At 42.5% G+C, this 70,340-nt stretch overlaps 1 protein-coding gene across 1 annotated transcript; it reads left to right on the top strand.

The window, feature by feature from the left end:
- The first annotated feature begins 32,995 nt into the window (after positions 1–32,995).
- nlrc3l (NLR family, CARD domain containing 3-like) lies at positions 32,996–62,594 on the top strand. Its single transcript, XM_080732356.1, has 14 exons — positions 32,996–33,027; positions 33,417–33,475; positions 35,098–35,214; positions 35,696–35,788; positions 39,243–39,429; positions 41,224–41,356; positions 44,268–44,360; positions 46,402–46,529; positions 47,296–47,523; positions 50,813–51,013; positions 52,709–52,884; positions 53,306–53,582; positions 55,754–55,969; positions 58,450–62,594. The coding sequence occupies exons 2-14, from the start codon at positions 33,447–33,449 to the stop codon at positions 58,828–58,830; spliced, it is 2,259 nt and encodes a 752-aa protein (XP_080588482.1). The 5' UTR covers positions 32,996–33,027; positions 33,417–33,446; the 3' UTR covers positions 58,831–62,594.
- Positions 62,595–70,340: the final 7,746 nt, after the last annotated feature.

Genomic DNA, 70,340 nt, shown 5'->3' with positions numbered 1-70,340 from the left:
GGTTATCGTGGGCTTCGGTGACGTGTGCAGTGGGGCAACGGTGAGATTCGAACTAGTGATCTCTGGCACTCAAGTCGGCGACGCTATCCATTCAGCCATCACTGCTGATGTTTATCGTGGGCTTGCCCAGGCCCCGATTGCATTCACCACGGCTTCGTAACTCGCGCGGCGCTCCGCCGGCCGTGCGGCCCTGGCCCGCTCTTCGCGGCCACTCGCGCCTGCGGCGCTCGGGGGCGAAGAGCAGGACCAAGGTCCGCTGGCCTGCGCGCCGCTTGCAGTGTCGTGGACAATAATCAAACGCCTCCGCCCCTTGCCGCGTTCACTCCCCTTGCCGCGTTCACTCCGCCCCGTGCTCCGGTCTGCAATCAGGTATACTACCCGACGTTTGCGTTTCACGCATCGACGCGCTGACGTCCTGAACGACGCGCTGACGTCACGTTTGACGTTCTGAAAGGTGATTGGTCGGTTTCACGTTTAAATCCAGGTTTGAATTTGTCCGTCTCGAGTCTCGACTCTCTTCTCTTCTCCTGCTGCCAAACAAACACAACAGTTTGACCAGAGAGAACCTCAACCAACCAACGCGTCTCTCGACTACTAGTACTGGTTGTACTACTAACTAGTACCCCAATATATCCTCTCTAGCCTAGTAGTTTATCCTTTAGACCTTTACTTTCGACTGTTTTTGGACTGGCTGCCTGGTAAGTTGTGAATGTTTTATCACTGTTAATATTGCTGGAAGTGTAACGTAGCTAAACATGCTAACGCTGCCACCGCACACATTGCTGTTTGTCCAGTGATATTCTTTTGCAGTGGTGGAAAAAGTACCCGACTGTTTTACTTTAAAAGTACATATTATACTGCAATACTAGTCCCATATATAACCTTACCCTCCGCTGGCGAGCTGTTGTTAGCTCCGAGCTAACTGTTAGCCAACAACAAAGCGACAGTGGAGGGCGATGTTCTATATGGGGCTACTTCTGCAATGTAAGTAAAAGTCTGTCTGACATTCAAAATATACTTGTAAGTGCCAAAAGTAAAAGTACTCATTGTGCAGACTATCCCATTTAAAGTTTTCAAATCCAGAGCAGATCTACAGGCTCACAATGAGTCGCATTGTGAGCTTGTACAGCCCTGTTTTGTACTAACAATCAACATGTATATATGTAACTAAAGTACTAAATATTTCAAACAAATGGAGTAAAAGTACATTATTTGTCTCTGAGATGTAGGCTATGGAGTAAAAGTATTTGAAATACTAAATTAAGTACAAATACCTCAAATCTACTCATTTACTTAAGCAAATGTACTTAGTTACTTTACATCGCAGGATTTGACGTTATTGGTTTAGTCTAATGGAAACAACAATGCCCCTAGGACTTTATTTTTGTGAATCCACAATCTGCAACCCTTTACATTTCTGATTTTCTGTACTAGTTTCTTTAAAAGCACTAATGTAGTTCATTGTGCGCTCTATTCTTCTGTTTGGTGTATAGTTTCTGTAGCAGCTAACATACACATGATGAAGCACGTTATCTTATCACACAGCTTAGAATAACTAACCACTTTGAACCTGGCACCACTGTTTTAGGGCAGAGGAGAGGGAAAATGAACCCATCCAAAACGTTTTCAAGAATAGCAACTATGTTAATGACATGGCTTTATTTACACTGAGTAGTGATTAACCAGGCATTGGTTTTGATGCTTTAGGACAGGTCAAAGCCACGACAGTGTCCGTGCCGGACTAGAATCTGTCTAATCTGTCTTGTCTACCATTTCTGGTAATTCACACACACACACACACACACACACACACACACACACGCACACGCACACACGCACCTGTTAATGGCATGTTTTACGCACAGATCTATGAACACAACTGTATACATTTGTGTAAATATGCTTATACTGTACATGACAAAATGTTTTATTATATTTATGTATGACACATACCCATTGAGCAGCTCAAAGCTTGCTATGACTAATGCACAAAAAATACTTTACACCCCTACTTGTTTGGTATTATTTATGTTGCTATTGTTTGCTTGTTACTTACTACATGTTGAGGGACTGTAACCAAAGAACATATTATGATAAGTCAATCTTGAATCGTACTTTAAATTGCCAATTTCTGTTTGCAGAGATGGAATCTCAAGACATATCAGAGGAATTGAAGCCTCGTAAACCCTTGAAGGGTAAGTCACCAAACAGGTTTTTCTCTTGCCTCCCATCTTGTCATCACTCGGCCCAACACGTCTTGAAGATGTACAGTTGGGGCGAGGCGATATGACTTCAAAAATTTCTATCACTTTCTTTTTTCTTCAAACTTTTGCATCGATTGCATTTCATGAACTATGTATTCTTAAAGGGTGACAGTGGCTCACATATGCATTGACACACCTTGAGCTTGTAGATCAGCTATTTTTGTATGCCACTTGTGCAATGAAATACTGTATACAGTGTTTCATTGCACAAGTGGCATACATAAAAAGCGAAAATAGCTGATCTACAAGCTCATGGCTCAGACTAATCAATGTAGTCGATTATAACAAAGTTAACTCTTTTCAGTTCTTACACACGCATGCATACACACTATAAAAAATTAAGAAATAAAATGCTCCTCGATTATTTGTTTCATCTACATGAGCACAATTAAGTTGTTATTTGTTGGAAATATTTTGTTTTGCCATGTTTACGGTTAGTTGCTGAACCCCATATACAATATACATTGTAGGAGCCAAATGGGGTTGAGTTTTGTTTCTATTTGTGCACTGGATTGGGTGATAGGCGCATTGATCGGCTTGACAGATCTAGGCACTGCATTGGTACTTGTGTCCCTGTGGGTAGCCTCCAGCAGGTTACAAATGATGGTCCATGTGGTGGTAGGGTGACTTAATTAAAATTTTATACCACATTTTGGGGAAATGATTATTCAAATTCTCAGTGACCACAGCTGTTTTCCATCATTTGGATTCCATAGTCCAACAGGTTGTTCTATGGACTTTCTTTGAAGAATGTTTTTTTTTTTTTTTTTTTGCACACAAAAGATGGATGAGCTACAAGCTTGCGTCGAGTTGTGATATGTTGCCATATCAGTGGTTCTCAAACCACTATTTCTTTTTCTTCTTTTGAAGCGGTGAAATCCGCTTCCAAGGAGTCCTCCGCCATCTACAGTCCGGGCTCCACCTCGACTCCCACGGATGACCTGCCGTTTCAACCCCTCTCTCCAGCTGTCCGCTTCATGACACTGTCCAAAATTGCCACACCAATTGACAGGTATCATACAGCAGTGGTTCTCAACCTGTGGGTCAGGACTCCCAGGGAGACTGTCCCCAGATGAAGTGACAATTTTACGATGTTTAATGCCTCAACAAAAAATTAAAAAATATACTTTTACTGCATCAAAAGTAATCCTCAAACTATACTGTAAAAACTGTTCAAACATGGGTCAAATTGTCAAATAATGGATTCTCTCCTGACTTGAGTAAACTTGGCCACCAACCTGTGTGTGTGTATATATGTAGATATAGATAGATGGATATTTAACACAAAAAAATGACTCCAACAGACATTTGGTTCTTGGGCTTCTCAAGAAGCGACACTTGTCTTTTAAGTAATCTCTTCAATTTGAAAGTCAAATAGTTGGTGGTCTCTCTTACCTCGGTAGGGAGTAAGAGAGAACTATTCCAGTGATGGGAGGCCCTAATGTTTCACCAAACACACCATGTCTGAATGGTGCATCACAGTCCCCTCTGGTAGTTGCTCTGTAACAATTTCCCTTCCCTCTATGAACTGTTTCGATGGCGTCGTCTTCTCTTCATTCGTGCAGGGACTCCCCTATGACGACTCCGAAGGTCCAGCTGAAGCGGCTGCAGAAATGCGCTGCTGAAGATAGGGATTCAATGGACGCCATGGGGAGAGAGCTGGCTGCCACCCAAGACCTGCTTCATCAGAAAGGTATGTTTTTATTTATTATATTCCTGATAGGGCATTCACCGAATATTCAAATATCAAAGTCACTATTCGACGTTGTTCACCGAAGCCGAATATTCGCTTATTTCTTTCTTTCTTTCTTTTTTTTTTTGTCTTTAAAAAAATATATACCGTAGTTTAAAGCTTGGCTAGATAGGAAGTCATAACAATGCCATACACATCTTCAGTGGATCAGGGATCCAGTTGAGCTAAGAGCTGTCGGCAGATGCCCGAAGTCTACTCTGTGACCGAACGTTGCTTAATATAAGTGTTCATATTTTAACAAGAATTATCACTTGCGGCACAATTGTAACCAAGGTAGTTTCTTTGTGTCTCCTTTGCAGAAGCAGAAATCAGCCGCCTACAGCATCAGCTGGAGAAGCTGCAAGTGGAACTGGGTGTGCAGGACGGTGTGGCAAGCGAGCAACAGCAAGATTTGGAGAGAGAAATTGAAGAGTAAGCAAAATGTTGAATGCTCGGTGTGTAACATATGCTGAACACAGGGTTCCCACGGTCATGAAATTCCTGGAAATATTTTGAAATTAGAAAAATATCTTTCCAGTACTGGAAAAGTTTTGGAATTGATCAAGGGTCCTGGAAGGTCCTGGAAAAAATAGCTATGCATTGTTTTTGGTAATGGCTTTTTAACTCATTTACTGTCACCATAAATCGACTTTGAGGGTCCCCTGCCACAATTTTCTAACCTTTTGACATGGGCAGATTGGGCACATGCGTGTCCATCGCGCATGATCCGCATGCACGCCATGGCCCGTTCGCAACGTGCACACTTTATTTTTGCTACACTGCCTGTCTTTGGGCATTGCACATTGGCGTAAGCGACTCGTTATTGCGCTGAATTATTGTTATATAGTCCTGGAAATTGGCTTAAATATACTGGAAAAGTTTTGGAAATTCATTGATAAAAATGTGTGGGAACCCTGTAGTGTAAACAATATAATGTGTCGACCTTCTGGTGTGGCAAACGAGCTCATTTCAAGCAAAAGGACATCCAAGTAAACGCATGTGCTTGTTCCCTCTCAATGACTGAGGTCATTTTAACACTAGCCAGGACAACAGAGGTTACTCTGTAATACAATAAAGTGTAATTTTACCATGGGCTGGGCAATCAAACAAAAATATATCGAAACTGAAATGTAGTACTGTAGTCGTATTGCCCCGCCCTGGTTGTCCCCTACATCAGCGGTTCTCAACCTGTGGGTCGGGGACCCCCAGGGGGGTCCCCAAATTATTTTGATGATTCGCTTAATGTGCAACATTGTTTTCTCACAACGGTAAAAAAAACAACATATAGTTTATGTGTATAGAGGGTATCTGCACATTTCTAAAGTGACAATTTAAGGACTTTTTAATAGCTTTAAAAATGACAAATTCAGTATTTGTCAAATATTAGAGGCAGAAATTGTGAAAATAGCAAAGCTATATGCTCACAACACCTCGCAACGCGAGGCGTTGTGAGCATGTAGATCTGCTATTTTCATTATAGAACAGTTTTAAACTGAATGTAATGCCTCAACTCTTAGAACTCCAAGTGGGTGGTGGCGGGGGGGTCCCCATAAAATATGATTATTTTGGGAGTCGCGGCCTGAAAAGGTAGAGAACCCCTGCCTTACATCAGTGGTTCTCAAATTCTGTTGTGCCAATGACCCTGAAATTGATATATATTTGGCCTCAGACCCTTGTGCCAGGGACCCCAGAAGAGAATTTATATTTTCCAACAAATGGACTGTTGTATCCTACTGACTCACCTCACCTGCCAGTGAGGAGACCCCCCTGGGAGGATGTAGAGCAGGGGTCTGCAACCTTTTTGAAATTAAGTGCCATGTTTATTGTCTAGATCAGGCAGGGGTCTTCAATGTTTTCAGGCCAGGGACTCCCAAACTGATGGGGAGATGGAGCAGGGACCCCCTACTTTGTAGTGTGGGGGTGGGGCTACAACATATTTTTATATTTGTGTATAAAATTGTGTTTCATGTGTGTAAACATGCCATGTTGTTGTGCATTCAATACTATGCTATTGAAATAATAGATTAATATTTTCATGCTTTTATTTTAAACATGCATGTACAAGTAATTTCCAAACATATCCTATTAACTGAGAACTGTCAATACTATCAATCTATCACCAACAATCTGTCAATCATGTGTACAAGCTATTCAAAAGTGACAGAATCATGTTTTTTTTTATTTATTTAAAGACGAATTACATTTTGTAGTTGTCTATGAGGCGTGTTGTGACCACAACCTGCAGAAACACTGTTTTAAGATCTTGCTCTCATTACACAGGTTGCAGGCACATCGAGCTGAGCTCATCCGTGAAGTCCATGAGCTGAAGTCTGACTCCACTGCCATGGAGCGCAGGATGAATCAGCTCATGGACGAAAACGGGGACTTGTCTGCAAAGGTAATAAAACGGTTGGAAAATGTTGACGATGTTTAAGTCTAAAAGGCGAAAATGAAATTACATTTGCATTCATACATTCAATGCCAAAAACACAATTAGTTCTATGTAACCCATTAAAACCTGTGAGCGTTTCGTCTGTATCAAGTATTTACCGGTAACTGTTAGGATTTAGTCTAGAAGACATTTTAGAATGTCTTCATGATTAACCGTTTTCTTTTGCTTTCACTGTACTTCTCACGGAATATATATATATATATATATATATATATATATATATATATATATATTTACCAAAAGATATGTATATTTATATTATTTCACCAAAAGATATGTATATTTATATTATTTCACCAAAAGATATGTTGGGAATAAAACGTATTCTGTTTGTTTTCAGATGAGAGACATGAGCTCAAAGCTCGCCCTCTCCACCTTGGATATTCGGAAGCTGACCGAGACTCAGGCCATGGCCCAGGAGGACTGGACCTCCCAGTCCACTCGACTTTGCACTGAGCTCCGCCAAGCTGTTAGTGATAAGGTGAGTGTATGACTCTCCCAGGCTGGCTGCAGCCGTCTGGTAGTAGGGCTGTCACCATTATGAAATTTTACTTGACGATTAATTGTCTCCACCAGCCGAAAGGCATGGGGAGAGACTATGTTTTCCCATCCGTCCGTGTGTGCGTCTGGCCATCCAGTTTGTTACCAGCTAATCTCCGGCGCTGTTGGCCCGGTTGTTGCCAAACTGTGCACACACACTCCCTGGATGCCAATTCAGAACCTCTTCCCCACATTTTTCACGGGCCTGTTCTAGCGCCACCAGCAGGCCAATTTGTGCAAAACTAACTTTTGGCCAGTACTCCTAGAGATTTTGTCCAATTCTCCATATTCCATCCTGATTGGCTGAGATTGGCTTCCAAAGTTTGTAAGATTGGTCCGTTTTGAACAAAATGCCTCAAATCACCAACACAGTGTGCACTTTTTGCATGCACATTCCCACTAGGCTGAGGAAGAAATTACACTTCAAATTTTTCAAATCAACCTCATGGTGGCGCTATAACAGGCCAATTTGCGTTTTTACCTATAACTCCACCGATCAGTGTCAAACTTTGTACACGCACTCCCTAGAGGCCAGGGACAAACTTTTTCCTACATTTTGCACATCAGCATTTTATAGCGCCACCTGGGGCTGACTGTAAAACAATTTTTTCCCTATTCCTTTAGATTTGATCCAAAAATCATGCAAATCAGTACACAGTATTTCTATAGTCATGTGATCAAGACGGATCTGTCCAATATTTCACATTCCATCCTAATTAGCTAACATTGGCTTCCAAGTTTGCAGGATTGGTCCATTTTGAACAAAATGACTTAAATCATGAACGCAGCTTGTGATTACAGAGAAATTCTGCACGCACATTACCACTAGGTCAAGGAACAAATTACTCTTTCATATTGGCCTGTTATAGTGCCACCAGCAGGTCAACTTTTGCCAAACTTATTTTTGGATCAAAGTGCTTCAAATCAAAGGCCAAAGAAGACATGGCACCCTTTTCACATTTAGTGCCACCAGGAGGCCACAATAACTAATACCTGGCCTGGTGGAGACCTGTGCTCGGAAGAGCACTGCTTCTAGTTGTTTCTGTACTTTATGAATACAAAATTACATGCATATGTATTATGTAATTTACTTAAAAAAAAATAAAAAAATAAAAGATTATGAAGATATATTTTTTTACATGGAAATAAGTATGGTCATTATGCAAAAAGAGATTATCTGATAAAACTAGACCAGGTCACCTGGTTCTGCCAGACCCGCAATGAAAATCAGAATGCAAGGAAGGGGGGGGGGGCCCCCCTGTAGTCTGAAGGACTCTTTTAAATTCATTAGTGACAGGCTTGTTTACCAGATCTGAATCATGCAACTTAAGGAAGTATTCCTTAGTGGATGTGAAAGCCATTAGAGCCTGCACAGGGCTATTGACGAAACAAAGGTTGCGCTCATCAGGAGAGCCTGTATTGTTAACAAATTTAAGGGGAACTCTGACAGAGTTGGGGCGGAACATTTTCAACACTTAATAGCAAGAGCTTGTAGATCGGCTGTTTTCACTAGTATGGCACTGAACTAACACATGAACACACAGGATTGTATAGGCTGAGCAGCTGGAAATGTTTCTGAGCTTGTAGATGGGCTGAGGAATTTATAGTGTCAGCAGCTCGTCAGCCAACTCAACTCAGCTGGTCCTGTACAGGTGACGGCACTCAAGGCAATCAGCCGAGCAAGGGAAGGGAGGGGCAGATGAGCAGTCAGAGGCAAACACAGGTAGCCGGGCAGATAACAGAAATAATCGTTCACTTGCGGATACAAGCACCAAAATTGGCACACATACTCCTTAGGGATTGCTCTTTTCATAAAACCATCTGGCCAAATCAAATTTCAAGATGGCGGCCATTTTTCAAGATGGCCGCCATAAAATACCATAGACCTGTCCTATTTGAATGAGCTTGGTGTCAAATCATACATTTTTCACTATGTAGAATCCAAATCTGGACCCATGGACTTACTCACTGGCTTCCTTGTACCACATATCAGTCCCGGAATCCTAATATTCTGCTAAATTAGAGGTTTGTGTTATGTCTGACTCGGATAAAATGGGTGGTAGTGTATATCTTAGTATTGTGTGTGTGTGTGTGTGTGTGTGTGTGTGTGTGTGTGTGTGTGTGTGTGTGTGTGTGTGTGTGTGTGTGTGTGTGTGTGTGTGTGTGTGTGTGTGTGTGTGTGTGTGTGTGTGTGTGTGTGTGTGTGTGTGTGTGTGTGTGTGTGTGTGTGTGTGTGTGTGTGTGTGTGTGTGTGTGTGTGTGTGTGTGTGTGTGTGTGTGTGTGTGTGTGTGTGTGTGTGTGTGTGTGTGTGTGTGTGTGTGTGTGTGTGTGTGTGTTCGAGGTCGGCTGTACCTTTGACTACAGCTTAGAGGAAGCTTTCTTAACCAAAGTGTTAAAATATCATCAGCTAGAGCAGACCATCGCTCAGCTAGGCTACAGATGTAAACTCTTGGTTTTTATCTTTGGGAGCCTAGGGCATGTGCACAAGCTGGTTGTAAGGGGCCTTCAAATGGCCGGCCTCCCCAAAAGGAGAGCCAAACAATTAGCAAGGTACTGCTCTGTATCAGCTATTATAGGAAGTCGCTCCATTTGGAGGAGGCGTTGTTATCTTTACCCATGATTGTTGTCTGCTGTGCTTGACATCTATGCCAACAGTATTGTGTGTAACAATGTTCTGCCCTACCTGCACTTTGTAACTGGCAGTTTTCCTTGATTATCTGACTGCACTGATATTGTTTATGTCCTTTGTACGAGGAATTCTTGTACTTCTGCTTATGTGGACATAAATAAACTGTGTGTGTGTGTGTGTGTGTGTGTGTGTGTGTGTGTGTGTGTGTGTGTGTGTGTGTGTGTGTGTGTGTGTGTGTGTGTGTGTGTGTGTGTGTGTGTGTGTGTGTGTGTGTGTGTGTGTGTGTGTGTGTGTGTGTGTGTGTGTAAAATGTAGTAACTCAACAGAGCGGATTTCAATGCACAGCGGCTGACGCGGCTAAAATGCATGGTAGATATAATAGCGCCGTGGGATCACTCTTTGTCTAGTCTATTCTTCGACCTTTTCGACTTGGGTAACCCTGCCAGGAGTACAAGACTCCTGCCGACATAGCTCTGGGGGTCATGGAGACACGCAAACTGCCTCACCACGATAAGGTGATGATCCCGTCGAGGCAGGAGGTAGTTTTTTTTTTCTAGGGCCTAGGCAGTATAGTACAATAGTATAGTAGGCCTATACTACAACGCTTCTAAACCTCGCACCTGCAGCTGCACAGTGCCGTGCAGGTCAGACCAAAGTGGTAGCATTTGCATCGACTGCAGCATTCCAACTTGCATCCACACTTGGTCAGCTGCTGGCAACTCTCTGCAATGGGTGGGAGCTCAGTCCAATCAATCTGCCACAGATCTCCTTTCTTGGTCCAGCCCCAGTTGTCAGGAGTCTGCATTTCTGGTTGACATACTGTTGACTGACTCCAGATGCAGGCCGCTTGATAGGAAGCGCGCTTCACATGTTGCTTCAGTGCTGCTTGCGTTGGAGGAATGGCTTCGTATGGCCTCTGCTTCCGAGCAAACAAGTCCAACCTCGCATCATTGACACCTTCAGCTGTGCTGGATCGGTCGTACATCGTGACCACAAACTTCTCCAAGGTTTTCAGGTCTTCATCATCCACTACAGGTGGGTAATGGCTGAGTTTGCTGAAGACACCAGAAGCCTCATCACAAACATTCCAGGTTTGCCACGCAGACTTCTTCCCCTTTACGCGGAATGCTGAAACAACATCGCAGCCAGTGAAGGCATGGAAGAAGAGCATCCCTTTGCTCTTTTCTGCAAGAGTGCAACACAGGTCATGAACAGAATCCACTTTAAGTTCTGTCTTTGGCCAAAGGCAACCCACTGCCCAGCCCTGAGGCTCATAGGGCAGGAGTCTATGTCCTGTTTCTGTGAGGCTGCTTGATGTACATTAAGTACCCCTAGTGGACATGATAATAGTTTGTCACAGGGACATACCCCAATCCAGCCTTTGATGCTGAGGTCATAGATTCAAGATGTATGACAAGGTCCATATATGGAGTTCCCTGATGTCTTCAATATTAAGCCCATATCTAACAGGACTTCATATGGGAATGCCCATATATGGAGGCCACATTGGCCACATACCACACTAACAGAATCCATATATGGCCAAGACAGATGGCCAAGACAGCCCATATCTGTGTGACTGGTTCTACAGACAGGGATCTCCATGTATGGGCATAAAAGGGTATGTTGTCAGTTGTCATGGACATCATAGTACTTTCACATAACAAATAACTGAGTAAGCATGTTTGGGCTCTCACAGCATATCTCCATATACAGTACATGGACCTCCATATATGGGTACCAGGGGGTCTCCATATATGGGTAAACAGCCGTTTGGATGGCCCCCTGTAGTAACGCTGAGGACACCTGGGGGTCCCGGACCCTGTGGAAGACCCCTGGTATTAGCTACAGAGCCCAGGTACAGGTACAAAAGCTTTTATGCTTCAAGTATGATCTAATTGTTCTGGAGCAGGAGCAGAGCAAGGACTGTACTGAGATAGGCTCAGGGGTCATTCCGGGGGTCCCAGGTGAGGAGAGACCCCCACCAAAAGTCATAAAGGTTATTCTGGCTGCTTCAAAAGTGCAATATATGAACTTAGAATGTTTTAAAACCTTCAAAACAACTCTAATATTATGAGAATTGGACATTAACTGGGTGACATACTGTTCTGCGAGGTCCTAACATAGATGACCCCCCAGAAAGGGGGCTGGGGTCAGGAAAATCTGACACCCATCATTTTCTGACAGTTTGGTCCCTATAAAAGCCAAAGCAGTAAAAAAATACATTTTAGCAAAGAAATCCTTAGAAGTACACTTCTTATCACACTAGGTAGTAACTCCGAGGACCCCCAGGGGTCCCGAAGCCCCTGTGGAAGACCCCTGGTATTTGTTACTACTTTTTTTTTGTTTTCAGAAAAAAAGTTATGATCTAATATGACATTGTTCTGGAGCAGGAGTAGAGCGAGTACTGAGAAAGGCTCAGGGGTCCATCTGGGGGGGTCCCAGGTGAGGAAAGACCCCAACCAAAAGTCAGAAAGCTTATTCTGGCTGCTTCAAAAGTGTAATAAATGAACTCAGAATGTTTTAAAACCTACAAAACAACCCTAATATTAAGAAAATTGGACATTAACTGGCTGGCGTACTGTTCTGGCATGCAGGTCCCAAACTAGATGACCCCCAGAAAGGGGGTGGGGGTCCGGAAAAGTTGACACCCATCATTTTCTCATAGTTTGGACTCTATAGAACCAGGATCTGCAAAAAGATCAATTTTAGCACAAAAATCCTACGGGAGCTGTTTTTTGGACGCATCGCACCACACTATTAGCAGAATATTAAGATTCCGGGACTGATATATGGTACAAGGAAGCCATTGAGTAAGTCCATGGGTCCAAATTTGGATTCTACGTAGTGATAAATGTATGATTTGACACCAAAATTATTCAAATAGGACAAGTCTATGGGATTTTATTGCGGAATGCAAGATTACTGTATATTCAATGGCGGCCATCATGAAAATTGGCCGCCATCTTGATTTTTTTTTTGGCCAGATGGTTTTCTGAAAAGAGCAATGCCTAAGGAGTATGTGTGCCAATTTTGGTGCTTGTATCCGCAAGTGAACGATTCACCTGTAATATGCACTTTATCTGCCTCGCTAAGGCACACTGAGGAAAAGAGGGACCGACAGACCGACAAAGCCTTTTGTAGGCCGACCCCCTGGGTCTGGCAAAAAATAATTGCAATATGTATTAATTGTGACGAGCCAGCCTATATACAGTTTATGTCTGCTGTCGGGCCGAAACCTAACTCCAAAATGTTTATTTTCGGGAAAATTGGCTCAAGTGGAGTTGAGAGGTTTTGACTGAAGGGATTTTTACTACTTTTCATTGGTTCAATATTATTTCAACCAACACTCAGAGTAAAGGGTGTTCAATAGCACATATTTATGATAAAAAAAGAGGGCCAATCGGATGAAGTTAGCTAGTTTGGCAGAAAGTGTGGAGTCGGGAGGTTTAGTTCCACGCACTTTTTACTACTTTCCATTGTTTAGTATTATTTTACCAACACACAGACGTAAAGGGTGTTCAATAGCACATATTTATGATAAAAAAAAGAGAGGGCCAATCGGATGAAGTTAGCTAGTTTGGCAGAAAGTGTGGAGTTGGGAGGTTTAGTTCCACGCACTTTTTACTACTTTCCATTGTTTAATATTATTTTACCAACACTCAGATGTAAAGGGTGTTCAATAGCCCTGATTTATGCCAATAAAATCAAACCTCAAAAATGGAGTTAAGAGGTTTTGGCCAGACAGTGACGGTATATATTAATCTGGTTAACTTGCTCTCGAATGCGCTTGAGGTAACATGCTTTAGCTTTCGAATGCCCTTGGGGTAACATGGTGTTCTTTTATGGTCCTCCAGGAGCAGCTTGGTGAGCAGGTCCAGATCCTCCTGGGTAAGGTAGCCTGTCTGGAGGACGAGCTCCAGCGCGTGTCCAAGGAGGAGAGAGGGGAGAACATGGGACCCATCATGGAGGTGAGTTTTGGGCATCAGGAGTTGGGGAATGATTAGTCTCGCGTGGCCAGACAGTTGCCTCCGCGATTTGGTCAAATGCTCCCAGCATACAGTCTGGCAGACCGGGGAAGAAATGATGAGTGCGAAGATGAAGCGGAAGTGAAGCCCCCACGTCACTTCCTTCTCACATCACACATATTTATCATTATATAAATAAAAATCATATAAGCATGTTTAGCTTGCTGCTTAGCAGAAATGACATTTTAAAATATATTTTTTGAACGTTAATGCCCGTTTTCGATACTCGCCGTTAGGGAGCTGCTGTTCCAGACTCTATATAGCATTCAGAGATTGTGGAATTATAGTTGTCTGGCTACGCGAGACTAGGGAATGATGCACAGCAAAATGAGCAAATGTACACTAGGACCAGGTATAAAACAGTTTAAACCTACCTGCAGGTTGAAATACGGCAAGCTGCGTAATACTGACCTTATAGTACACTGTCTGTGATGTAAGCCAGTGCAAGTCGTTGTGAGTGTACTTTGGCTATTTTCACAAAGTAATCAACATACTACTAAAACGCCAAATAATATAAGCAAGGTATTTTTTTTTTTAAATGACAAGGCATTTTTACAATGTTTCTTTAGAACAAAGTCAAACTACATACAATGCCTCGACTCCTACATTCCAAGTGCATATAACATATTCAGCGACACAATTGCAGCATGTCAAATGTGTTTGATTAAGGAGTGTTATCAATAAAAGGTGTCGGACGGTGGCATATCCGTGCCCTCTTTTTGGTAAACTTTCCCCTAGCTTTATTTGATGGCTCTGCAGCTGAAGTAAGACACGTGCGTTTCCAGTGCAAATCTTCTTCTGCACATCAAATGTAGCTAAGAGGAACTGGTATGTCCCCTTATGAAAAACCTGGGACTATGTGTGCTGTCTAAGCTTGCAAATCTGCTTTGTAGTTTAGAAACTGAATTTAAAAGCAAACTACAAAGTCTGTTCAAACCACTTTGGTCCCCTCTTCGTGCTGCTAGCAGGGCTGCTTTAGCCCCATTTTCGTCCATGTGGCCGTACCCCCTTATCCCTATACTACTATTCCTTTTTTGAGCCTTGCTCCTGGAATTAGCAAAGCTCCTGGCTTTGTCCGGGCTAGGGCTGTCACAATTATTACATAATCGTCTAATCGCAATTATGTGAGGTAATCGCAATTATTTTGCATAATCGTCATAATCGTTTACATGTTGAGAAATGTTAATAGTTACTAACACTTTAAAAAGTAGTGGAAATAGCAGATCTACAAGCTCACAACGCGTCGCATCGCGACGCGTTGTGAGCTTGTAGATCGGCTATTTCCACTATCAATGTTATTTTTTTAAAGTAGAAAGTTGTCAAATTGAAATATGTCAGTAATTTCTTTGTATGTTTAGGTTATGTGTCATATCTACCATGTGCAACTTCAAAAGCCAAGCAGAAATGTAATTGTCAACGACAAAAACACAATTAAATGGTTAATCGCAATTATTTGAGTGACAATTAATCGTCATGTAAAATGTCCTAATCGTGACAGCCCCAGTCCAGGCCCCAAAATATCTGAAGCTTAACCGTGGCCTAGATATGGCCAGTGGTCTACATCTTGGCACAAACGTCTCAAAGTCCGTTGTACGCCCAGGGATCCCATTGGCCAAGCTTCACAGGACATGCTGTGCTTGACCAGCGGGACGCTTGATGAAATCCACCACTCACACTATTTTAAAAATCATTTCCTCCAAAATGGCAAAAAAAGGCAAAGAAGTTTAAAGGGGAAGACCACACATTTTCAATATTTAACTAAAAGTCCCCCCCCCCCCCCCCCCTTCTGTATTGCCCAGAACTGGAGGATTTATTTTGGGGTTTGTATTGTAAATCACACTAAGATGACATCACACCCCAAATCAATCCTCCAGTTCTGGGCAACACAGAATGGGGGGAACTTTTAATTTTATTTCCACAACTCCTCGAAGGTAAATTAATGACGGTTCAATATTGAAAATGGGTCTTCCCCTTTAAGGATAAGGGGTGGGGCATGGACACATAGCTCTTAGTCATGTTGTACTTTTCATTTGAAAGCACCGTTTTAAACATTTACTTTTGAAAGTTTGAGACGATTTATAACTATTTTCCCTCGTCTAAGCAGAGGGAGTTGGAGGACCAGCTCAAGACTGTGAGGGATGACTTGAAGAGCACAGTTGACGCCCTGAAGAAGGCTGAGGAGCAGGTGCGTCTCCTCCAGACAAACCTGTCCACGGTTGCCTCCCTCTCGGCCGCAAAAGACAGACAACTGGAGAGCCTCAGAGAGGAAGTTGCCCTACAGACTGTTACGGTTAGAAAGGTACAAGAGGACATTCACACCAAAGAAGAAATGCTGGCCAAACTGAAAGAGGAGAGTTCCCGTCAGGGTGAAGTTCTTCAGCATGAGATTGAGGGATTGAAGATTCAGTTAGAAAATGTGCAATTCTCCCTCAAAACGGCTGAACAGGACGTCCAGGCCAAACAAGACCTTCTGGCTAAAACGCAACAGGCGAGCACTCAAGAAAGGGAGACGTTCCATGAGCAGATGACGGCCTCACAAGAGGAGGTGACGAGACTACGTGATGAAATCAAACGTAAAGAGGGTCAGCTTGCCCTGCTGAAGGAAGAAAGCGCCTCACAGTCTGCACTACTCCAACAGGAGGTCCGATGCCTGCAAAAAGAAATGGAGCACATGGGCGATTGTCTTAAAAAGGCTGAAGTGGAGGCTCAGGCTCAGTTGGCTGTGCTCGCCAGACAGGAGCAAGAGAGTGCTCTTCAGAACGGGCTTCTGCAGCAGAAACTGTCAGAATCTGAAGAGCAGATTGGGAGGATGAAAGAACAGATCCAGGCAAAAGAGGAACAGCTGGTTGTGTTGAAGGATGAGACCCTGGCACATTCTGAAGTGCTGCAGCAGGAGTTGCAAGCCCTTAAAAAACAAGTGGAAAGTACTGAAGAGTCTCTCTCAAACGCTGTGGAGGAGGCACACGTCAAGGCCGAACTGTTGGCTACGAGCAATCAGCAGAGAATTCAACTGAGTGAGGCACTGAAAGAGCAGATGATGGCCTCTCAGAAAGAGGTTGAGAAAGCCAAAGAGGAAATTGACTCTAAAGAAAAAATGCTGGCTAAACTACAAGAGGAAAGTTCTCGCCAGGGTGAAGTTCTTAAACTTAAAATCCAGGAGTTGGAGTCCCAGGTAGAGCGTATGAGTTGCGCTCTCAAAAAGGCTGAAGAGGTCGCCCAGGCCAAGCAAGACCTTTTGGCTAAGAATGAAGAAGAGCATAATCTTCAGAGGTTCATGCTTCAGGAGCAGATGGCAGCCTCACAAGAAGAGGTGAAGAGACTGTCTGAAGAAATAAAAACTAAAGAGGGTCAGCTTACCCTTCTGAAGGATGAGAGCTCTTCACATTCTCAGCTGTTGCAACAGGAGATCGAATCCCTGAGAAAAGAAACGGTACACCTGGGTGATTGTCTAAAAAAGGCTGAAGAGGAGGCTCGTGCTCAGCTGGCTGTGCTCTCTAGACAAGAGCAAGAGAGTGCTCTTCAGAAAGAGCTTTTGCAGCAACAGCTGTCTGCATCTGAAGAGCAGGGGAAGATCCTCCTTACAGCGTTGTCCACCAGCACCTTCCTCTCAGCAGAAAAAGACCAACAACTCCAAAGCCTCAGAGACCAAGTTGATATCCACTCTGACTTGGTTGAAAAAGCCAAAGAGTCAATTAACTCTAAAGAACAAATGCTGGCTAAACTACAGGAGGAAAGTTCTCGCCAGGCTGAAGTCCTTCAACTTCAAATCCATGAGTTGGAGTCCCAGGTAGAGCATGCGAGTTGCACTCTCAAAAAGGCTCAAGAGGACGCCCAGGCCAAGCAAGACCTTTTGGCCATGAATGAACAGGACCATACTGGACAGAGGGCCGTGCTTCAGGAGCAGCTTTCAGCCGCCAAAGAAGAGGTGAAGAGACTGTCTGAAGAAATGCAATCTAAAGAGGGTCAGCTCGCCTTGCAGAAAGATGAGGGCTCCGCACACTCTGACCTGTTAAAACAGGAGATCCAAGGCCTGAAAAAACAAGTGGCTGATTGTCTTAAAAAGGCTGAAGAGGAGTCTCAGGCTCAGTTGGCTATGTTCACCAGACGGGAGCAAGAGAGTGCTCTTCAGAAAGAGCTTCTGCAGCAACAGCTGTCAGAATCTGAAGAGCAGATTAGGAGGATGAAAGAAGACATCCAGGCAAAAGAGGAACAGCTGGTTGTGTTGAAGGATGAGACCTCTGCACATTCTGAAGTGCTACAGCATGAGTTGGAAACCCTTAAAAAACAAGTGGAAAGTACTGAAGAGTCTCTTAAAAGCGCTATGGAGGAGATGCAGGCCAAAGACGAACTGTTGGCTACGAGCAATCAGGAGCGAATTCGACTTGGCGAGGCAATGAAGGAGCAGATGGAAGCCTCACAAGAGGAGGTGAAGAGACTGTCTGACGAAATAAAAACTAAAGAGGGTCAGCTTACCCTTCTAAAGGATGAGAGCTCTTCACATTCTCAACTGTTGCAACAGGAGATCCAATCCCTGAGAAAAGAAACGGCACACATGGGTGATTGTCTGAAAAAGGCTGAAGAGGAGGCTCGTGCTCAGCTGGCTGTGCTCTCTAGACAGGAGCAAGAGAGTGCTCTTCTGCAGCAACAGCTGTCTGCATCTGAAGGGCAGGGGAAGATCCTCCTTACAGAGTTGTCCACCAGCACCTCCCTCTCAGCAGAAAAAGACCAACAACTCCAAAGCCTCAGAGACCAAGTTGCTATCCACAATGATGTGGTTGAAAAAACTAAAGAGGATATTAACTCTAAAGAACAAATGCTGGCTAAACTACAGGAGGAAAGTTCTCGCCAGGCTGAAGTCCTTCAACTTAAAATCCATGAGTTGGAGTCTCAGGTAGAGCATGCGAGTTGCACTCTCAAAAAGGCTCAAGAGGACGCCCAGGCCAAGCAAGACCTTTTGGCCATGAATGAACAGGACCATACTGGACAGAGGGCCGTGCTTCAGGAGCAGCTTTCAGCCGCCAAAGAAGAGGTGAAGAGACTGTCTGAAGAAATGCAATCTAAAGAGGGTCAGCTCGCCTTGCAGAAAGATGAGGGCTCCGCACACTCTGACCTGTTAAAACAGGAGATTCAAGGCCTGAAAAAACAAGTGGCTGATTGTCTTAAAAAGGCTGAAGAGGAGTCTCAGGCTCAGCTGGCTGTGCTCACCAGACAGGAGCAAGAGAGTGCTCTTCAGAAAGGGCTTCTGCAGCAACAGCTGTCAGAATCTGAAGAGCAGATTAGGAGGATGAAAGAAGACATCCAGGCGAAAGAGGAACAGCTGGTTGTGTTGAAGGATGAGACATCGGCACATTCTGAAGTGCTACAGCAGGAGCAAGCCCTTAAGAAACAAGTGGAAGGTACTGAAGAGTCTCTTAAAAGCGCTATGGAGGAGATGCAGGCCAAAGACGAACTGTTGGCTACGAGCAATCGGGAGCGAATTCGACTTGGCGACGCAATGAAGGAGCAGATGGAAGCCTCACAAGAGGAGGTGAAGAGACTGTCTGAGGAAATAAAAACTAAAGAGGGTCAGCTTACCCTTCTGAAAGAAGAGAGCTCTTCACAGTCTCAACTGTTACAACAGGAGATCCAATCCCTGAGAAAAGAAACGGTACACCTGGGTGATTGTCTTAAAAAGGCTGAAGAGGAGGCTCGTGCTCAGCTGGCTGTGCTCTCTAGACAGGAGAAAGAGAGTGCTCTTCTGCAGCAACAACTGTCTGCATCTGAAGAGCAGGGGAAGATCCTCCTTACAGAGTTGTCCACCAGCACCTCCCTCTCAGCAGAAAAAGACCAACAACTCCAAAGCCTCAGAGACCAAGTTGCTATCCACAATGATGTGGTTGAAAAAACTAAAGAGGATATTAACTCTAAAGAACAAATGCTGGCTAAACTACAGGAGGAAAGTTCTCGCCAGGCTGAGGTCCTTCAACTTAAAATCCATGAGTTGGAGTCCCAGGTAGAGCATGCGAGTTGCACTCTCAAAAAGGCTCAAGAGGACGCCCAGGCCAAGCAAGACCTTTTGGCCATGAATGAACAGGACCATACTGGACAGAGGGCCGTGCTTCAGGAGCAGCTGTCAGCTGCCAAAGAAGAGGTGAAGAGGCTGTCTGAAGAAATAGAAACTAAAGAGGGTCAGCTCGCCTTGCAGAAAGATGAGAGCGCCGCACACTCTGACCTGTTATCACAGGAGATCCAAGGCCTGAAAAAACAAACCCAACAAATGGCGGATTGTCTTAAAAAGGCTGAAGAGGAGTCTCATGCTCAATTGGCTGTGCTTGCCAGACGGGAGCAAGAGAGTGCTCTTCAGAAAGGGCTTCTGCAGCAACAACTCTTTTCAGCTGAAGAGCAGGTTAGGATGATGAAAGAAGAGGTCCAGGCAAAAGGGGAACAGCTGCTTGCCTTGAAGGATGAGACCTCTGCACATTCTGGAGTTTTACAGCAAGAGTTGCAAGCTCTTAAAAAACATGCTGAAAGCACTGAAGAGTCTCTCAAAAATGCTGTGAAGGAGGCACAGGCCTCACGGGAGGAAGTGACATCTAAAGAGGGTCTTCTTGCCTTGCTAAAACATGAGAGCACTGCACATTCTGAACGGCTAGCGCAGGAGATGCAAGGTCTGAGAAAACGAGTCGAAATCTCAGAGGAGGCTCTCAAAACTACAGAGGAGTCTCTCAGAAAGGCTTTGGAAGATGCACACTCCACCCGTCAAGACGAAATCCAGAAGGATCTACAAAAGCGGCTTGCAACTAAATCGGAGGCTGCAGACCACTACAAGGCACAGGTTGGTCTAATAACCACACAATGAATGACCATGACTTGTGTTTTATATTTTTTATTTTACATGCGGTGCACTCCACGTTTTTAAATTGACTCGTTTTTTAAGATGGAATTTATGCTCCACTGGAGTGCCCCATTCAGCCAGGCTCAGTCTAGCCCTAACATTTGGTCTTAAAAACTATAAAAAGCTATCTTAAAAATAGTTTTGGGGGTCTCCAGAGATGACACTGTTTTCTCACTCAACAGTAAACAAACCAACATAGATTTTAAGTGTATAGATGGTATATGCACATTTCTAAAGTGACAATTTAAGAACTTATTAATTCATCTAAAATGACAACTCATACCTTGGTAAAATTGTTAAATATTGGAGGCAGAAACTGTGAAAATAGCCGATCTACATGCTCGCAACACCTCGAGGCGTTGTGAGAATGTAGATCTGCTATTTTCACAATGGAGCCATGTTATACAAAATGTAATGCCTCAACTCTTAGTGCTCGTCAGGGTGGGGTGTCCCCAGTTAAAATGTGATTATTTTGGGGGTCGCAGCCTGAAAAGGCTGAGAATCCCTATCTTAACCAACCCCCTCCTCATCCCCAGATGGAGAAGGCAATGAGCCACTACAATGGGAAGAAGGAGCTGCTTCAGCAGAGCCAGGAGCAGGTCTGTGAGCTCCAGCGCTCCCTGGAGGCCAAGGAGCAGGAGACCAAGCTGCTGCAGACGGACCTGGAGCAAGCTCAGAGCAATGAGCAGAAGCTCCAGGCCACCGTCAACAGTCTGGAAACGCAGGTTGGTTTATTTTGTTTTTTTTACCGATAAATAGGGGTGGGCGATATGGAAAAATACAATATCACAATATTTTCCCCAAGCTGTATCACGATACACGATTTTATCACGATTTTTTTTCATGTTGGTTTTTATGGTTATTTTTCAAGTTGCTTGACAAACTAGATTCCCTGGGTTCCTTTTGGGAGGTCTAAATTGAACTTAACAAGTGTAACTCTGACAGTATGCAAATGAAACCAAATGCCATTTGGTTTCATTTGTATACTGTCAGAGTTAAGTGGAGACTTTGACATTTTAAAGTTTGAGAACTACGGATTTAGATCAAAATGCAGGTTTAAATTAATTCTGCAATGAATCTCTGTATTTACGATTAAAAAGGATTTTTTACAAGGCTCCCTCAATTGTATCACGATATATACGATGCCTCTGAAAAGGCGTATCGTGGAGACATTGTATCGTCTCAACGATAATTATCACCATATCGCCCACCCCTACTGATAAACCAGTGGTTCTCAAACTTTCAAGTCAAGGACCCCAAATTGATATGCATTTGGCTGCGGACCGGACCCCCCATCCAGGGATCCCCAGAGGGGTACATATTTTAATTATTCAAACTTTCCAAGCAGCTTTGATATTTTAAGCACCTTCTATACAATATGTAGTGGGGGGTCCCTGCTTGATCTCTCTCTCAGCTAAAAGGAAAATGAATGAAAACTGCACACCAAAAGGTTTTAAGTAGTCATGCTCCCAGTGTGGTGTTGTAGTGTGGTGTTTGGAGCCTCCTGGTACCAGTGTGATCCTATGCTCCTCTACTTGGTATGTTTACAGCATATAAACTTTTAGATACAGTGCAGTATTCAATTGTATCATGTGTCTATTTTTTACTGTTTCAGGAGTTGCTGCTCTTGAGCATAATTGGAGAACATACCAACTCTTCTTGGGCATGATCGAAGTCCTTGCACTTTCAGATTATGAAAAAGATTCTTAACTATTTTCTTCTTTCCTACATCTTTTTCAGCTTTCCTTTGCCAGCCGAAACCTCAGGGAGCGCAGCAGGGTCCGTGGGGATGAAGGGAGAGTGACGCAGTCCGCGTACTTTGAGGTTCCAACTAGGCTGGCTAGTAGTTCGGACAGTGACCTCGAGGACTCGCTCAACTCGACCAGGTAATGGCACCTCCCAGTTGGAATTACACAGATGTTTTGATAGTTCTTTATTTAAGACTGTGTAGTTTCTTTTAACCCGTTTAGACCGAGGCCGACTCTAAAAACGCCTTCTAAAACCTAAGGTTTCTGAAAACCTTCAAATATTTATTAAATAAAAGTAACATTTATGACGTTGCTATATGTATAGCAAATGTGAAAGAGGTGGCATCCGGTTTGAAAGGTACTTATTGGTGGCCCCAGGTCTAAATGGGTCAAAGCTGTTAAATGTCCATATTGGTCTCGGTTTGCTTTATCTAGTCTTAGGGGGTCATTACATGAGGTCGATTTTTTTGTAGACGATAGTTTTTACTATTGATTCGGCCATTTTGACACACGGAGACGCGGTTTCATGACCCTAACCGATACTTTTCGGAATTCGGCTCTGAAAGTGCATTTCTGCGGTTTCGCATTGGTTTCGCACCGGTGTAATATAGGAAATCGGCGGCGAGGGAGAGTGCGATGATGTCATAGCCCCCTGCTCCCCCTCCCCTGCTGCATACAGTGTCAGTCTGTCATACTAACCGAAAATGTATTTATTATTTGTGTTGTTGTAGGCCTAATTAAAACCCAGAAAATAGCCAAAACTGAACACATAGTGATCTATTAGCCCAAACCTCATTTGGAAAATATCAGGAGTAGGCTAGCCTATATGAAAGCCTTTTAAAAATGTTTATAGCCTACAATTGGAATCCTTCTCCAAACCAATCAATTACAACTGCCAGCAAAAGACGTAAAGATTATGTAGGTCCGATCAATTTAGTATTTAGCGCAGCTGGCTACTATACAGCTCGTTTGACAGGAGTCGCAAGCCCACTAGGCTACCAACAGCTCTCCTCTCATCAAAGTTACTTTAAACCAGTATTCCATTCTCAGCCAACTAATTATTAAATCCATTTATTTCCGAGTTTCCAAGAGACCGACCATTTAATGATTATTAAAGCCCATAGTTGTGCGTCCCTCTCTGCCTTCATGTGCCGATCCATCCACTTGCAGTGCAGCCGTGCGCTGTTCTGATTGACAGCGAGGAGCTGTAAACTGTACACTTTATCATGTAACATTTATGGTATTCCAGGCAATAATGCATTCACCTTGTTTTTACCTAAAAACTGGATTAATTCTTCAAAATGTGGACTACATCACGTCACAGATGCAGCGCACTCAAGGTAATTATTGTGACTTATCCAGATGCTTTGCAATTAGGCTACTCACACGAGTAATGAATATGCTGACAGACAGACAGACAGATAAAAGAAACTGCTCATATCACAAAAAAAACGTCCTCCTATCGCTCCTAACTTTTACTGTCCAGTCAGAGTCCACGAATAGGCCACTCGCTCATAATGTCACAAAAAAAAAGAAAGAAATTCCTCCTCCTCCGGCGCTGCTGGCCGCCAGCAGCGTCAGTTCTGCAAATGCAAAGGTATGGCAACATGGCTGTTGTCTTGCACGTGTGAAGGCATGCATGCAATACACCAGTCATGTTGCCAATACTTAGCAACAGGCATGATGAATTTATTTTAAGAAGTACATTTTATTATTTCCCCTTGTAATCAAGGTATGGTAGACTACCATACCCATATGTGCCTCTGTAGGCTACTGTGTTCGCTGCCTCGCAGCATGTTGCGTTATAGGTCTACTTCTGTGTTGCAGATAGAAGACAGAACTCACTTTATATAGCCCATCCCCGTAGATAATGTCCAGAAATATGCTCCATAGGCTATAAATGTTCCGACCTTCATCTTCCAGGTGACTTTTGTTGGTGTTTCACTTCACCTCGCTAAAAACCTCCTTTTGCGGGACTCATTGAATATGCGAACAGACGATAATAATATGGATTTGGGAGCATAGCCTAATTACAAAGCATGTCTCATTAAAAACAATATATATTTTATAGTTGAAGGGTAAATATAGGCCTATGTAGGCTGGGAACATGACACATTTTGCTTGAATTCATGCGTTGTCAACTTGTCGTATAAACACAGAAAAACGAACCAACAACCAGGTGTAAACGCGACGTTTTTTTGGGTAATAAACCCAAAACGAGACCGGCAGCGTTTCCAATCGTCCTGGTATAAAGACCCCCTTAGGCTAGTGTGGCTGGGCTGTGGGGGCTCCTTTCACAAATCTCACATTAGGAGTTGGCCATACGATTTTGTGAGATTTTAGTTTTGCTTTATTTAATTCAATGCCTTCTGTGCTGCTTTCCTTTGCAGGCGACCCTCGGGACCGGAGGAGTCCAGTACCCCTCTGGTTCGCAGCTCTGAGCGTTTGGCAGCCAAACGCCGTGGAGCAGAGTCACTGGAAACCCTGTACTTCACCCCCATGAATCACCGACAATCCAACAGGTGGGTCTCACAAACATGATAGATGTAAGGTTTTATACATAACCATGGTTGTGTTCTCCTGACTTGTCCAAGCGAGATTTAAGTGCCATTAAAGGTGCAAAGGTGGAGTGTTATTGTTTTGTTAAATGTAAGCATGTTCTGTCTTTTTTTTAATTATCGATGGATCTGCAGGACCAGCAAGTTGGAGACCAGCCTGACATCGCTGGCTGACCTGAACCTGGACTCGGCCAGGAGGAACCCGTCCTCATCGCTCAAACGCCGCCGGACCACCCAGGTCATCAACATCACCATGAGCAAGGTTGACTCAACACACATTATGAACTCTGCACACAACACACAAACCACATTTATGAATTCTTCACGTCACCCACTCGAGATTCCCCTGTGGTACCTCCATATATCATTCTTTTTTTTTTTTTTTTTATATACTGTTTTAGACATAAAAAGGTTTCCACCCGACACTAGACGATGCTTAAAGGAGCTATAGTCAACTTTTTCTTGAAAAACGGATGCTAAAATTAAAATGTTTCGAAAATATTATAAAAAAATAAGCTTCATATGTGTTTCAATTAAAAAATTACCACAAAGCATAAAATAAGCTCACTCTAATTATTATGCTTCGAGTTCATAGAAATGCATATGCTTTAGAGTTCATAGAGTTCCATAGAAGAATACCGTAGCTCTTAAATAGTGCCATAACAAACTTGATCTCGCCACAAAAAAAAATCATTCGGTTGAGTTGATCGTTAACTTGTCAACCCCCTCACCTGTAGATCGGTGAAGACGAGACGTTCCACAGCCTGGCCCCGGCCCACTCCCATCCCAACCTGTCCTCCACTGAGCATGGTGCCACGCGGCCCGTGGCCACCGAGCTGTTTGCCACGCCTGCAAGAACCACCACCAGCGGCGACGAGGACAACCTCCTCGGCCTGCCCGGGTACCGCCGGAGAAGCGCCGCAGTCCCGCCGCGGAGTGAGTGCCTCCAACTTCTCAAATAAGAACTTTAATCAGATTTTGCATTTTTGTGACAGAATATCGGTCGATACCTTGTGGACAGTTACGAAGTACACTTGAGTCATGGACCGTAACGGAGTACACGAGTACCGTACTTGAACAAGTATCTGTACTGTTTTTGAAAATGCATTTGCATTTCAAAGACATGCCGAACTACATGCGTCACCCTGTGATCTTGTAGATTGGCTGTTAGTGGAAGATTTGAATTGGTTAAAACAGAAGCATCTTCTATAAAACTCTAGGATGTTTCATAAAAGCAAAGGTTAAAAGGTCTGAAATGGTTGGATGTAGGAAAAGAACATGGGGTTTAAGAATGATAATACCTCATTCTACATTGTTTAGGAATATTCCACGCCGTTTCACAAATCGCAGATTAAATTTTTCATGAGATTTGATCCGTTATTCCATGAGCTCTGTGGACTAATTTCTCTTTGTACTGTACTGTTCCTCTTCCAGGTACAAATGCACTGTACGACGGGGTGGAGTACGAGCCTGACGGCGTGCCTGAGGATTGGATGAGGATAGCAGAGCTGCAGGCGAGGAATAAGAGACAGCTGCCTCACCTCAAATGCAGCTACCCTCTGGAGCCCAGGGTGAGTGGCGCACTGGAGCGCTAACCTTTTCATGTCAAGGACCACCAAATCAAAATGTACTTGGCCACAAACCCCAAAATATTTAGCGCCCGGGTCCCCCATACAAGATTTAAAAGGTTAAAATGTTGAAGAGAATTTGGTGCTCATTTTATTTGTTTTTCCTGTATCGCAGAATATTTGCTTGAATCAAACTATTTATGTGGTCGGATGGGTGGGCTGGTTGGTTTAACGATCAATAAATAAAATAAAAAAAAGGTTTTAAAGAAATGCGATTTTTTTTTTAAAGAAATGCGATTGACATTTATTAACTGTTTTTTTTTCTTTTTTTTTTAATTAACTTTTGGGGCCCACTTGCAATACATTTGCGGCTAACCACCAGCATTCCCCGGCCTACAATCTCTTTTCTTTTCTTCCCCCTTCAGCCCAGCCTCGGCCCTGACTTCATGGTCTCGGACGAGGAGCTTCGCCATGGCGACCCAGAGGAGACCATGCGACGGGCCACCCTGATGCCGGGCCAGCTGCAGGAATCCCTGGCATCGCACCGCATGTCCTACATGGGCCCTCCTCCTCCTGGCACCAGCGCAGCCGCTGCTGGGCGTCAGTCTCTGATGCCCGGTCACCGTCCGAGGAACTCCTCGGCCGCTTCATCGTCCTTCTCGCGCCAGGAGACGAACAGGGGCTCCAAGCGCCCTGCAGCCAACGTGTCCCAGGCACTTTCTCCTGAGGTAACCGTACCGTCCCACCCGTTACACCTATACATTGTTTTGCTTTTCAATCCGGGACGGCGTCTGTGTCACATTAGCTGTTATACATGATCATCTTTCAGAAAACTAAAAGGAAGCCTTTTTTCTTTCTAATCTGCATGGACCACTTCACCCATGAAGACAGGTTGAAACCTGTCTTCCTATAATTGGTACCTGTCTCAACCAGTTATCGGTAGACTTTTTTGGTCATTTTCAAGAATGGTGGCTTCTATTTCAGCATGCTAACGTTCCAGGAAGAGTGTCTGTAATTTCTATTGGCTTGGAATCCCCATTGTGATGTTTGTAGGCATGTTTTTGAACAGTCCATAGCCCACCAAAGAAGGCTACTAAATGCATTGAAAATGGCAGAAGTCTTATTAAAACTGTACATGTGCTATTTTTCTTTTAATCTTGAAAGGGAGAACTGCTGATTTAGAAGGCATTTGTAGACTCAGCCTTGGTCTTGTGTTTAAATGTTTTATATATTTATATAGATATACATTTGAGTGTTTTCTTACATTTTCTTTACTTTCCTGCGTCTCATTTCACATGTGTGCATTCTTACTGTTGTCAAACAGGCAAAGCGGAAGGCCACCAGCTGCTTCCCACGACCTCTAACTCCCAAATCCAGAATGCTCCAAGCGTCATCGTCACGCGCTGATGTCCGTGCTCCACTCAGCCCAGTATGTTTTTTTTCTTTTTCCCTCCAACGGTCATCTATCATAGTGCATATTGGCAGAAACCTTCTCCATATTTTAACTTATGCTTTGTAGTAAAGGAACATTGTCGCTGTGATGAGTTTGTCGATGGGCCGGCTACATTTGAATTCTGAAAAGTAACAGTTTTGGACGTGAGGTTTCCACCTGACGACAATATTTATAGATTTGATATTTATAAAGTCTCCCGTCACTGTCTGTTGACTGGTTTAGCTTTTTAGCTTGAGAACCACAAGGGGGATTTTGATAAAAGTATTATAAAATGTGCCCTAAACCCACAAACGGGTACCGACCCAGTATTTGGGTAAACGTAGACTTGTATGCCTGCTCTTAGTAACGGTCACCATTTTCTTTTTAAAAGGTTAATCGGAGGGAGACTATGTGCTTCACCATCGAAAACACTCCGAAGAAGAACAGCTACCTGCAGAAAGGGCTCAACAAGCTGCGAAGCTCCACACGAAAGTCCCCTGGCAGAGGCTCACGCAAGTCTCCCGCCGCCGCCGCCCACGACAAACCGGCACGGAAGGCAACGGCGTCGGGGACGTCCCGTGTGCAGTCCACAAGCACAAAGGCTTCCAGGGTCGCCTCGCCCCCGGTGGTTTCCGGAGGACGCCAGCGGAGGTCACCCAGAGGCACCGCCAGCAGCAGCACGGCTGGCCTGACCTCTAGTGCTCGCAAGGTGAGCACACTCTCTACTCCACATGACTCCTTTTATTCATGTCATTTAGTCATGACTGCTGCAGGAATGCTTGCAAAATCGTTGGCTTAAAAAGCAGTGATTCTCAAACATCTTACTTTCAAGGACCCCCAGTTTTATATTGTCGTTGTCGAGTGAAAACCTTGTATGTCCAAAACCATTCGTTTTGCATTTATCATTTTAAAAATGATTTAAACCAGTGAAAACGGCCGATCTACAAGCACACGACGCCTCGCACCGCGAGCCGTTGTGTGCTTGTAGATCTGCTGTTTTTGCTACTTTTGCGTGACAGCCTTGTATGATGAAGCAGGGCTTTACTTTGCGAAAGAACGTTCAAATTTGAAACTTGGAGATACAAGGTTTCCACCTGACAACGACATGCTATATTTGGCACCCATTTTGTTATGCTTTCTATCAGGGAACCCTGTGCCTCAGCAATGTACAGTATCTGCCCACTGCGTGTGGAAAAGACTCAATTCAATATTTCGACTTGTTACTAATCCCTGGTACGTTTTTTAGGTCTTTATGTCTGCTGAAATGGACAAGAGAGACTGACAACAGGTCTAGGAAAAATCTTATTTTTGGTCTATGGGGCTTGGTGTGGTGGAAGTTATTTTATTCTTTTTTTGATCACACTTAAGTGGGATGTTTGAATACAGTATTTGTGCAATTGGTACATTTGCTCAAGTAGAGTAGGAGACTCAATTCTCCACTGGTCATCACATTATTGGCTCAGGAAAGAGACAAAAACTGAAATAACACTTCATGGGGTGTACAATTTAATTTATTTTTTAGGGTGAACCAGTACCAGAAGTACAAAAAAGAATATTTTCCTTGGAGCACAAAGCATGTCACTTTGCATTGGCACGATCTTGGGTTTAAAAATGTCGGAAGTATGCTTTGTCACCTGCACTTGTTTAACAAACAAAGCTATGTTGTCATTCTCAAGCTTTGTCTATATTCTTTATCTATATTTGCTCATGAATGCGGTTCAAATTGTGTTTGTGTACGTACACTCATTAACCACTTTAACCCCACCATCCATATTCTGGGGTTGGAACATTGGCCAAAAATGGCCGATCTGCAAGCTTTCAACGCATACCAAACGCAACTTTTTTTTTTTTAAATGTATTGTGTAGATAGATGGAAAGCGGTCCAACTCGGGACCCAGTTTACCAAGTCTAAAGGGTTGAAGTGGTTAATGTGATTAGTGTTATTTGTGTGTCTGTTCATTAATGTGTTTCATTTTGTTTCTTTCACAGATGATGGGCTTCCGGATGAAGGTCTAATGGATATCAATTTTAAAGTTGTATATAATGTGTTTGTATATGCAAATTTTAATAGTTTTTTGACCACTACAACAATCTTTTACTTCTTGAATCATTTTAAATAAAGTATTTTACATTCTAAACGTGTCTGTATAACCTTCTTAACCTGGTTTTCATTTATTATTATTATTATTTTCAATGCATTGTTTTGACTTGAATATCAGTTTCTCAAAGGTTGTCCTTTTTTAGAGGTTAAAGCCCTCCCTGCCTGGTGAAACATTTAGTAGAAAAATGAAACTGGAGAGCATCTTTTTATTCACCCGATCGTTTTTTAGAGCTACCAGTGTCTGTCCACTGGTTCTCAAAATGTGGTCCAGGGGCCTGGTTCCAGGGGGTCTCCAGCAGAAGTTAGTAAGGTGGCGTAGGAGGTAGAGTCCAACCTTCGATCCCAGGCTCCCCCAGAGTTGTGTCTAAGTGTCCTAAGAGTGAGACACTGAACCCCTAATTGCTTACCAATGTAGGATCACAATTTTAACCCTATATACATCAGCTATTGAATATGGCAATATTGACATTTTGAACATTTTAGCTCAAGTCTTCTACGGCACAAGCTGTTTTCAGATTTGGGTTTCTGTTTTCCACACAAGATACGAGGCATATAGAATGTGGGTTTTCACCAGGAGGTTCTCTCTAAAAGTGTAAACAGAGCTGTTACATTGAAGGGAAGAGTATCTTTTCTAAAATTGTGAATCTTTCTATAAGTCATCAGCCACTGTCACAACCAGTCATGTTTCAGGGCTAGGTGGGCAGTGCAGCTCACTGTGAATTGGGCAATATTTTCCAAAAAATGGGAACATTTAAATGTGTGCTTTGGAAAATCAAGTCTAAATAATAAAGTATGCGATGACATGATCATTAACATGCACGGTATGCTACATCGTAGAATACTGTGCATGATTATGTAGCTTCATCAGACAACATTTTACCCTTCAACCTGTTTGCCACAACCTTTTTTGACAATGGAGTCCACATATGGTACCGCAGCACCTCAAAAGTCTTTAAAAACAAGTTCCCAAACAGCCCAAAATAAACTGGTTAGGCTACTGCTTAACTTTCCATTTCGGGCTCACCTTACCCCTGACCAAGTGTGGGTTGGCTCATGGTAGCTGACAAGAGTACAGCATCTTGCAATGGGCCTGGTATACAAGATGCACATGTACCTGACAATATTTCCAAAACATCAAGGATGTTCACAACTACAATACCAGAGGTTGCTCCACAAATCACATCCAACCCAGATTTGGCTCAAGCAAAGGGTTTTCTACCCTCCTTTAAAACCGTCTTAAGTCTGAATCTCCTTTCCATCTAGATTCTCTGCATTCTGTTAAGTACTGCTGTCAAGGTCAAGATCCACCTGAGCAATATGATGTGAAAGCTAATTTACCAATGTATATTTCACTGTGTAAAAAAAGAAAGAAAAAGAACGGACAGAATCCGTTGCACAGGGGCAACTCTGACTGGCATGCAAAAGGATTTTTTTTTTAGCATAGTACTGTTTTATTTATCTGTCATTTATTGTCATTTATTGTCTGTCATGTTGTATGAGTAAGTACTGAGTAAAAAAAAAAGGGACCCCATTTTAAACGAACCCAAAAGCTTTCTTGTGGTGTTTATCCTTACTTGTATCGGTGAACTGTATTGTCATGTACTTTTTTCCTATGCAAACCTAAAGTATTCAATTAATCAAAAAAGAAGGAAAAAGGGGGGGTTTCTCTAGCAACAGTCATAACCCTAGCCCTGGAGCCACTGTCATGTCCAGTCATGTTCCAGGCCTAGGTGGGCACTGGGCAGTGTACTAGAAGGTCCTGGGTTCGATTCCCGCCGGGGAAGCTGTGGGCGCTGGGGGCGTGTTCCTCCACCCGCGTCATCAGCACCCACACCCTAGGTGGGGTTGGCGATAGGGCCTTTCTGTGGTGAGTTTGCATGTTCTCCCCGTGTCTCCTTGGGCATAGGCCCTCACGCAAAAACATGCAGTAGTCCTGGTTTCTATACTACCTCCCCCTAGCCAGCCAGGTGCTCCCTAATGTCCCCTGGCGCGGCAGGGGGAGAGCGGAAACCAGGAATACAGGTTAGGTAGTCACCGGGTGAGAAAAGATGGGTTACACAAACCGTGGGATAAAAAATATAAAGGGTCAAAAAGAGAGAGAGAAAAAAAAAATGTGAATAATGTATAGTATAGCTATACATGATTTGAACATGCACGCATGATATTCTTCATCAGTGCCAGTTCTAAAATGATTTAGCTCAAGACCCAAAAGAGAGATTACACCTTTAAATGCCTGGGACCCAACCAGGCTACTTTTGCTACTTAAACGTTTTGTTTTCTAAATTATGGAATTTCTTGGATTTTCTTTTTATTTCTTCATGAAATTACTGAAATAAAACACTGAATTTAGTTTTTGGATTATTATATGTATTTCTTTGGAAATGTTTAGAAAAAACAAAAAATAAAGGGGCCCATAAAAATGTGGCCCAGTGTCTGTGGGAACCAGTTCAACCAGTTTGCCCCAATCCGTGGGGTTATAGCGACACGTAGCGATCAAAACTAGTCAGTGCAGCCGAGCCGAGCTTCCCGAAACCGAAACAAACAAACACTGAGACAACTGCACTGCAGGATGGGATTTATGGTTCTTTGAAGTGAGCTGGATCTCTGTGATCCGTTCCTTTCTGTTCAAAAGACTCATTGGCTCATTTTAGTTACTAGTGTAGATTTTGATTATAATTACAAATCACTTCAACCCTGTCCCTATATACATTTATTTCTGACATATATAGGTACATACCGATTTTTCTACATTTTATTCATTGGAAAACCTGTGAAATGGGACATTCTACAATACTTTCAGTACATTTTGATACCAATACTTTTGTGCTTTTACTCAATTACATTTAAATTAATTCCGAACTTCTACTTAACTTGTAGCTGAGTGTTTCTACATTGCAGTATTGATACGAATGTATTTGAGTTCTTTTCCCACATGTTCATTTAGAAAGGAACGGTTCCCCACAGCGAACCGGATCCCATCGTTCATTTCAAAGAGCCGTTCAAAAGACTCGATTCGTTCGCGAACGTCCCACCTCTACAGGAGACCCACACACACACACACACACACACAGGCGGAAGGGAAGTAGCAGTGGTACCAACGGTGAGTAAAACAAAAAGAAAAACAACCGTTTCGGGGTCGTTTGTTTGTGTTTTTAGTGCGTTTGAGTACAACATTCCTGTAAAAGGTTTGTATTTGGTCAAAGCTTTATGACAGCGCGTAGCATAATTTGCTGTAAACCTATGTAAAACCACTTATAAGGTGGGTATGAGTGACTGTGTGTACTATAGGGCCAATGCTATGCTGTTATCTGTTGTAACTGCACAGTAGTGTAGTATCAAGTAGTAGTATTTATCAACTGCATGTGTGTGTGTGTGTGTGTGTTTGTGTGGGTGTTTCTAATGTCATTATGTTGTGTTAAAGTCACATTTATGTAACTGGAATAACGAATGAATAACTTTAATGTTTTGATGTCAATGCATTCTCCTCAGACACGGAAGTGACACTGTCTGCATTCAATCATGTCCATGATGGACACGGAGGCTGAAAGGTAATGGATTACACCAAGTGTTTCTCAAACTTTTAACGTTTCAAGGTCTCCCCCTTAACTCTGACAGTGTACACATGGAACCAAATGGACCCGCCAGGGTTCATTTGGTTCCATTTGTACACTGTCAGAGTTACTGACTTGTATGGGTCAACTTTAGACCCCCATAAAGGAACCCACAAAGTACCTGGAATCTACTGGATTACACAAGTGTTTCTCAAACTTTTAACGTTTCAAGGTCTCCCCCTCTGACAGTGTACAAATGGAACCAAATGGACCCTTCAGGGTTCATTTGGTTCCATTTGTACACTGTTAGAGTTACTGACTTCTTGTATGGGTCAACTTTAGACCCCATAAAGGAACCCACAAAGTACCTGGAATCCACTTTGAGAACCTACTGGATTACATCACCAGTGGTGGTAAAAGTAGGCTACTCACATTTCTGTACTTAAGTGAAAGTATCAATACTGCAGTGTAGAAATACTCTGTTACAAGTAAGTCCTGGGTAATGTTTTACTTGAGTAGCAGTACAAAAGTACTGGCATCAAAATGGACTTAAAGTACCAAAATTAAAAGTACTCATTATGCAGAATCAATGTAAGTAGCCTACATTTACTCAAGTCTACTGCACTTAGTACAATTTTGAGGAACTTTTACTTAACTTAAATCTGACCCATCTTTATCAGCTGCAACATTAAAGTGATAAAGTCATTGCTAATTACTGTCCAATAATATGATTGTGAAGTGGACCATTCTGCACAATGTGGCTACATGTACGTTTGGTACTGTAAGTCTGTTTTTAATGACTATCTTTAATACGTTTGTACTTAATGAATGAAAGTGGCATTTTGATATTCCATGTAAAATGTAATTTGCCATTAGACTTGTTCCCATACTGATTAGAGTGTCAGAAAAGCTGCCGATGCCGCCTAAAATACTGGTATCGGTATCGGCGAGTATGTCATCCTATACCAGAGTATTTGTCATTTACAGCAATCAATTATTTTGTATTGTGAAAGCTTCTGTTGATGTTGTTCACTATTGTTATTTGCTCTTACTGTACTACTTATATTATTATTTTACTAACTTGTAGCTGCACTTGGAACAATTGTTAATGACATTTGTATTTATCTTAGATCAAGTGGTCTTCCAGGGTGAGAGTTATGGGGGGGTCTCTCAGAGTTACTCTAAGGGTCCATTTGGGACCTCTTCAAGGGACCTTGAGAGTCCCTGGACCCCACTTTGAGAACAACTGTAGATTTTCTAAAAGTATTAGATCGGTACTCTGTATCGACCGATACCGGAATCGGTATTGGAAAGGACAAAATGGTATTGTTACATCTCTACTCTATTTGCCACAGTGACAGTAAGTTGGGTGTGTGCAGCTCACAGCACGGCTCAAGCTTGTAGATCTGCTATATTGGAAAAATTAAGTGATCAATAAGAATTATTAGTATTATATTATAGGTCAATCTACCCAGCACGGCTGTGCTTTGATCTTGTAGATCTGCTATTTTTCAATAGCTAAGTATAAAATAATGAAGGCTCCCTCCACCTTGGGCCCTAGTAACTCAGTCCCACTTTCCCCCCTCTTGTGACGCCCCTGGGTGTGTGTTCACTCACAGGTCGGAGAGGCCGCCGTCCAGCTACGGATCCATGAAGAGTGATGAAGAGTTGGTGGTAGAATACACTGAGAACGAAGAGATGGAGCTTCCTTCTATAACCAGCCAGGCCATCACAGGGTCAGTTTCAATCTGATTGTTGATATGATTTAAGTACGGGCACTGCTACATCACAGGCTCACTGGTTACACTATGATTATTATAAGATTTAAGTACAGGTACTTCTACTTCACTGGATCAGATCTACATCACTGGATCAGTTGCACTTTTTTGTATTATTTTAAATACAGGTTTCTCTAGTCTACAACACAGGGTCAGTTGCACTGAAATGATTATTTCTTACCGTTGAACTGTGAAGGATACAGGCCCAGGGCTTAAAGTGGTTAAAATACTTTCTCTTCAAAGCTGTAGATTATCTCATAATGGCCCTGTCCCTGGATTGTGAATGACATTCCCAGCAGATCCTAAAAGAGTATTTCACCATTATATGGTTATTAGTCAGTGTCGGTCCATTTAGAATGAATACTGCTCAATTGCCATAATCAACATCACGTTTTAAATGTAAAATAAAACTTTGTCTTCGTTTGGTTGTGTCTTCCAGGGTGAAGTTGAACTGCGTCGACTATCCGGAAACCATCTTCACTACGACTACACAGCAGACCAAACCTGGAGGAGGCGCTGTCTTTGATACCAGGTAAGGAACGTAGTTGAAAGGTGTGCTCGGGTGGCACAGTGGTAAAGTGCCTGCCCACCACCGCAGAGGTTGCTGGTTCAAATCCACTGTGGCGCATCTGGCTTTGTCGCATGTCTATACCAGTGGTTCTCAACCTTTTCAGGCCGTGACCCCCAAAATAATCATATTTTAACCGGGGACCCCCCACCCTGCACAGGCACTTGGAATTATAGGAGTTGACGTTACATTTAGTTTGACTCGATCTATTCCATTGTGAAAATAGCAGCTCTACATGCTCACAACGCCTCGCAATAGATCGAGTCAAACTAAAACTCAGCCTCTAATATTTGACAATTTGACCAGAGGTACTAAAACGCTCTTTAAAGTCCTTAAATTGTCACTTTAGAAATGTTCAGATACTCTCTATTAGTACACTTAAACTTTATGTTGGTTTGCTTACTGTTGAGTGAGAAAACAAAGTTAACGTTTAGCTTAACACTGGGCACCCCCCAAGTCCCGACCCACAGGTTGAGAACCACTGGTCTATACGAATACAACTGGGTCATGTTTGGGGGAGGGAAGCCGGCAGGCAGGGTGATATTTGTCACTGCACATACTACTACAGTCTGAGGCGGCACCTGTCAGCAGGGAGTGTTGGGCGGGACGAGTAGGATGACAACTTTTCTACGTCCTCCCGGTGGGGGCTCCTTACCTCACTGGCAGCTGAGTCAGTAGGATACAACGGGCGTGACAGCGCACAAATGTGAGGGGAAAGGAATCAATTGGAATAACTACTGAATTGGAGAGAAAAATGGGTGAAAACAAATTAGGTATTGTTTTCAGGATGTTTTCAGTAAAAAAACATTCATTTTCAACACTATTAGTATTATCATCCAAAATGTAACTGCAAAAATGTATGAAGAGATTTGTAAAAAGCAATTTGAGATTTGTGAAAATGTAAAGTGCGTTAGAAGTTAAAAGTTATTCTAATTATTAAAAAGTAAATACACAGACACCACTGAGAGGCGCGATTGAGTTGCTTTAACCAAATCAACCGTAGCTTTTCTATTTTGAGCACACATTCTGCGAAAAACATATTATGGCAATGTATTTTTGATGACTTTTTGCTAAAGTAGCAGATCTACAAGTGCACAGCACAATGATTATCTGTCGCACCCCTACTTCACTGAATGACGGGGCATTGTCTCAACAGGCAAGGGTGTGTCATTTTACTCCTGCTTTTGTTTTAGCACTGAGTGGAGGTGATCGGGTTGCACTCGCAGCGTGCACATGTGCTGTGTTATTTTAACAAGTTGCATTCTTGACCAAAACTGCTGTAGCGTACAAGCAACATATTACCAGCCTGTGGTTATGCAAAAATAGGAAACCTCTTGGGTCTACCGCAGGGCAGGAATTTCACGGAGGCCATGGCTGATGTTCGCCCTTGTTTTGGCCTAAAATCATATCTCCTTTGCTTCTTTACGGTCAATATTGTTTTTAAACACCAGTGTCTTGTTGAGATTCGGAATTTTGAAATAATTAAAAGCTGTATTCATGTCATGACCTTTGCAGCCCCTGCATAGGCCTTTGTGCCCTAACAAAAACACAGCAAAGGCCAAGTGGACTTTCCCCTAAAATGATGAAATTCCAGGCCTTTTCGACAGAATAAGATGGGTCACGAATATCGACGTAACACTGCAACCTGAGCCCATCCATTCCCTGAGCCTGGTTGCTTCTGTAAAAAAAAAAGTGAGATTTGCAGCAGTGCTGCGTTTTTTGAACCACAGGAGGGGGAGGAAATAAAATCTAATGTATAGGCCCTGTCTAGCCCTTTTCAACCTTTGAACAGTGGTACTGCCTGAAGGTCAGTTTGTCCCCCGAGCAAGTCACCACTTGTGCTGAAATTGGCCTGGGGTTCATAAACATTGAGAACTACTGATTAAGAAGGAATTTGTAGAATCAGCCTCAGGTTAAAACTTGTCACAACGTTTTTTGTGACTCCCAAATTGTCACCTGCTGCAGACCCCCATCTGAAAAGTTTTTGTACCAGGGACCCTCAGAACAGAAGATTTGTTTGATTTGCATGACAGTATACAGAAAATATGCATAATATGTTAGTGCTTTTCATAGGAAAGGTGGCCGGTTTTGTTGTTGTGCCGGCAAGGTAAGAAACCCTAGGAGGACTTGTGCTAGAACCTCACAATTTACATTTACATACAATTGAATGTATTATATATTAAAAAAAGAAAACACTAAAGTCTAAAATGACACTGATGCTTTCTTGGTTTTGATGGGTTAATCAGTGGTAACCAACCTTTTTAAGCCCACAAGCACTTTTTCTTCAAATGTGTAAGCCGAAATCTACCACCACAATATGTTCCAAAAAAAAAATTGTAAGACATCATATTTACTTTATGCCATTTCTGACAGGCTCAATCTATTTGCAATTTTGCATACATCCACGCAAAGGCTAGTTGTCTCAATATGAATAAACAATTGCGGAAATTTGTATATTTAATGACAAAGATCCACTCGGATATCAGAAAAAAAAAAACAGGCTACTGCTGCTGTTCCTCGAAGTGCCTGGGTCAAAACACTTTCAATATTTCGAGGAGGCATATCCACAGCTAGCTCCTTTCGGAACCTCTCCCTCCGCTATACAGCTCCGAGATGAGGTTCCTGCTCATAATGAGCCCATATGAGCTTTTCCGGGGATCGTTCGCCACTTTTTTACCATTCTTACCTTCACCAAACATCGTATCCAAAAAGGAAAGGTCCTATACCCATCTCTCACATGTCTACTTTTTTAACGGCGGGGGTCAACCAAGCGATGTGTTGAAACAATACTTTTTAAATCGATCATTTTGTCAACAAGTTCCATGTCAGCCTGTGGCAATTTCTTGGCCCGACTGCTTGGTGGCTGCAACACAGATTAATGGCGAGTGACGTGTGCAGTGCACACATAATACCGCTTCCGTAACATTTCACTGGAGAAAACATGGAACTGGCTGACAAAACAAGCAATTTAAAAGTATTGTTTCAACACATCGCTTGGATTACCCCATGTGAGAGATGGGTATAGGACCTTTACTTTTTGTATACGATGTTTGCTGAAGGTAAGAATGGTAAAAAAACGTGGCAAACTAAAAGCTCATATGGGCTCGTTATGAGCAGGAACCTCATCTCGGAGCGTATAGCGGAGGGAGAGGTTCCGAAAGGAGCTAATCCTCAGTATACGAGCAACCCCTCTGTCTATGTAATCCACAATTTTACTGAGATCTCATTGACTCACACTTTTCAAGAAGGGAACTTTCATTGTCGCCTCCTCTCCCACTACACAGACACACTGTCTGTGATCTACCCGTGATGCATTTCGCAATCTACCAGTAGATCATAATCTACTGGTTGGTTAGCCCTGGGTTAAATCATACCTATACCCCCCGCCCCACCCCCACCCCCACCCTGTCCCCTCCAGGTGCTTTGATGACTTGGAGGAAGTGGAGGAGGTGGACGAGCCCGAGGAGGAGTTTGACGACTATCCCGTAGCGGACTCTCCTGAACCGCCGCCTCCTGTGGAACCAGAGGGACCAGAGGAGCAGGAGGAGGCCAGCCTGCAGCCCGGCAGGTTCCACGAGGAGCAGTGCATGCCCTACTTATTCAAGGTGAATGGATGTGGAGGAACCAGTGTTGTTTTGGACAGCAAATTTTGATTTAGTTTTTTAGTCATAGTCTTTTGAATAAAATGTCATTTAGTTTTAGTCATAATTTAGTCACCTGAAAAATTTTAGTTTTAGTCTAATTTTAGTCCACTAAATAACGTACGTTTTTAGGCGACTAAATCTACAGTTGATTTAGTCAACTAAAATGTATTTTGGCAGGCCTTGATGGCATCGTAATGACCGATTTTACACTTGATTGCGTGCTGAAAATAGCAGATCTACAAGCTCACAACGTGTTGCAACGCGACGCGTTGTGAGCTTGTAGATCTGCTATTTTCAGCACTAGTCCCTCCCTAACGTTTTAGTCTATTTTTTTTTTTTTTTTTTTTTTTGACGAAATTGTCAATATATTTAGTCTTAGTTTTAGTCATCACAGCGTATTTTTTATTTCGTTTTTATTTAGATTTCGTCAGTGAAAAAATGCAGTCGACAAACATTTTTCGTCATAGTTTTAGTCGATGAAATCAACACTGGGAGGAGCCACTGTCCTACATGGCTGCAGTGAAAGTGTTGCGAAGTGTCACCGGGCGCGTTGAGCAAGTTGGGCAGGTTGCTTCCTTAACTGCTAGTGTGTGTGTGTGTGTGTGTGTGTGTGTGTGTGTGTGTGTGTGTGTGTGTGTGTGTGTGTGTGTGTGTGTGTGTGTGTGTGTGTGTGTGTGTGTGTGTGTGTGTGTGTGTGTGAATATTGCTTAATTCTTACGCCGTCGCATGGTGGTGTCATGCACTGAAAAGAGCTCGCAGCGCGTTGCGCTTTTAGATTGGCTGTTTTTGGCGATCAACTGTTTTCGGGTCATGAATAGGGTAAATACAATGCACAAGTAGGTAGTATCGATACAATCGATTCTTTGCACTGCCGATTCGATACGATGCAAAATAAAACGATATGATTTGATTTAGCTGTTTTCATTTTGATATACTTCGATTTTTTTTTAGTTAAAAACGATATTTTGATATAGTTACTATATCGTTACACCCCTAATCCAACCCCTTGTCATGAATGTTTGGTATGAACTATAATCCTTAAACTAGACTCAGACTACAAGAGCTCTGAGTGGTTGGAAGCAGGCCTGGAATTTTGTCATTTTAGGGGCAAGGCCACTTGGCCTTTGGTGTTTGAGGACACAAAGGCCAAATGCCAGGACAGGAAGGCCGTCAAATAAAACAAGATTTTAGTCCATTGAAAGAATGTGTTGAATATAATGTCTAACCCTATAATCTGCAGTGAAATGGATAAAATTATGGTATTTACAATCTAATCCATGCTCAGCCCTCCACCAATCAAAGTCACTGGATTGGTTTAAAGATGGGGACTTGGGGGAGTTAAGAGTTAAGATTTCAGGATGTCAGAATCTCAACAACAACAAAAAAAACACTTGTCTAGTGTCTACATGACAATTAAGAGACACGGGTGTCTATGGTCCACATACTGTATTAATTGACCAGAAAGAGACAGAGGAGAAAGTGGTACAGTCAGCTTGGGTGTTAAGTCCACTGTGGCCTCAGGTCATGCCACTGGTTTGAGGGGTACAAGGCCAAACAGAGGGGCAACGGTGGCCATGGCCTTCACGACCTCCATGAAATTGCTACCCTGGTTAGAAGACTCTAGAAAAGTGCTGATTTTATAATTTTTCCTCCAGTTCATATGAACCTTTTCCAGTTCTTGACTTCTCTCTCTTTCTCTCTCTCTCTCTCTCTCTCTCTGCGTATGTGTGTGTGTCATTGTCTCTCGCCCTGCAGACCATGCAGACTGTGTTGGCAGACATGTCTCCTCATCAGTTTGAAGTGTTCAAGAGTCACACATGCAGCGGCATGGCCTCGCCAGACCATGCCGACGTGCTCGACGTGGTCGACTACCTGATCCAAATCAAAGGTCAGGAAACACACTCACGCACTAACCCAGGGGTCTTCAATGTTTTCAGGCCAAGGACCTCTTAGTTGAGAGGGAGAGATGAAGCAGGGACCACTAGAACCTTTTCATAGATTCCATATAGTTTCATCGTTTGACAGCACAAATCATCAGTGCATTTTGGATTCATGTCAATTTGTGTTTTCAGATATTTAACCACTTGAGCCGTCATTACCTAATAAACTTGACCTTTCACTCTGTACTTAGTCTGCTCTTTTTCCCCTCTACACCAGACCTCTTTGCTGAGAATAGCCGATCTACAAGCTCACAACGCCTCGCGCCCTGCGAGACGTTGTGAACTTGTAGATCTGCTATTTTGGCTACAATTCTCAGAATATGAACACTAGGGTTCAAGTTATTAATATAAAAAGCATTGGAGGATTTGGAGGACCCCCTGTAGTAACTCTGAGGTCCCCCTAGGGGTCCCGGACCCCCTGTTGAAGACCCCTGCATTAAAGTTCTCAGAGACCACCACTGATTTCAGCCATTTGGATTCTACAGAAGTATTTTATGGAATTTATGGAATGCTGTGGACCGAAAATAGCCATGCTATGCTATCATTGGTTATTTTAACACATTCACTGTCAATAATATTTAACGAAATGCCAGCTACATCCCAATTTTCCACGCATGCTACGCTTAGGCTTTGCTGAAAAAAAAAGATGCATGTTAAATGATCGAACAGTATGTAAGATATGTGCTAGTAAAGCTAGCATGTTTAGACGGCAGACCGAGCGAAAAACAGGAATATGGGCGTTTTCCTGCAAAATGTAACGTCATGGGATCACATGGAGATCCGTTTCTGTTTTGTTTTATATATACAGCAGATGCACATTGTTGCCATCATTTGATGAATGCGAATATCGTCAATGATTGAGTATTTTATTAGACAAAAATGGAGATCAGTACAAGTATAGTCAATACAATAAAAACAGTAGGTTAAGTACAGTTAAACACCCTGCCTAAAAGGAGCATCCCAAATAAGTCCTTTTACTGTCTTTTTTATGTCGGAAGTCCTTGGTATTCAATTTATGGACATAACAAATAGCAACTAAAAAAAAAGAACATTAAAAAATCATTGCAGCTATAAAAACACTATATCTACAAGGTAGGGGAAACAAGGGGGTGGGCTAAGGTAAGAGCGGGGTGCTCACTTCTCGCCTGTCTATGGGAGAAGTAAGCAATTTACCCCGAGTGAGAGGACATTATGCTCTGATAATGTCCTGTGTGAGGGGGTTATCGGACTCGGCTTCGCCTCGTCCGATAACACCCTCACACAGGACATTATCAGAGCATAATGTCCGACCCCGAGTGGTAAATAGCTTTTCTACCACTTTTTTCCGTATACATGAAAGAAAACACATAGTTGTAACTTGCAAGGATATTAAGTTACAATCATTATTGCCTATAAAACTTCCGCGACGACAGCAAATAGTTCCACAAACAACATCTTCTACTCACCACCAGATGACGCCAACTCCATGCAGAGAAAGATGTCTAGCATACAGCTAAGCTAACGTCAGTTAGAAGGACCGTTCCGGCCGTAAATAGAGGCTGTTCGCTTCCAGAAAGGCATAGGTTCAGAGAAAAGGGGCTTTAAAGTTGGCGGATTGCATTGGATCCAAATAAATCGGCGACGTCGTACGCACGTTAGTAAACATAGGACCGCTACGACCGTCATATGTTGGTTGGGGGAAAGGTGTTCCGACTACCTCCTGAAGTCCCCGGATGTACACTGAGGCGCATTGATCTCGTCCTCACACAACTGCGGTGGTTGTTCTGCCATAACCTCCGGAATTTAGCCAATCAGAATCCAGTATTTGAACATGTGACTAGAAAAAGTGGTAGAAGTGATAACTACCTCCGCCTCTGGCCTCCTGAAAGGTGGGTTTTCAGGGCAGTTTTGAAGGAGGCCAGCGAGTTACATGTTTTAAGGGAGGTAGTCAAGGAATTCCACAACTGGGTGGCAGTGTTGTAGAAGGAGAATTTGCCCATATTTGTCTTAGTGGGTTGTTTTATCAGATCGTTGTGTGCGTTCCCTCTGGTGTTGTGGCTGTGTTGTGGGGTGTCGCTAACCTTTTGGAGATGTTGGTCAGATAAGCTGGGAACTGAGGGGATAGAGGGCAGATAGTCATTGACTATTTTGAAAGTCAATCCCATTTTTAATTGTTTAACTCTGTCTTCAACGCTGAGCAAACTTTGGCTAGCAAAATGTGTGGGAGAAACGTGAAGCAATGGGCCCCAGGTCAAGAAGTAGTCAAATCAGTTTGGTGCAAGCATAGTCAAAGAGGGGCTGAATGGGGGCAAGAGTCCGGAGGGCATTCTGTTGACAATAGTGGACACAATTTCTGCCCAGGAATCTTGTTCTTTGATTTCCTTTTTGATTGTTGCCATGCTATCCCCAGACAGGTATTTGTCAAGAATACAGCCCAAATGGGTAAAACGTTGACCTTGAAATTGTATATTTATCTCACTTAGAGCAGTGTTTCTCAACCTTTGTTCTGCATGGGCACACTTTTCATGTCCCAAGAATCCATGGGCACACCAACATAATACGGGGGGGTAAATATCGTCGCTGTCAGGAAGAAACCTTGTATCTCCAAGTTTCAAATTTGTACGTTTCTTCGCAAAGTAAAGCCCAGCTTCATCATACAAGGCTGTCGCACAACAGTAGTGAAAACAGCAGATAGATTGGCTGTTTTCACTATTTAAATCATTTTAATCATCAAACGTTTCCAAGGTTTTATCGTTACGTCTCGTTGGTGTCTGGCAGAAACCAATGTATGTCCATAATTATGTTGTGTAACAAGCTCACAACGTGATGTGGGCTTGTGGATATTGATTGATTACTGATGATCTGTCGTTGTCATTTCAGGGCACGAGGACGCCGTTAGTAAAGCCATTGACACTTTGGAATACATGAAGATGGACAAGCTGGCCGAGGAACTGGAACTACGATGCATCAAATGTAAACCCACAAAGAACCGCCACTCAGCTGCCTGCTAGATATTTTATTTAGCTTTTTTACCTCTGTGATGTGCGCGCAACTGAACATAAAATAACTTGTCTTAGTTCTACTACCAGTACATGTCTTTCCCACTAGTCCCTCCCTGACATTCTAGTCAACTTTCTATTTGTTGACGAGATTGTCATATATATATATATACACACACAGTATATTTAGTCTGGTTTTAGGCATCATAGCTTAGTTTTCATTTAGTTTTCGTCATTGAAAAAGGCTAGTCGACGCCTCGTCGGACATTTTCTGTCGTAGTTTTAGTCCAGTGGTTCTTAACCTTTTCAGGTTAAATAATCATAATTTAACTTGGGGACCCCTCATCCTCAACGAGCACAAAGAGTTGAGGCATTACATATTGTATAACACAGTTCTATTGTGAAAAGAGCAGATCTACATGCTTGCATGTAGATCGTCTATTTTCAAAATTTCTGCCTCTAATATTTGACAATTTGGGCAATGTTTAATTTGACATTAAAGAGGTATTAAAAAGTCCTTAAATTGTCACTTTAGAAATGTGCAGATACCCTCTATACCAGGGGTTTTCAAAGTGGGTGACGGGGCACCCTGGGGTACCGCGATGCCAGTCCAGGGGTGCCGCGAGATAGTTTGATACATTTTCGGAATTCTTCGATATCATTTCACTATGCTTAGTAAAACAGACCTGATTTGCCTTGTACTTGAGTTCTTTTTTCCATCTACGACAACTCTCTTCACCAAAAATAGCAGATCTACAAGCTCACAACGCGTCAAGTTGTGATGCGTTGTGAGTTTGTAGATTTGGTGAACCTTCCCCCCAGAATAGGCATGCTGGGGTTCAAGTGGTTAAACGTCAAGTATAACGTTACTTTCATCAGTTCTGATGGAAACAGATATTTCTCCAATATGATGTAAGATTCTAAAAAATAACAGTGTAAAGGCCCTTTTCCACCGGCAGCGATAACGATGACGATAGCCATAAAATATCACAGTGATAATTATGCCTTCACATTGATGTCCGATAAAGTTATCGGACATCAATGTGAAGAGGCGCCAATTAACAGCCGCTCGCGCAGAGCGCACCTCCAGCTGTTTGTCAGAGACCCAGTTCCATATCACTGTGATCTTAACCACATCGTTGTTGATCCCAACGATGTAGTTGTCGGCTATCGTTGTCTTTATCGGTGTTGGGTGGATGCTGCCGATCCACTTCAATTGAAAACCCACTTTTTTAAATCGTTATCGTCATCGTTATCGCTGCCGGTGGAAAAGAGCCTTTACTCAGGGGTGCCGTGGATGAAAAAGTTATTTACAGGGGTGCCCCGAGTCAAAAAAGTTTGAAAACCCCTGCTCTATACACTTAAAGGGGCACTCCACCACTTTTGAACCTATGTTCATATAATTGATCCTCACTCAAAAATAGCTTTTCTTTTTTTTTTTTCTTTTTTTTTTTTCAGAGGAGGGCTGTGGGCAGGTCAGAAACCCATAGTCTTGTGACATCATCGATTGCCAATCCAGCTTATAGAAACTGCAGGCTTTCTATTCCTGAAAAGTTGCAATTTTAAAGTGGAAGCCATTGTTCTCTCGATAATAAAAATCTTTTTTTTTTTTTTTTTTTTAAATATTGATACATTTCTTTTTTTGGAAAATGATGATGTCACAAGACTATGGATTCCGAACTTCCCACAGCTCTCCTAGGAGACTTGGACTAAGTAGAAAAAAATTGTGATATTTTATCATGACCATTAGTGAGGACCTATTATATGAAGACAGGTTGAAAAGTGGTGAACTACTCCTTTAAACTTTATGTTGCTTTGTTTACTGTTCAGATGAGAAAAACAATGTTGCACATTAGGTTACTCATCTGGGGACCCCCCAAAATAACTTGGGGACCCCCCCCTGGGGGTCCCGACCCACAGGTTGAGAACCAATGTTTTAGTGGACTAAACCGAACACTGCTCCACAGTGGATGTGAGCGCCTCCTCCTCCTCATTGTCCGTCTCCTGTCTTCCAGCCTTCGCCCGCCTCAGAATGAGGAAGGACTTGAAGTACCGCTTCTACGTCATCCACGAGGGGGTCCCCCAGGCCGGCAAGCAGGAGCTCCTCAACAACATCTACGTCGAGGCCCAGCTCTCCACGCAGGTTGCTATAGCGCTCTGCATTTTTAATATCCCATTTAGAACGGGTACACATTATTGCGTACCATTTATTTTATGCTTTAACTATTGAAAAATAGCAGATATACAAGCTCACAGCGCGGCACCGAGTGCCGCGCTGCGAGCTTGTAGATCTGCTATTTTTGAAAAATCGTGAAAATTTGAATTTTGACCCGATTCTATAAGTGTCTTTTGAATCCTTCTAAGGTTTTTCGAAAAAAAAACGATGTTTCTATGTCAGCAATCTGGCCAGCCATCCTCAAAGAAAAGGTCCTTTTCACTTAACTGGAGCTCAGTTAGTCTGTTCTTGAGAGACTACTATGTCAGTGGGTCTCAAACCTTTTCATGTGAAGGACCCCCAAAATGATATGTATTTGGCCACGGACCCCCATCTCAAAATATTTAGTTCCAAAGAAGCAAAATTTGAGTTACAAACGTTCTCTTTGAAAATACATATATTCAAAGATTTGCACACATTTTTTCTCGACTTTTTTCAAAAATAGCAGATCTACAAGCTCGCAGCGTGAGCTTGTATATCTGCTATTTTTCACTGGTTAAACTAAAGCATTCAATAATTCTAGGCCTAAATGGGAAATCCTCTTTCACACTTCTGCCAGTGTGCCAGTGATCACCCTCCCTCCCCTGTGCCAATGTTGGCACCCATGCCTACGGTTGCCTACCCCTGCTTTAGGGGCAACCTGTTGAAGACACCCCTGCTTTTAATCCATGTGTTAACTGTGATCTTCGCGCAGGGCCACGGTGCCATCGACCCGTGGCACGAGCACCGATCCTACCCGGGCACCCCCCCTCCCCCGCTGCCCCCCCAGGACACCTTCGTCTGCGCCACCAACCTGTTCCGCCAGAAGAACAAGGCGGGCCAGCTGGTGCGCTTCGTCACCACCACCGGCCTGCCGGGGAGCGGCAAGACCGTGCTGGCAGAGAAGTTCATGCTGGACTGGTCACAGGAGGAGGCCAATCTGGTACGTAATTAACCCATTTTAGGCCTAGAATTATTGAATGCTTTAGCTATTGAAAAATAGCAGATATACAAGCTCGCAGCGCGGCACCGAGTGCCGCACTGCGAGCTTGTAGATCTGCTATTTTTTGGAAAAAGTCGTGAAAATGTGTGCAAATCTTTGAATATATATATATGTATTTTCAAAGCGAACGTTTGTAACTCACATTTTGCTTCTGGGGGGGTGGTCCCTGGGACTAAATGCTTTGAGATGGGGGTCCGTGGCCAAATACATATCATTTTGGGGGTCCTTCACATGAAAAGGTTTGAGAACCACTGACATAGTAGTCTCTCAAGAACAGACTAACTGAGCTCCAGTTAAAGGGATATTACACTTTCAAAAAACCTTTGGTCATTGTATGGTCTAATCAGGCTTGTATGAACACCCTGAACAGTTTTTAATTTGCTTCATTCAGTATTTAGATATTTGATGTAAATGTTACCAGCTCCAACACTTTACTTTACTTTATTTGTTTATTTAGACGGGACAATGCATATTAATGAACACTACATGAAAGCAATGTAAATAAGCCGGAATTAGCAAGAATGCTAAATTTCATCCGTAGTCCCCACATGAAGACAAAACAATACATACCAACAAACAGTAACCCTACATTAGGAGAGGGCGCCTAAGAACATACATACAAATACTATTTTTCCTCAACCAAGAGAAAACAACAAAAACAATACATATTACTAACAGTACCCTACATTAGAAAAGAAAAGAAAACCCAGGCCAGGCCCAGGCCCTCTCCACATACACACCCATTGTAACTTCAAACTCCATTTTAACCATGATAGATTCATTAAAAACACACATTATTTTTTCTGGTGACTCATAATACCCTCCTAATACGTGAGCAGACCGTGTTTTTTCAATAACTTTTTTCATTTATTTTCAATAAAATATTATTGTATTTAATGTTTTCCATTTTCCCAAAGAATTATTAAAAATAAAAGAAAAAGGTTATTGAAAAAACACGGTCTGCTCACGTATTAGGAGGGTATTATGAGTCACCAGAAAAAATAATGTGTGTTTTTAATGAATCTATCATGGTTAAAATGGAGTTTGAAGTTACAATGGGTGTGTATGTGGAGAGGGCCTGGGCGTGTTGGAGCTGGTAACATTTACATCAAATATCTAAATACTGAATGAAGCAAATTAAAAACTGTTCAGGGTGTTCATACAAGCCTGATTAGACCATACAATGAACAAAAGTTTTTTGAAAGTGTAATATCCCTTTAAGTGAAAAGGACCTTTTCTTTGACGATGGCTGGCCAGATTGCTGACATAGAAACATAGGTTTTTCAAAAAATCTTAAAAAATAGCAGATCTACAAGCTTGTGACGCAGCACTCGGTGCCGCGCTGCGAGCTTGTATATCTGCTATTTTTCAATAGTTAAAACATAAAATAATAATACTCAATATACTGTACCTGTTCTAAATGGGTTAATGTGACTCTGTTCCACAGATAAATACGCGAGGCGTTTGTGAGCATGTAGATCTGCTATTTTCACAATGTTCGCCTCTTGCTTACTTAATATTTGACAGTTTGGCCAGTTTGGTATTAAAACGGTCTTGAAAATCCTTAAATTCTAACTTTATAAATGAGCACATACCCTGCATAGTATACACTTATGGTGGTTTGTTTACCGTTGAGTGAGACATTTGTTTTACATTAAGCTAATCATCTGGGGACCTCACAAAATAATTTGGGGACCCCACTTGGGGTCCCGACCCCAAGTTTGAGAACCACTGATTTAATGTTTCATATTGTGAGTAAATATCACTTTTCTTTTGGCAGGAGGAGAAAGCCAATTGTGTATGTAATCGTATCGGAGTAAATGTCACTTTTCTTTTTTAGTTTCTTACAATTTCAACACCAAGTATTTCAGAAACTAATTATCATTAAAAAATGTAAAATTGGAATAAGCGCCATATCCTGAATGGCCGTATAAAAGAACAGGACGGCATCTAAGCATGGCTGTCCATTCATTTCAATGAAATTTGGTGTCCAAGGTTTAGTGCTTTATTTTCTCTGCACGGCTAACTGCAGTTGAATTGCAGTGACTTCTACTGGGCTGGCTTGCAGTATACCATTCGCCTTACCCGAAGTGGTGTCGCTGTCTCAATTGTGGCCGTGAATTTGTAGGCGCCCGTGGGTCTGTATGCTGTTGATGAAATTTTGTCTGTATTTATAGTTTCAAAAAGGACAACTTTGGTTTTTTGCAACAAGGGTTTATATTTTAGATTGTAATTAGAGAAAAGAAAAAGTGAGGGTTAAAATGTTTTCATTTGCTTCGTTCTATTGTTTTATCACGTTTACCATGCCAAAATGTGGGGCATGCGTACGCATGGGGGCATGCATACAAGTGTCTAAATTTGTCTTTTTAGACACATTAAGCCAGCAGTTTCTTTATTGCTATTTACAGTAACACTTCTAGGCCCCATAAGTCACATCCAACCATGAAAGGTTGCGTTGTATCTTGGGAATGGGCTTATTCTGTGTAAAATGACATATTTAGCCACTTGTACGCATGCCCCCAACCACTGAAATAATAATCTCTAAAACAATAGAAAGAAGTAAATGAAATAGTTTTAACACTCACCTTTTATATTCTTTAATTACAATCTAAAATATGAACCCTTGTTGTAAAAAACTAAAGTTGTCCTTTAATGATCATACCTTAGTTTCTTTTTAGTCAGTGAAAAAGGGTAGTCAAAGAAATGAAGCTTCAGCGTTAGTTTATGCAGGACATGGGAGTCAAGTCGCTGCTCAGCTGTAGTCAGATGTCAGTCAGCTCTGTTCTCATACCTCATTAACATATCTGCTGGTCATTATGTCACATGACTGCCATACTCCAATCAAAGCTCTCAATCAGTAGGGAAGGCTCCTTTAAATACGGCTTGCTTCTCTACCAATACTTTGTTTCCGAAGCTTCGGAATCATTTGCTGCTTGCTGCCTCCTCCACCCCAGCCTCCACCTATTTGCACGATCAGTCTGGCTAAGCTCAATACTTGGTGATTGTCTGATTGAGTTACATGTCAATGTGGTTAAGCTCAAGTACTGTGATCTTGTCTAAGTTTCATGTCAATGTTGTTAACGCGGAGCCCTTCAAACGCCAAGATTAACTGTATTCCATTTATGCAATAAATGGTTAAATCTTCTTGACGTGAATGTTCCTGCCTAAAATGATTCTGTATGGCTACATGTATGAAAACAAGTTTCTTTCCTCCTTCTCACCCTCAAAGGACTTCCAGTTTATCTTCCCGCTGCCGTTCAAGCTGCTGTGGCGGATGAAAGAGAAACCGCGAGAAGAGATGTCCTTTATATATGCCATGACGTACGACCTGAAGGTACCCAAAAAACTGGACGTCCTGATGGAGCCCGACTGTAAATTTATCATCGTCATGGACGGCTTCGACATTTGGCGGGAGACCATTGACTGGAAGGTACGTGCAGGGGCGTCACGGGGGGGGGGGGGGGGGGGGGACTGAGTTACTAGGGCCCAAGGTGGAAGGGGCCTTAATTATTTTATACTTTAGCTAATGAAAAATAGCAGATATACAAGCTCACAGCGCGGCACCGAGTGCCCCGCTGCGAGCATGTAGATCTGCTATTTTTGAAGTCGTGAAAATGTGTGCAAATCTTTGAATATATGTACTTTTTTAAGCGAACATTTGTAACTCATATTTTGCTTCTGGGGGGGGTTCCCTGGAACTAAATATTTTGAGATTGGAAACAAAGGAGGATTTGACAAAAATGTTCATGATTTTTCAAAAGTGTAACACCCCTGGGTATGTGTCTTTGCACACAAACACACACTCACTTTCAAGTATTACATAATTATGGCCCTAAATGCATTTAATGACATTGATTGACAGATCTATTCTGTTGCAACTTCAGAAATGTGCATGCATACTGTATGCTTAGTGTGATCCACATTGGACTATAATGTGCATTCATGCGTGTTCGGTGTCCCCTAGTGGACAGTTTAATTAGTGCATTATGTAACACATGGTGAAGTTTTTATATCTACTTTTAGATTTCGGTTAGATGGTGTGTAGTTTGCTATTTATAAACGTCTTTGCAGTATTTGGGGGGTTTCTATATTTTTCTGTGCATTATAGTGGGGTATTTTGAGTTTTACCGTTATGTCTTAATTATATATAGTCTGCTGCGCATGCGCGATAGAGACGTGAACTACGCAGTGCGTTTACAGCTCATTCCATCTTGAGCGTCGCGAGCGACTGACGGTAAGATTACGGGGGAAACTATGAGCGCACTTTGTGTGACAAACAAACCCCATTTATTCCGTTTACATTTACCATGTTTCGTTAGTACTGCGTGGTAGTAATCGTTGTGTGTTTTTGTGTTTGTTTTCCTAGGTTAATAACCTATCTGCTATCTATTAGAGTGTGTTGTTTGTGTGACTGGCAACAGTAAATAAACCTAGATAAAAGACACTGTTTTGACGAGTTGTTTTCGATGACGGCCGATGCTTAAAGGGATATTCCACTTTCAACAGGGAGCAGTGGTAGGGCTTCTCTCCACATACAAACCCATTGTAACTTCAAACTCCATTTTAACCATGATAGATTCATTAAAAACACCCATTATTTTTTCTGGAGACTCATTTTACCTTCCTAATACGTGAGCAGGCCGTGTTTTTTCGATAACGTTTTTCATTTATTTTTAAAAATTATTCGGAAAAATTGAAAAAAATAAATTCAAATAAATAATTATTAAAAATAAATGAAAAATGTTATCGAAAAAACACGGCCTGCTCACATATTAGGAGGGTATTATGAGTCACCAGAAAAAATAATGGGTGTTTTTAATGAATCTATCATGGTTAAAATGAAGTTTGAAGTTACAATGGGTGTGTGGGGAGAGGCCCTGGGCCTGGAGGGCCTGGTAACATTTACATCAAATATCTAAATATTCAATCAAGCAAATTAAAAACTGTTCAGGGTGTTCATAAAAGCCTGATTAGATGATAAAATTACCAAAAGTTTTTTTGAAAGTGAAATACCCCTTTAAGAAATACCAGTACATGGGAGACTATTTAGTTGCATAGTGGGTGTGATTGGATAGTAAAATGTACATTGATAATAAATACGGTGCCTCTTCATCCCCGTGTCCAGGACCCTCGACAGGTCACCGACATCAACGCCCTCGCTCCCATCGAAGCCATCGTGGTCAACCTGCTCCGAGGGACCCTGCTGCCCCACGCTCACATCTGGATCCTGGGGAGAAGAACCGCTCTCACACAGATACCTGCCAAACGCATAGACCTGGAGACCGAGATCCAGGGATTCACGTATGTGTGTCTGTCAACATGCACACGCTGTGCATGTGTATGTACTGTGTGTGCGCGCGCTAGGGCATTAACGACTTGTGATTTTTGCAAGTCGACTCTGCGAAACAAGTTGTGTTGAAGTCGACTTTATCGTTTAATGACGCCATGATTGAATTCAGTTGAATGGATGTGATTTTCCTCCAGTGTTGAATTCAGTTGAATGGATGTGATTTTCCTCCGGTGTTGAATTCAGTTGAATGAATGTGATTTTCCTCCTGTGTTGAATTCAGTTGAATGGATGTGATTTTCCTCCAGTGTTGAATTCAGTTGAATGAATGTGATTTTCCTCCTGTGTTGAATTCAGTTGAATGGATGTGATTTTCCTCCGGTGTTGAATTCAGTTGAATGTTTTGTCGATTGTTTTTCCCCGTTTCCAACACAGCACTGTCGACAGTGACAGGTTTCTGTTGCAGAAGTTCAAGCGGGACGAGGAGGTCCAAGGCCAGGTCATCCCCCACTACAAGAGATGCGTGTCCCTGGTGAGGTTCTGTCGGCTTCCCTTCGTCTCCTGGATGGTCTACACGCTGATGGAGTCGCGCTTCCGCTATCTGCACTACGGCAAGTTTGCCCCCAAGCTGTCGGAGTTCGTCTGCAACTACATGATCTACCAGACCAACTGCCACCTGGAATACTACCACGGGCAAGGATCCAACCAAATAGTAAAGCAACATATTCATTTTCTTCACATTTAAACCCATTTAGGCCCGGGATTATTGAATGCTTTAACCAGTGAAAAATAGCAGATATACAAGCTCACAGCTTGCTTGTAGATCTGCTATTTTTGAAAAAGTCGTGAAAATGTGTGCAAATCTTTGAATATATGTTTTTCCAAAGCGAACGTTTGTAACTCAACTTTTGCTTCTGGGTGGTACCTGGAACTAAATATTTTGAGATGGAGGTCCGTGGCCAAATACATATCATTTTGGGGGTCCTTCACATGAAAAGGTTTGAGAACCACTGACATGGTAGTCTCTCAAGAACAGACTAACTGAGCTCCAGTTAAGTGAAAAGGAACTTTTCTTTGACAATGGCTGACCAGATTGCTGACATAGAAACATATGTTTTTCAAAAAATCTTGGAAGGATTCAAAAGACACTTATAGAATCGGGTCAAAGCTGGGTGAGCTTGTATATCTGCTATTTTTCAATAGTTAAAGCATTCAATAATGATACACAATAATGTGTACCCGTTCTAAATGGGTTAAAGCAGAGGTTTTCAAAACTTGTTTTTATTTATTATAAAGGCTCCGGCAGGTTGATATGCAGTAAAGAAACGGGGAAAAAAGGAAATATTTACTTGTGTCCCTTAAAAAATGCTTGGGAAACGGTGATGTAAATGGTACTATCAAAAGTTGGGCGGGGGGAAAAACGTATGCTGTGGGCAGTCCTTTAACGTCCTTTTGATTTAACCGATTAATGATGGGTCACTATTTTGGGCATGTCATCAAATATTTCTATCGCCAATCTACAAGCTCGAATCGATGTGTTGATGAATGCTGTGTTATGTTAACACTTATGTTGCAATGATTTTTTCTCTTCAATGTCTCGCGTTGCCATGGTTACCATAGACTTCCATGTAATTGTGCAAGTGTGTAAAAAGTGCACGCCCATGCCTAGATGATGCACCACATGTGTAGATGCTGTTCACAGCTTTCAAACAAAAAAATCCGCTTGGAAATCCGTTCAGGCATTCATGATTTATCAGCCATTATGTTTTCTTCAGATGTAAACAAACATGGCTGCCATGTTTGAAAGAATGGGTTGGTATGGGGGTTAAACATGCAATTTCGCGATCGCGATCATGCCTAATACATTTCTGGAGGACCAAAAAACATTTTTGAAAAAAAAAAGCAATAGTTTGAGCCACACAGACGAGCTCTTAGGCCTAGAATTACTTAATGCTTTAACTATTGAAAAATAGCAGATATACAAGCTCACTTCGAGCTTGTATATCTGCTATTTTTGAAAAAGATAGTGAAAATGTGTTCACATTTTTCAATATATATATTTTCCCTGGAACAACATATTTTGAGATGGGGGGTCTGTGGCCAAATACCTGTAATGTTGGGGGTCCTTGACATGAAAAAGTTTGAAAACCACTGATTTAGAGGAAGGATTTAGAAGTCGGGTCAAAAGATCGGGTCAAAGATATTCAAAGACTTGCACACATTTTCACGATTTTTCAAAAAATGGCTGATCTACAGCGCAGCACTCGGTGACGCACTATGAACTTGTATATGTGCTATTTATATAAAGGATTATCTATAGCAGGGGTTTTCAAAGTGGGTGACGGGGCACCCTGGGGTGCCGCGACGGCAGTTCAGGAGTGCCGTGAGATAATTTGATAATATTTGGAATTTATTTGGACACTTGAAAAAACATTTTAAACTTGGAAGCACAAAGTTATTTTCAGTTAGTTCTAACCAAAATGGCCATTATCTCAACTTTTTCCTTGCAACATAATCACTAAAATATCGTCACTGTCGGGCAGAAACCTCGTATCTCCAAGTTCCAAATGTGTACGTATTTTGGTAAAGCAAAGCCCTGCTTCATCATACAAGACCGTCGCACAAAACTAGTGAAAACAGCCGATCTACAAGCACACAACGCCTCGCATTGGTACATTTTATAGATGATAAATACAAAATGAACGGTTTTGGACATACAAGGTTCCCACCCGACAACGACGATATGCTATAAATATAAGGTGCTGGGAGTGAAAACTATAATGTAGGGGTGCCTCGGATTAAAACAAATATTTATGGGGTGCCCTGAGACAAAAAATGTTTGGGAACCCCTGGGATTAAGACGCGCCTCCTTTTGGTCTTCAGGAATGGAGGGAGGACGACCGGGCGTTCCTGAAGAAGATCGGCAAGTTTGCTCTGAAGCTGCACGAGAAGGACGCCTGGCTGTTCTCGGAGGAGGAGATCAAGGACGCGGGGCTGGACGTGAAGCAGGTCACCATCTACTGTGGCCTGTGCACGGAGGTCAGCCAGGAGGCCCGCCAGGGCCGCAAGAAGTACGCCTTCGCACACCTCTTCCTCCAGGTAAACAAACATGCCGTGGCATTATGGGCACCTTAAAGGGATATTCCACTTTCAACAGGGAAACACCTTATGGGCCTTTCTCCCCACACACACCCATTGTAACTTCAAACTTCATTTTAACCATGATAGATTCATTAAAAACACCCATTATCTTTTCTGGTGACTCATACTACCCTCCTAATACGTGAGCAGGCCATGTTTTTTCAATAACTTTTTTCATTTATTTTTAATAATTATTTGGGAAAATGGAAAAAATGATGAATACAAAAAATTATTATTACAAATAAATGAAAAAAGTTATCGAAAAAACACAGCCTGCTCACGTATTAGGAGGGTAGTATGAGTTACCAGAAAAAATAATGGGTGTTTTTAATTAATCTATCATGGTTAAAATGAAGTTTGAAGTTACAATGGGTGTGTGGGGAGAGGCCCTGGGCCTGGAGGGCCTGGTAACATTTACATCAAATATCTAAATATTGTATCAAGCTAATTAAAAACTGTTCAGGGTGTTCATAAAAGCCTGATTAGACGATAAAATGACCAAAAGTAATTTTGAAAGTGAAATATCCCTTTAAAGGCCTAGAATTATTGAATGTTTTAACCAGTGAAAAATAGCAGATGTACAAGCTCACAGCGCGGCACCGAGTGCCGCGCTGCGAGCTTGTAGATATGCTGTTTTTGGAAAAAGTCGTGAAAATGTGTGCAAATCTTTGAATGTATGTGTTTTCAAAGCGAACGTTTGTAACTCACATTTTGCTTCTGGGTGGGTCCCCCGGGAACTAAATGCTTTGAGATGGGGGTCCGTGGCCAAATACATATCATTTTGGGGGTCCTTCACATGAGAAGGTTTGAGAACCACTGACATAGTAGTCTCTCAAGAACAGACTAACTGAGCTCCAAGTGAAAAGGACCTTTTCTTTGACGATGGCTGGCCAGATTGCATTTGGCCTCTGTGCCCTCAAGAAATTGACAACACCAAGGGCCAAGTGTCCTTGCCCCTAAAATGACGAAATTCCAGGCCTGGTCGTGAGGTTTCTTTTAGCTTTAATCCCTGTGTATGACATGTATTCTTTACGAGAATGCCATGTTATAACGTATATAGGTTTGTGGTTTCCAAAGTGAGGTCCAGAGAGACACCCTCAGAGTTCTTCCATGTGTGCACTGCACTCTCTCAGAGTTGTAAGGGCCCTTGAAATGTAAACGTTTGATAACCAAAATGACATGGGTACTGTTTTTTTCCCCACTAGGGCATTAATGACTCGCGTGATTTTTGCAAGTCGACTCGACTCAGTAAAAAGTTGAGCTGAAATCGACTTTGTTTGATGACATCATCACATTGAGGAGGGGGGGTTGGGGTGCGTGAACGGGGGACAAAACCCGAAACCCTGTGCTTTATTCCATTGAAAAAAAAAACAGTTGGAAAAGGAGAGAATCACTCTGTCCTTGACAATACGCAATTAGCCTTATTCACGGCCCGCCCACTCAGCATCCCCCGGGTGCTGAAGTCACATTTTGATGGGGAAAATCCTACTATAGCCTATAGAGTTAACACAGAAATCGCAAATTTAATGCAATTTCCGAATAATAAAGTATAAAATACGGCTAGCATGATCAAGAACACAAGATAGTAAAAGGCACAAAGCATTATAATTTACTTTACCGTTTGAAATAATGATTTGTTGGCTTTAAGTCCAGCTATTTCTGTTATAGTTTCCCCTTCTAAATTGATGTCAGCACCTGGGGGATGCTGAGAAATTTGCTGAGTGGGCGGGCCGTGAATAAGGCTAATCCTACTGTTTGAAAGCTGTACACAAGCACACATGGAGCAAAAATAATGATGAAAAATAGAGTTTTTAGTTTGTTTTCTGTTTTTTCTTCTTTTTTTTTACTTTCCCTTGTGGGAGTCGATTTGTGTACTGAAGTCGACTGAGTCGACTTTTTGGTTAACTCATTCTGTGCCAGATGCCAAAATGGCTCCAAGGTAGCTGTGCCGAGATTTTGTATGTTTTTCTTTACTATGCAATGAAAAAAAAAGATTTTTTTTTTATAATTTTTTTCCCCACATAAACAGACACAGTTGTTGTGATTCAGTGGCAAAAATAATTTTGGCAATCGGACAAATGGTTCCAGAGATAGAGCTGTTTGAATGAAAAAAAGTGTCCATCCACTAGAATGGACACACATGAACACACATTTTCTCAATCAGCTAAACGAGGGAGCGAACACACAAACAGAGAAAAGCATCTCTCTGATCTCAGGTCATTTTGACATCTTTAGAAAAAAAAAATTTTTTTTTTTTTTTTTTTTTTTTTATATGTAAAAAACACAAAAACCGTCATAAGCCGTCATTGGCACACAGGGCTATTGGAAAAAAACCGTCATAAGCAGTCATTGGCACAGAATGAGTTAATGCCCTATTCCCCTCACATTTGAATATCCCGTGTTTAAAGTGATCTGTTTTGCGGTCATCTTTTTTTAAGGAGTACATGGCCGCCCTGTGGGTGTTCCTGACCTTCTGGCTGGAGGGGAAGAACCTGCTGGCGCACAGCCTGAAGCCCCAGCCCAAGCTGTTCGCCTCCAAGGACCAGGGCAAGTCGGTGCTGCCGCTGATCGAGAGCGCCGTCAACAAGTGCGTCAGCCAGCCGCCGGGCCGCTTCGACATGCTGCTGCGGCACATCTGCGGCATCTCCTACCCCAAGCACATCAGCCTGCTGACGGGACGCTTCTGCCGCGACGGCAGCCCCATCATGAAGGGCCAGGACGACGCGGCCAAGGTGCTGGAGCAGAAGATCCTCACCCACCCGGAGAGGGCGGATCTGTTCAAGCTGTGCATGGCCGAAATGACCGAGAAGGAATACTGAGACATAATATGTCTCAGTATTCAGTAAATCTAGGGGAAAAATACACTCGGGTTGGACAACATTTTATTATTTAGTTTTTCAACTGATTCTGTTAGGAAATTAGGTCTACTAGCCAGGATAAAATACCCACAGTGGCCAAATCAAGTTGGGCTCCCATCGACTACAGGAGGAAAATGCCCCCAAAAAAACATTCCTTGGGCTAAAAATGCCCCCAGAAAATTATGGTTTAGTGATGAAAAGTGATGAGTCATCAAAAAAAAAATCATCTTTTGTTGGCGTTTTCTGGAGCCAATCATTTTTTTTGTGCAAAACAAATGCTTGCAATGGATTCAGCATCATGCCAAACCCCTAGTTAGACCCCTCACAGCCTACTTAAAGCAGACTTTTTCTGGGTATTTTCCTCCTGTATAGAAAGTCAATGGGAGCCCAACTTGATTTGGCCACTGTGGGTATTTACAGTGAGAAGATCATGGTAGATTTTTTTTATCCTGGCTAGTAGACCTAATTTCCTAACAGAATCAGTTGAAAAACTAAATAATACAATATTGTCCAACCTCTGCCTTAATTTTATCGGACTAACCCAGGAGGGAGACGCACAACGCCGTGCCACCCCGATCTACTATGGATCCCTCCATTCCATGGGGAGAAAATTGCACAAAAATCCCCTCGTTCAATGGTGTGGAATTGTATTGTACAATCCAAAACCCCATTGAATGGTAAGGGCCTCTGCTTTGGCTGTTGTCTGGGGCACCCCGCCCACCTCGTTCAGACCCAGGTTACTGGAATTACTCTCAAAACCCCCATTTAATGGTTTTGGATAAATACTCAACATTATAACAATAACCATGTCCCATTATAAAGCATGCTATGGTCACCCATATATGTAATCTAACAGGGTTCCCACGGTCATGAAATTCCTGGAACAATTTTGAAATTAGAAAAATATTTTTCCAGCAAGTCCTGGAAAAGTCCTGGAAGGTCCTGGAAAAAATAACTATGCGTTGTCTTTCGTTATTGATTTCGTTAATACTGAAATGACAAAATTAAACATTGGCCAAATTGTCAAATATTAGAGGCAGAAATTGTGAAAATAGCAGATGTGAGCAATCTGAGCATGTAGATCGGCTATTTTCACAATAAAACCGTGTTATACAAAATTCCTCAACTCTCTTCAAATATGATTATTTCGGGGGACACGGCCTGGAAAGGTTGAGAACCACTGGCATACACTACCTGTCTTTGGGCATTGCGCATAGGAGTAAGCGACTCGTTATTGAGCTGAATTATTGTTATATAGTCCTGGAAATCGGGTTAAATATTCTGGAAGAGTTTTGGAAAAGTTTTGGAAATTAATTGGTAAAGATGTGTGGGAACCCTGGGCTGTTCTATCGATACATCTATTGTGATATGAGACTAGATATCCTCTGGGATCAACGACGTTCAAAAGGAATCATGGCATTTAGGAGTTGAGTGGAGATCGTCGCAGTCCAACAGCCCATTAGCTGCCTTGGTCAAGACTGCAATGGTGTTTCTTCACCTCCTCAATAAGAGGAAAGAACATTTAGTTTGACTCTGTTCCACATGTTGTGAAAACAGCAAATACAAGCTCACAGTGGCATTGTCTCATATCTCAATAGATGTATCGATAGAACAGCCCTAAAACGTATCATCTTGTTAGCATTTTGTTCAAAACGGGCCACTCCTGCAAACTTTATGTGAATCTTTGCCACTCGGGATGGACTATGCGCTTTTAAGAGACTCTACAGTACTTTCCACCTTAAGGGCTTCCAACTCCTGCTGTAGCACTTCAGAATGTGCAGAGGTCTCATCCTTCAACACAACCAGCTGTTCCTCTTTCGCCTGGATGTCTTCTTTCATCCTCCTATAATCTTCAGATGCAGACAGCTTTTGCTGCAGAAGCTCTTTCTGAACACCACTCTCTTGCTCCTGTCTAGTGAGCAAAGCCAGCTGAGCACAAGCCTCCTCTTCAGCCTTTTTAAGACAATCACCCAGGTGCGCCGTTTCTTTTCTCAGGGATTGGATCTCCTGATGTAACAGTTGAGAATGTGAAGAGCTCATCCTTATAGATATATAGACATAGATATATAGACATAGATAGATATATCTATAGAACCGGTTCCGGAAGTTGTGTATATATATACATATATACATATATATAGATAGATAGATAGATATATTATAGATAGATAGATATATTATAGATAGATATATATATTATAGATAGATAGATAGATAGATAGATAGATATATTATAGATCTCTTGCTCCTGTCTAGTGAGCAAAGCCAGCTGAGCACAAGCCTCCTCTTCAGCCTTTTTAAGACAATCACCCAGGTGCGCCGTTTCTTTTCTCAGGGATTGGATCTCCTGATGTAACAGTTGAGAATGTGAAGAGCTCATCCTTCAGCTAGATAGATAGATGGATAGATATATTATAGATAGATAGATATATTATAGATAGATAGATATAGAGATAGATAGACAGATGTTAGGAGACTGCACATTTGCACGAAAGGATTGCACTGCATTTCGTGCACTTTGCACGCTTTTTATGCACGCTTTTTTCCCTCTCTTGTAAAGTGCGACCACACTCGTGAGTAGTTTAGCTGCTGCGCTAACGTTGGCTCTGTCTGTCTCGAAGGACACTACTAACGCTAGCCTAGCATTCTGATCGTCGTTCAGCAGGCGTCTGCTCTGCCTGCCTGACTGCCTCTGACTGAGTGGGCGTATCCACCTCGCTCACACATGTAGCAAGACGTCACCACAGTCACTTGCAATGTACACAGCTGGGCCAAATGAACGCTCATGAGAAATTCCGGGACCCGTTATAGGAACCGGTCATACAAATATGATGGAACCGGCTCCGGTTCCTCCATTTCGGAACCGGGTACCCGAAGAACCGGTTCCGGATCCCAACCCTACCTTCAACACAACCAACTGTTCCTCTTTTGCCTGGATCTGTTCTTTCATCAGACTAATCTGCTCTTCAGATTCTGACAGTTGTTGCTGCAGAAGCTCTTTCTGAAGAGCACTTTCTTGTTCCTGTCTGGCGAGCACAGCCAGCTGAGCAAGATTATTGTTATAATGAGTATTTATCCAAAACCATTAAATGGGGTTTTGAGAGTAATTCCAACAACCTGGGTCTGAAAGAGATAGGCGGTTGTGCCCAAGACAACAGCCAATGGAGAAGCCTTGCCATTAAATGGGGGTTTGGGAGTAATTCCAGTAACCTGGGTCTGAACGAGGTGGGCGGTTGTGCCCAAGACAACAGCCAATGCAGAAGCCTTACCATTCAATGGGGTTTTGGGAGTAATTCCTGCAATCTGAGTGAACTGGGTTGCAGAAATGGTAAATTTTTTCCACACCATTGAATGAGGGGATCTTTGTGCTATGTCTCCCCATCGAATGGAGGGATTCATAGTAGATCGGAGGGGCTGTGTCGGGAGGAAAGGAGACTGTGGGGGCCATCTTGTGTGGAGCCCTTACCCCTTATGGCTAAACTTCTAAACTTCTTTGGCATTTTGTACCGTTTTGAAAAAACATTTTAAAATGGTCAATATAGCCGATCTACATTGACCCGGTGTGAGCTTGTAGATTGTGCTATTTTCACTGTTTTAAAATGTTTTAAATTTAGGCATTGGGGGTAAGGCGCTGTGCAACATGCGGCCCCTTTTGCCATCTGGTGTTCCCAACATATGGGACTTTTTTGTTACAATAGGCTCTATGCGTGGCAGCCATATTGGCATGATATTAGGCCAACTCTTGGGTGTTACCAATTATGCTAATTAAAGTTCAGAGAAAGTTAAGGAAGCAGCGTAATTTTGTGCCAATATGGCTGCTATGCTTAGAGCCTGTTAAAGAGGTGTTGCCATAGTTTTGTACGTTTTCTGTTTTGTACGTCTATGGAGTTAACATTACTCTAGCAGACCCCGAGGTGTGGTTATAATGTGCAAATTGACCTTCCCTGTGTATTTTTGGTTTCTTCCTGAAAGTTGAAAGCCTCTCTAGGGTTGTGCACTTTAACCTCAATACCGCCGTACCGCGGTTATGTAACGCATACCGCGGTGTCAGGTTCCCTACCGTGTGCCCCGTCGGCGGTCTTACTTTCTTTCAAGTAGGGTAACTAAAACCTGTCTACTATATGTTTATATCACCACCCAATCAATGCATTTTGAGACATGAGTGTACAGAATCACAGTACACAATCACAACCCGTCTCATCTGGTTTGTTCACAGCGTACAGTGTCTGAGAAGCCCCAGTACATTACTATAGTAACCCGACACTGCACAGATCTACAAGCTCACAACGCGCCTTGGACGCGACGTGTTGCAAGCTTGTAGATCTGCTACTTTCGAAGTGAGACCCACTGCGCTGTACGGGGAAGTATAACTCTAAAGTAATTTTGGGCCGACCATAGGAATATTTGGCTTATCGCCGAACCCTAATTAATAGATACAGGGGGTGCAGTAATTACCGCATTACCCTCGGTAATGGGAAGACGAAAACCGCGGTAACAACAATTTTCCAACGTCCCATTGTGCATTGCGCAAATGGTGTGTGGCAGTCGCAGCCGAGAGTGATCTACAAGCTCACAACGGCGACGTGAGCTTGTATGTCTGCTGTTCACAAATAATTCTACAGTATATTATCGCGGAAACAGGTGGATACCGACCTAGCCCTAAGCCTCTGAGCCCTTTTTCTTAGATGTAGTGAATGTTTACCGATTTTGTACACACCGATAGTAGGAAACGACAAAGTCTTTGTTTTAGCTGATAAGCCCAGAGGAAATATTCTGAAAATATTTTTCGAAAATAGCTCAAATGTGAGCTTGGAGGTCGGCTATTTTCGGTGCTTGATACACTGAACTAAGCACAAGCAAGTGAATACCGGAGATGTGGCGCAACGTCATGGCTTTATACACGGAGAGGGCAATTATTTCTACATGAGATGCTGCATTCAAGTTCAGGAGAGTTCCTGGTCCTAGTAGAACATCATTTTTACTGGCTCCAATACCTGGCCTGTCTCTGACGCACCCGGTGGGTTCTGTAATAACTGGATCGGCACATTTCCCCCTTTTCGCTGGTTTTGGGGTTCTGTCATTTTTGCACTGTACTTTGGTCATCAAATGTTGCAATTTTGACTGCTTGGTAAAACTATTATGCAAATTCGCAATTTCTATCAGATACCTTGTGATAAGCAATCACCATTGTTTTTTTTTCTTTACTTTATTGCCTTGTTTTACTATTATTTTATCACAAATTAATCAACAACGATCGACAGTTCTGGCATTTGGGGGCTGTAACATCTTAAATGGAACGTTCTGATCCAGTGTGAAATATGATGGCTTTATCTAACTTATCAAACATTCCACAACACCTGTCTTGCAGCTGAGGAAAAGCCCTTTCAATGTTGATTTCCAATTCTGCTGATATGTACGCTAAACTACATTGTGCCTTGCAGGGGCGAGATGAAGCCATTTCATTCATTTATAATGGAAGCCATCGCTACTACCTTTAGTGATTCTTCAACATGAAAAGAAGGCGATATTGTATTGAACGAGTAGTATGTGATTAGGCCATTACAGTGTGTGAACCTAGGATGAAACGAATCATACACTGAGATACTAAAACCTGATATGAGTCTGTGCCATTGACTATAATGCCATACGATGCATGTCACCCGCTTCGGACGCTATCATCCGATATCCTCGGCGGCGATTATCACTTCTTATCAGCCGATATTATCCAGCAAGTAGGGCCATGCTCTGCTGACTGAGTCAGAGTGTTAGTGCGCCGGCACATCTTGACTCGAACAGTGATCTCCCCTCGGCCTATAGTAGCCAGCTTACTCGACTTACAGAGCTACCGAGCAGCTGGCCAAACCCCTGACCGCTGCAACGCTCGACACGGCGACTCGCTCGCTGCCGCTCGCTCGGCTCATGGTCGCCTGAGACGGTGCGCCTCCGTCGTGGATCATGTGGCGTGAGCGGTAGCGCCGGGTGGCCGGGAAACCCACGATAGTCGTTTCAAATCCCACTAGAGGATTCCCTTTTTTCGAATCAGGTGTGCATGTCTTGCTGTCTACTGTCGCCCTCATCTTCCATCCTCTCCTTTGGGCGCTACAAAACTTGTATTGCGAATTGCAAATTTCACAAATTGTAACTCCACCTTAAGTTGTTTTATGCTGTGTATAAGAAATACAATTTGGAGTTCTTCGACTAACACGTTTATTGTGAAGTTTACAGGTGTAAAAGAATGTGTTCTTTGAAGTTAAAAAGGTGAGGAAAAAAAGGAATGTGTAGTCTATTGCTTGGGTTAACTGTCAGAGATGCATAATGCAATGCCACATGCCCACATCACATACAATGTATTGATGCTGTCAGGCAGAAAATCTACTGTATGTTCATATTCTATTTTTTTTTTTTTTTTTTTCTTTTTTTCATAATTTAATGGGAGCGTCTCAAGGAGGGGGGCCCTCATTATTTTATACTTAATACTTAATACTATACTTATACTAGCTTTTGAAAAATAGCAGATCTACAAGCTCAGTGAGTAGATGGAAGGCTACTGCCTGACGGGAAAGATACGTTTTTGAAACTGCTGCCCCATTGCTTCACGAAAATGACTGCTTGAGCAGCCATCTAAAATGAGCTCATTCTCATGGCAAGAATCTGTGATCATTAGATTGATTGGATTTGAATGGAGTTGTTGCTGTTGAATTGGTTGTTGAAGGCAGCGAGAAGAGTTTGCTAGAGTTTATAAACGATCAAGGTCATGTAACAATAGGAAGATGTGATATTTTTTATATATTTAATTTTTATGACTGTGTGGAAGATCGTGTGTGCCTTCGTACTCTCTGCTATATGGTATTGTTCTGTCTAGTAGATGAATAAAAAGAGCATTTTGTGATATTTAAAATGATGTGTGTGTGTGTGTGTGTGTGTGTGTGTGTGTGTGTGTGTGTGTGTGTGTGTGTGTGTGTGTGTGTGTGTGTGTGTGTGTGTGTGTGTGTGTGTGTGTGTGTGTGTGTGTGTGTGTGTGTGTTTATGCAGACAGGCTAACAAGTGCACAATATGAACTATATCTTTTGGTGTATGTGTGGTTGCCATAAAGTTTGTAGAGTAGAACTCACTCATCATAGCATAATAGTAAGACTGACCAACCATTCTTGATCAGGAAATTAAATAGATTCACTTGTATTTGGCTGCATCATCCTGTGTCCTTCCCTGGACTGTGTCTGTGAGACTGAAACCTCGGTTCAGGAGACTGAGGAAGGCAGTTCAGGTAAACCCTTATAGGTGTGCTACTTTCAACAGCAAATCTTGAAATAAAATGTTTGAATGTTTAATTGAAACAATTGAATAACTAAAATCTTCAATAGGGGTCTTTGGCACACAATATTTTCAGAATAGAGTCTGCTGTCAAAATACATATTAATTTGGGGTCTTCTATAGAGGGTATGCGCGTGACATCATCAACCTTGACTGCCCATACATCCAAACAGAAAAGTCCTCTCTGATTTCATTAAGCGAAGTTTGACTCGATTTGCCCTTCACTTTAAGCATGCGCATAGGCTACCTCATATTGACATGAAAATGTTTGAGAACGACTGAGTTAATGAATTGAGTATTCTCAATGAATTGAGTACAAACGACCCCAATGTAAACTATCCATAGTGCTTTCTTGGGTTTAAGGCACTACCTTATGGTACATTTATGGCATATGCAATAAATATAAGTAAATAAAATAAAAAATAAATTCAACTTAGATTAGCGCTTGTCACTGTGTCGGGCTGGCAGCTGAAACAGTGTTAATTTATTTATATGTTAAATCATGGGGCCCCATGCCTGATCAGATTTTTCTGGTGACCCCCTCATGTTAAATTTGATCTTCTCCAAGTTTAGGTATATCATGAGGTCTTTCAGCTATACAGATGCTTTAGGAGCCATGCAGGGTTGATTTTCACTCCAATAAAATCCTCCTTTTTTTTTACCGCTACCTGCAACTACGAATATTGGGTGCATATTTATAAGCGACTTTACAGAAGATGAAAAAAAAAACATGCCCAAAGTCGCTTATAATGAGCAGACATGGCAACACTGGCTGATGCTAGAGGAGGCCAGTGGGTGTGTCCTGGGTAAGCATGTGCTGCTGCTCTGTGGGTCTCGTATCGTCAGGTGTTGATCATCATTTGTACTAGGGAGTAACTGGAGTTGTGTAGACTTGGACCAATTCATTTCAAGACATTACTTTACTCGTTAAAATGTTGAGCAGATTTACAGCCCAGCTGGTGACACCATGCCTCAAGTATAAACTGTCCAAACAGACGGAAGAGGAGCTGTTTGTGCTTTTTAAAAGAAAGGCGATGGCCTCCAAAACTCTGTCATCATTGTCAGAGGAGGGACAGATCGACCATGGACACAGACTGTTTGAAACAATTCTGAAGCCCGAATTGAAGTTAAAGAGAACAGGTATGTGATAGTTTGTGGTCCAGGCATTGAGTCTTGTTCCAACAGGAGAGCGAATGAACAATGAAGGGAGTATTAGTATTATTAGCATAGGCGATTTTAGCCTGGACAAGATTTAGTCACATTGCTACACTATGGAAATAATAATAGCAGTCATAGAATCCTTTATACCAGAGAGTTGCATATTGAAGGAACAGTCCTGCATACAGTAGACTACAGGCCATGTAGCAGTTGTTAGGCCTATATGTAAATAGCAGGTGGGCTACAGAACAACACATTGTCAACAATATTGCCATGGTAAAAGTAGATTTTATACAGTGCAAAAATACATCATCCTTTAAACATTGAGTAAAAACGGTACTCAATCTTTAAAGTACCATAAGCCAATACAACAATTAAACTAGGAGATATCTTTTTTTCAAATATTTCAACTATCTACTTAGAGCTATTATTATTTAATTTGTCTTGAATATTTAGAACTCGCATAAAAACCAGAGCTGAGCCATAGATCTGTCCTATCCACACACGGTTAGCAGACTGAACTCCACAGCAATAAATGCTCTGCGCTGCGTGTGTAGGCCTATAGGCCTGTAATGTCAGGGGAACCACTCTAACAGAATTGGTTTGCTGCTCTGACATCACGCTCTGGCTTCACTGCGATGTCACATTAACAGAATCACTTTTATGCCCATACATGGAGTTCCCTGTTGTCATTAATATTAAGCATCTAACAGGACTTCATATGGGAATGCCCATATATGGAGGCCACATCGGCCACATATCACACTAACAGAATCCATATTATGGCCAAGACAGCCCATATCTGTGTGGCTGGATCTACAGACAGGAATCTCCATGTATGGGCATAAAAGGGTATGATGTCGGATGTCATAGACATCACAGGACTTTCACATAACAAATAACTGAGTAAGCATGTTTGGGCTCTCACAGCATATCTCCATATAACGTACATGGATCTCCATATATGGTGTACCCTGGTCTCCATATGGGTAACTGGTCCGATATACATCACTGGCCAGATGGCCAAGACATGGGGCGAGGTCGCTTGTCGCCCTGAGCGTCTTACTAGTTTAGAAACGGGTGGTACGCTGGACCGTTGAGTGATTTCCAACGAGCGCTTCCAAACTCCAAGTCTCCAACACTTAGAAAATAACCACCTGCAAAGAATGTATTGAAGAAAGCAGCTCATAACATGTCTACGGTGGATTTTTATGAAACAAACACTTTGCAGCTGTACTGAAAGCTTGAATTATCCTCTTTCTATCTGTAATGTGGTTTAGTTTAACGTTGTTTAAAGGGGTTTAATATGTCACACCCCAAAAATTAACATTATGATACAGTAGGTCATGTGGTTTTCCTAGAAACTTTCTGAAAACGGGGCGGGACCGTATCACAGATTGATTGACATTTGCTCTGGCAACGCATCTTGCACTGGCATCATACCGACCAGGAAAACCAGAAAGTGACATTACAGGAAAATGTATTTTATTTATAATTCTGTGTATATGAAATATATTAGTATCAAGGGTACCAACGTTCTCCTCCCAACCTCTGGGGCGCTTTTAGCGGCCATGTCCTGCTGTCTCTTCCCTAGAAGCACCGGAGTGATCTGCGGTTGATGTCCGCCGCGGCACTCATGCACTCTGTGTGTGTGTGTGTGTGTGTGTGTGTGTGTGTGTGTGTGTGTGTGTGTGTGTGTGTGTGTGTGTGTGTGTGTGTGTGTGTGTGCGTACGTGCGTACGTGCGTGCTTGTTGAGACAGAAAACATGTGTTATTTCTAATCATTTTGTTGTCTCTTTTTCTCCTCTCATTCTCCATCCCAGATGTCTTGCCTTCCCAAGTTAAGAAACATATTTGTGACCAGTGTGGCAAAACATTCAGCCGTGGAAGTAGTCTCAAACAGCACCAGAGAATGCACACAGGAGAACAGCCCTACCACTGTGACCAGTGTGGGAGAAGGTTCAGCCGTGGAAGTAGTCTCAAACAGCACCAGATAATTCATACTGGAGAACAGCCCTACAACTGTGAGCATTGTGGGAGGAAGTTCAGCCAAAAAGGTGATCTCAAACGTCACCAGAGGATTCATTCGGGAGAGAAACCCTACAACTGTGAGCATTGTGGGAGGAGGTTCAGCCAAAAATGTGATCTCCAACGGCACCAGAGGATTCATTCGGGAGAAAAGCCTTACAACTGTGACCAGTGTGGGGAAACATTCAGCCGTGGAAGTAGTCTCAAACAACACCAGAGAATTCATACAGGAGAGAAGCCCTACAACTGTGACCAGTGTGGGAGAAGGTTCAGCCGAAAAGATAATCTCAAACAGCACCAGAGAAGTCATACAGGAGAGAAGCCCTACAACTGTGACCAGTGTGGGGAAACATACAGCCATGGAAGTCATCTCAAACGTCACCAGAGAATGCATACAGGAGAACGGCCCCACCACTGTGAGCATTGTGGGAGTAAGTTCAGCCAAAAAGGTAGTCTCAAAATGCACCAGAGAATTCATACAGGAGAACGGCCCCACCACTGTGAGCAGTGTGGGAGTAAGTTCAGCCAAAAAGGTAGTCTCAAAATGCACCAGAGAATTCATACAGGAGAACGGCCCTACCACTGTGACCAGTGTGGGGAAAAGTTCAGACAGATAACTCATCTCAAACGGCACCAGAGAATTCATACAGGAGAAAAGCCCTACAACTGTCAGCAGTGTGGGGAAAAGTTCAGACAGATGATTGATCTCAACCGTCACCAGAGAAGTCATCATACAGGAGAAAAACCCTACCACTGTGACCAGTGTGAGAAATGGTTCAGCACTGACGCAGGCCTGAGATCTCACGAGATAATGCATGCGGAGAACTACTACTTCTGTGACCATTGCGAGAAATGGTTCAAACATCACAGTTCCTTAAAGAACCACATTAAAGCCATTCACGCTTGAACAAAGCGTTCCAAGAAGGGCTTTAGATATGATGCTTTTAAAGAAGTGAACAACTAGAGAACTAGAG

The sequence above is a fragment of the Nannobrachium achirus genome (assembly GCF_963921795.1).
Source record: "Nannobrachium achirus genome assembly, chromosome: 8".
Taxonomy (NCBI): Eukaryota; Metazoa; Chordata; class Actinopteri; order Myctophiformes; family Myctophidae; genus Nannobrachium; species Nannobrachium achirus.
This window is presented reverse-complemented; position numbering and strand designations above follow the sequence as displayed.

Coding starts and splice junctions, on each gene's coding strand:
- nlrc3l (XM_080732356.1), top strand. CDS start 33,447: ATGTCCATGATGGACACGGAGGCTGAAAG. Junction 35,789..39,242: donor GGCGCTGTCTTTGATACCAG/GTAAGGAACGTA, acceptor TGTCCCCTCCAG/GTGCTTTGATGACTTGGAGG. Junction 47,524..50,812: donor CACAGGAGGAGGCCAATCTG/GTACGTAATTAA, acceptor TCACCCTCAAAG/GACTTCCAGTTTATCTTCCC.